Genomic DNA, 72089 nt, shown 5'->3' with positions numbered 1-72089 from the left:
TTACGAGTCAATAAAATTGTTTCATAAGTTGCAAATGCTAAAAGATTTTTTTCTATTGGATCCTGATTCACGGCAAAATGTTAATTAAATGTTAAAGGGAAGAGAGATTGTTAAAATACTGAAAATTGTGAATGATACAACTGAAAGAGGAGCACAATATTAATCGAAGAATTTCACAACTAATTTAAAAAATATGAGTCACAAATCAATTTATTTTACAGACCCTCCAAGACTATCGGAAAAAAATACACATTATCGAGATACATTGAGAAAAGCGTACGATTAAGGAAAGTTTCTAAAGCAGTATTTCATTCTTGCTCAAAGTATCTTTAGATGATGCAAAGTAATTAAAAAGGTTAATTTTAGTGCTACCTCACTGTAAAAATATTTTGCAAACCTAGGAGAAATGATGTACTGTGTCTGAAGTAAAAACTCGGAAGATTTGTGAGAAAATTATCAAAAGTGTTAAAGTTCAACGGCCTAGGGGCACGTGTTATTATTGACCGATCGAGTTCAAATTTTGCACACGTTACTTTTTATTATAGTGTCACAAAACTAGGGGGCGTCACTTGTTGAATTCCGAAATTGTTTTTTTCCCATATAAATAAGGACCACCCTAATATATATATATATATATATATATATATATATATATATATATATATATATATATATATATTATATGTATATATATATATATATAGAGAGAGAGAGAGAGAGATTCAGGGGAAACATAAATTATCAAGAAACTGGAACATAAATAATAAAATCAAATTACATGATTTATTAAAAAACTGTAATTATGATAAAAAACATCAAAAGTACAAAATTTGAATGCTTTTAAAAAAGGTAAAGTACTAAATAAATGGCGTGCGCAACGACTGATACGTAATCAGGGAGAAGATCAGACTCTATTTTACATGCCAGGTATCAAGATTGGGTTGTTGTTCGGTCACAAAACAAAATTATAAAAAAACATGTACATATGAATTTCACCTAATCTACTATTATCATTATTAGTAATTGATTAAAAAAAACAAAAGATTTGGAGCTCGATTAACTATGTGCATTGACTGAAACAGCAAGTAATAAAAAAATTCTTAAAATTAAGCATTATTATAGTGTCAGCCGTCTACTACAGACTACTACTTAGTTTTATAACAAACTAGCTGTACCCGACGCGCGTTGCTACGCCAACAAAAAAAAAAAAAAAATACATCATTATACTGATTTTCATGACAATCGGTTGAACGGGGCAGAAGTTGATACTCTGCAGTGCCACCTGGTGGCGAGTAGCTTCAATGAGCATATTATGCGCCTTCTCCATGGATAAATACATATATATAGCAGTTTTCGTAATAATCGGTCCAGGTATCAAGTGAAGCCGTGACTATACTCAAATTTTGTACGCAGTTTGCGAACTAGTCTATAAACATTCCCAGTACCAAAAATAACAAACGGTGAAAGTTTCAGCCAAATCTGCCGGGTAGTTTTTGAGTTCATGGATGACATACAGACAAACATTCATTTTTATATATAAAGATTGACAAGGAACAAGTGATTTCTTTATCTGAATGATTAAATATAATGTTAAAGTTATTATTCATGTTCATAATATATAGAAAAAAAATCATTTTTAAATATTTTTTTGTGGGGGGGGGGAGAGGAAGGTAATTGCAAATAAATACCCATTTTGTACGCATAGCCTTAAATGGTATGGAACCACTGCTTCGGGGAGACACAAAAATCCAAAGCTTATAAATTAAAAAATAGAATATTAAATTCATTTTCATTTAATTAAAGTTGATGTCATAAATCCGAGTAGCACACGTGACTTTTAAACGTTTCATAAACGTTTTTAAATGATATTCACAGCGTTAAACAAAATGTATCTGGTAAGTGATAGAAAAAAAAATCTTAAATGATCGATCTATGGAATTCGCAAGTCTTCTCTTTATTTGCATGTTAGTTACAGTGTTGCGCATTTCTTATGAAACACACTTTGAAGGTCCCGGCGAAATTTTAAACGCTGTTGCAAAATTCTAGCGCAATGCGAACGATCCTTATGCAAAAAGAGAACAATTAGGCCAAACAGTAAACAGTAAAACCACAATCACGACAGAGATGCCCTTGATATAATTTTAATAGCAGAGAAGGAATGCTCACACCAGTTCTAGTTGATACGGTAATTTACAGGCAAGGTGCTTTGAACGAGCGCTGTTTTAACGTCTTTTATTTATGACCGCCAACTGTGCTTGACGCACACTTAACACATTTACTTACGTAATGTATACACGCGATTGATACATTGATTCGAAATTTATTCGAAGCAAAACGCTTTGGTCTTTGCAGCGAAATTACGTCTATTTTTACACGCAGTTATTTTAAAAATGTTTTCAAAAATATAATCTTATCATATTTTATAATAATCAGGAACGTTTCAGGTACTCGATTCAATAAATTATCTTATATGCTAATTACAGGGCTGTCCCCCCCCCCCCTTATCCCTCCGCCACCCCATGCACACACACACACCAAGAGCGATGGTGCATTGGTGTGGATGGCAAAACATTTCCTTAGACCAGTGGTGCGGCCCAACCTACGGCTAGCAAGCTGATCCGTGTGGCTGTTTTGTTCAATGTTACAAACCGAAAAGCACGAGAAATGACAATGTCACACATTTAGAGTCAAATAGTCAGAAAAAGGTTTTTGATAAACGTGCATTTAATAAAATTAAGCATATAAGTTACAGCCAATAGCGTAAATATGGGGTCTAGCGCTCCGTGCGAACTACAGAAATTGCGCCCCTCCCCCTCCCAGGGTCGCCCACGTGGGAAGTCATCGGAGGTCATTGTGACCTCCCAGAAAAAGTTTTAATGGTTTGATTAATTGATTCGACTAAAAGGAGGCAGTATTGCAAATTTTTTTCTCATTTTCGTTTTTAGAATTGTTTTTAATGATGCCCAATGTTCCTTCTCATTAGATTATATGTACCCCCCCTCTAGCTCTTTTCTTGCGAGTTTTTTTTTTCTGTTTTTTAATTTTTTCAAAGCGTTTTTCAAATTCTGTAAAAATTAAAAAAAAAAACTCTTTAACTTTTTTTTTTAATCTGTCGAAAAAAGTAGCGTGTTTCGCTTCTTGACTGGATTAACATAAAGTTAACAAGAAACCACAGTAACGAAACAAAACACACTACTTTACCATAGCAGACATAGGAAGAAAGCATCGTTTAGCCCCAAGATGGCGGACACGTCCCTACTTTATTCTACGATTCGGAGTTTTAAAATATGCCAGTACCGAAGTAAACTCTTATTCTCTAAAGATTAATAATTGTCCAAGTAAATTAATTAATTTTAAAAAATAAAATAAAATGGTTTAGACTTTGACCTTTGAACACTTTTCTAAATAAAACTGGACCTATCCAGTTTTCAATCAATAACAATTGAGTTGTTCAAATGAAACAGGTCAAAGAAAATGATTGAATTTTTGAATCTGGACTCCAAGAGGTAGACAATTCATCGATCGAGCTTTTAATAATAGTAGCTGCTATTTGTCAAAGTGAAAAGATGGATGTTTGATTGACATACAGTCTCCCGACGTTTTTTTCCCGTCTCTTCTTCAAATGCCAGCCACCTACAGCGTCATTGTGCAATTTTGAGATATTCGATTTAAGCTAAAAACAGAAAAATAAAAGTTATTTTAAAATATAATTTACAAAAAAGATATTTCTCCTATTCAAGCTCGCAAAAGCGAACTAAAAAATATTCTTCACGTACGAGCTTACGCGAGACCAATGACTTGTTCGTACAAGCTTAAGTGCCCGTACAGTGGAGGGTGGTATGCAAATGAACTTCTGTTGTGGATTGCACTGAAAAATACAGATTAAATATCATACAATACCCTCTGCCAATGCTGATGACATAAAAGATTCTTTAAAATAAACTCGAACTAAACATAAATATAATTACATAACATGTAGTTATGTGTAATATATGAAATGTATATTTGTCTAATGAAGATTAGATTATAGTCTTAAAAGCATTGAAAAGACTCTCTCAATGTTGACATTATGTGCTGTACAAAAAATTGTCTGATCTTTAGTACTTACCTGGGAACCACACAAATAGTGTTGTATGAAAAAAGTTTAAACTGGTAGCAATCGTAAGAGCATTTTGAGACTTTTTTTCTTATTAATAAAATTATTTGTTCTCCTCGCTCACTTTTTGAGATATATGGTCTTAAAATCTGCCGAAATTTTAAGAAAAGTTCCAAATTTAAAGTCATGGCGAGAAATTGAACTTACCACCCGATTTCACCGTCTCCATGTGTTAGGATATCCATCTGCAAAGAATCTTCCATTACTCCCCAAATTTCGCTAAGTTTGGCGACTTTTCTCAAAATTTTAGTAGACCTTAAGATTTTATATTACGGGTATAACAAGTACACATTTTACTATCCTCTTTTAATTACTGTTTGTATTTTTTAAAATTATTACACTATAGTTTCCTGGTTACAGGTCCGACGAGAGGCCATGTCTGTCTAGTCCAAAACTAGGGACACGTCCCATGACGGGGCCAGGCTTGGATTCGGAGTAGAAAATATTTGACAAGTTATATGGAGGGAGGAGGGCCCCCTGTGACCAAACTGACAAGGGGACCCCCTTGACTCTGGGCGGCTCTGCCTGTTTAGCATAGAAAGTCTGTTTTTGCGAACTCTTCAGTCAAATAATTCATTTCACGCGCTTTCGTTCCATTAATGTAGTTCATGTGTAAGCATGATAGGTTATAATATTTAGCTCTATTGCTTAATTTATCTGCGTAGGATTAACACTGGAGTCAGCGGCATGTGCGACAGGTTACCGCTTTGCCACCATAGACTTCTGATTTCAAAGTTCAGTATGCAAAACCTTGCACTTTGTCCAACAAATGCAAGTTTAAAGTGAAGTAGTTTTTTTTTTTCATCTTTCTTCTCGGGGTTTTTTTTTTTTTGTTAGAACTAATTACGGATTATAGTGATATTATATGCATCAAACGGTTGCACAAACTGTTGGATACAGAGCAAATAATTAATAATCTCTAAAAGTAATATGACAAAGGTACAGCAATTGGGTGTGAAGATTTTAATTTCGCGTAACTCTATTTGCGACTAAAGCTCAGATTTTAAAAAAATAGAATTTGTTGCTGGAAATGGAATTTCTTTCCCTTCTTGACGGTTTGGTGCACTCCGTTTCAAACCACTTCGAAACATAATGCTCCCAAATCCAGTTTGTTCTTGTCGCTCAGAGTTTCAATACGATTTTCAATTCCACATTCGAAATTTAAAATGGGCGTTTAGACAACGCAGGGAAACTTCAGAGAAAAAATCTATTGGGCTATTTTTATGAACCTTTTAGCAGTTTTAAAACCATAACTATTTCAAATAAACAGTTAAATGTTCATTTTAATCTTGTGCCTCACAACTAAGTGCATTTACTGAAAAAAAGAGTATGGCGATAATTTTACTCTTAAACACTAGATTTTCAATATTCATGTGTCATAGAATTTGAAAGTTTTCTCAATTTACAAGGAATTTGTTAGCTCAGGAGTTCCCGAAATGGGCATTCCGCATAGAGAGGTGAGAGGTTCCGCGAAGTTTCCAAGGTGTCATTATATATAACAAAAAAAAAAGATGAAATAGGGCGCCAAAAAAAAAGAAAACCTAATTCTTTAAGGGGTGTTGAATCGGAAAAGTTCGGAAACCCCTATATAAAGTTTTTTTTTTCTATTTTTGCGAGATTAAACTTTCAAAAAACCTATCTAAAGCAATAACAGCCAGGTCCCACATCTGTATTTTTTAATTTGCGTTAAACTCAGATGCAACAATTCTGTTGTTTTTTACGTTATTTCTTATGTTTGTGTTCCTTAGTTTGGATCCTTTGTGTTTGATTTGTACTACAATTTTAAAGTGTAGTGTGCTATTATAAATTATTAAAAAACTACAAAAAAAAAAAACGTTCGACTATGTAGCACTCAAAACACTGCATACGACACGGTAATGGCAGTCATATAAAAATTACGAAAACTGATAAAAGTAACGGAATTGGCTGAAAGTTTGAAGTGGTACTTCAGGTGTTCAAAACAAACAGGAATGAAATCGCACGAAACTTCTTTCTATTTTTTTTTCTTTCTTGTATGAAAACAACAAAAAAAAAGATCCACAAAAAAAAACATACTATCTAGCGTATATTAGCCCTTGCTAATCTTGTTTTAAATAAGTTAAAATTTTCAATATTGGCGTTAAAGCAACAGAAGAAGTTAGTAGTCAGAAAAATATTTTCTCAATTCTACTGGGACATTTTCAAAAAATTATTAATTATATTAAAATTATATCCACATGTGACTAAACGCGCTTTAAAATTTCTAATTGTAATCTTTAAATCTGACACGAGCTCTGATTAATAGCTTTGCACCTTTCAGTTACGCCTGCTGCAAAGCACTTACACTGTGTATTTAACAAAATTTCGTTAAAACAACCATTTATTTAACATAATAAAATGCGTCCTACAAAATAATACATTTTTTATTCATATTTCTTCCATAATCATGGCAACGGACAATAAACACGTTCCAAAAGCAACTACACCCACCCTAATTAGCGTCACGTGCAGCAATTGTGTCAACACAATCGTTCCTAAGAGAAAAAATTGAGCCTAATATCTCAGTGCCATGGAAGGACAATATTGAGATCAATAGAGCGTTGTTGAAAGGAAAAGTATTTTCCTTTAAGATTTCATCTTTTGACTTTTAGTTCTGCAAATGTTTTCACTGATATCCGGGCCTACTAACCTATAAATGCCAAGAATACATCACCGGTACTCAGTGTGAAAAGAAACGCATTAAATTATTTTGTTCTTTTTTTTATTTGATGTTTCAATGCAGTATTTTGCAGCTAACATTTATTATTTCTCGGTGTGTTTCTTATTTTTGGCAATTAAATATATTGAAAGTTCTAAATTTTTAAGTCAAATATTTTACGTAGGTGTGTCAGTTGTTTTATGAAGGCATTATGTCAACTATGTAAATACGCTTCGGTGAACGAACATACAGCTCTTCAGAAATTAGAACAGTGACGCAGTTATGCAAATTAAAATAAAGGATGTTCATTTTAAATCCTTATCTAATAAAGTTTTTTTTTAATCGTTATCGCATGAAACGAAGTCAATGCTCTATGGTTTTGCTTGTGTTTCCTCGTATCAGGATGTAAATGCGATCCAACTCACTAATAACAAGCCCTGATTTAGCGACAACCCGGATATAATGAGGACAGTGGCGGATACAAAGGGCGGGTCATGGGGGTCATGAACCCCCCCCCCCCTCCATAAACTGTCGAGAATAGTATCCATCGACACTAAATTCAAACACTTTATGAATTAAACGCAAACGATTTCAGTAATTTTCTCAATTCATTAATTATATTTTTGAAAATAAATATTTTAAATACTACTTCTTTTCATTGCTTATAAAAATCATTTTTAATGTTTGCCCTATTAAGTATCATATTCCTAGCCGATTTGGTGCTTTTACTGACACCAAAACAGGAGGAAAGTCATTCTTCAGCATGACCCCCCCCCCTCTAAAATGGTAGTCTGTATACGCTCCTGAATGAGGAAATAAAAAATACTTAATTGGTTTAATGCTGAGTATATGAGAGTATAAAACTCGCTTTCAACAAGAAAGCCCTGCTTAAGGCGAGCCATATTTTTGTTATTTCCTAAAATTTCTCTTGACTAGAAAGTCTTATAGCATTCCGAAGTCAACCAAAAGTTGGAGATGAGTCATAAGTCCTGAAAACACCATTTTATTTTAGCCTACTTCTCCGTGAAAGTCAAAGAAACAAAAAGAGTATGAAAGAAGGCTTTATGCATCACCTAAAAGCAAAAACAAAAAAGGTGAAAATAAATAAAATAATTAAATTGAAAAATACAAATTGGAAAGTAGGGCTTTGAGATGGAGAAAATGTGCTGTGTTTTCATGAAAGCTGAGTCTTCATTTAAAGAAAACTTGAAGTAAAAGGCGGATCAGAAGCAATGTTATATTTTTGGTCGTTGAAAGACGCATTCAAGCTTGAAATCACCATTTCAGATGCGGCAAAATAATTTAATATCTTGAAAAATTTCTTCCCGCATGGTTGAAACAAAAGAGCTTTAGAAAAAGAGAGAGAGAGAGAGCGTTAGAATTTTTAACTAGTGAACTGATGATGATTTCTTAAAGACCGTGGCGGCCTGAACGGTAAAGCTCAGAACTCGTGAGTAGGGGGTGCCGGGTTCAATGCAAATCTTTCGTCCGTGTTCGTTAATGGTGTCTAGGGCACGTTAAAATTTTGTGGTCACGGCGTTCTGCAAGTTCTCATTTCAAATTAATTAATCTGAAGGTACTGGATTATGGGTTGCCTGACTCCTGGCGTGGATAAAAAGCAGAGGTGTCTTCAGGATGTCATTAATCGGTTAAATCACGTGTAGGGTTAGAGATTTGGAGTATAATGTAATGATTAGTTATAATATACCATTGAATTTACGTTCGTTCAACATTTTATCACCTTCAGATATTTGTGGCTAACAATACCTAAAACGTATATCATTGAAAATAATTAAATTACTTTAGTCAGCTATTAAATTTGAAACAAAACCGACTTTTTTCTGCATTTCTAGTTTAAGCATTCTATTTTTCATTGCAGTGATTTGAACCTTTTGTAGCAAAAACTTTCTTCTTTCATTTTACTAATAAAAAAATCTTATGCATAATTTTGATTAAAATCACATAGATAAGAACACATCAGAAAACAATGAGTTTTTCTCGTGTTTTCCTGTCGGCGAAAAGTAATAAATGCCTTGAGTGTCCCAAAAGATTTGTAAACAACCATAATGGTAATGTAAGAAATAACAACGTCAAAAAGCATAAATTGCAAATTACTGCAGACACGTGTTTCGGCGTTACGAGGAACGCCTTTTTCAATGCAAAAGAAATTAGCTTATGGATGAAACTAAGACAACTGGACAACTTCAAACACACAAAAATGCTACTGCTTGGTATTTTTATTATTAAAACCATTATAAGATTTTTTCTCATAATTAAAATCTATGGCAAAGTAAATTACTATTGAGAACTTTTGGTGATAGAGGTCAGCTAAATAAGCGTTTTCTTGCATAAGATGCAGGAAAAACAGCAAATCTGTCTCCATTTGAAGGAAGGAGTAAAGTAATTTACCTTTTCTCGTAAGCTAATAAGGGGTTATTATTATGTTTAAGTATTTAGTTTTATTTATAAGATTTCTTTTTTCAAATAGTTAGTAATACTGGAATACATAAAAAATATTTACATATTTTTCATAATCATTTATTTCACAAACTGAGTTTTAACTTTGCTTTAATCTGGGCGTTTCGTAAAATGTCCAAGATCAAGCTTCATTATTTTTCTTTTTTTTTAGTTTTATTTACATTATTTCTTTTATTCTAATAAGCATTAAGTGAGCTAGCTCCAATATTATTCGGGGTGTTACACAGGCAATTGTTTTCCCTGCCCCATCTTTAAACGTCTTAGTGATAATTCATTTTGAGTTAAAATGTCAGGGAAATTGTTTCCAAGTGGGATAAATTTGCTAATTTCACGAGGATTGCGAAAACGAAAGCAAACAAAGAAGTAGGTAGATAATATTATTTAAATCCCTCCCCCTCCCACATTTGCTTCAAACCGCTGCATTCTAAATCACATATGAATTATGGTAGCGTAGGTAGATTTGGTGTCACGCATTTTGGGTATCTAGAAATGATAAAAGATATACGTGTGTTGGAAAAAGTAATTTATTAGTATACACTGGTTGATGCAATAACTCGGTGGGATGATATTAAAAAAATGTAACAAAAATGTGTTTAGTATGTCATTTTAGGATATGTTACATTCAAATTTAGATTTATGCAAAAAACAAATAGGGGAGACCGGGGCAAGATGACTATGCTAACAGTTTTCGTGGTTTATTAATTTATTTTTAAGGATAGTAAAATTAATTTTACATTAGCTGTTAGAGTAGTTCTTTGTAGTATTAAATATATTAACATTTAATTTTTCAAATAAAAATAACGAAGGATATTTTTATTTTTTTATAACCTTAACAAATCGTCATCTTGCCCCAGCACTGGGGCAAGATGACTTTGACCTAGGGGCAAGATGACAACGTTGAAAAAGGTTGAACATAATTTATGTTTTGAAGATGTTACCTAGTTTTACAAATGATAACTGTGTTTGTACATCTTACTAAGTATTAAATTAAGCGTAATGCATTGTAGCGTAATGTTCAAGTGTTAAGTTGTGCAGCTAACAATAGACACAAATAAAAATACCATTTTCATGATTGGAACATAACATTCCTCATGCCACCACTCTTGGCTTTTACAGCTCTGGATCAATTCTTCTTTTGAAGGGTCACAAAATTCCACTTTCCAAGCAAGGCATCTTAGAACACTATTCTTTGAATTTGATGCAACTGCATTGCTTGGCACATATACGGGCCCACAGTAATAGACTTGGGCCTACAGGAACTCCCTTTTTTACTCCCCTTTTTAGCTTCACGAGTTTATTTTCCCTGTTTTTTTAAATAATTCTTTTTTTCTTCCGCTTTGCTCCTTGTTCAGACATTTGTTTGATGGGTGTGCTTGTAAGAATGTTTGAGCTTGAGTTTTTGTTTTCTCGCATTGTGTTGCTTTAGGCAATGCATTGAAATCAAAAACACTAACATGCTTCTTTGGTGTATTGGAATCGGCATTTGCCGTTCTGCTTCGTCTGGAGGGTTTATATGTTGCTTTTCTACTCCCAAGGTCTGAGGATTAGCTCTATTATTCTCAGTTTCAGAGTCAACAACGTCATAGTCCGCTGAAAACAAGAAAATTATGAGACTCGATACCTCATTCTTTAAACCCTTTATCGGCATTTCCAACTGTAGCTGCTTTAAAGTAAGTGGTGCTCAAAAGCTCACCAATATTTTTTTTTCTGTGATAGTTTGTTCTTGATAAATGGCCATAAAGTTGTCACATGCTTGGCTATAGTAGGTTTTTAATGGGCAGAAAAATGACGCATCAGGAGCTAGAGACGATGCGATGTGTGAAATGGCAACCCAACCATGATAATGTTTTTTCGCTGCAATATAAGATAGCCTGCAAAGCTATGTGAGATTTATGATTGTCAATAATAAACAGAGCAGGAGATTATTTGCTTGGTTTAATTCATTCAACTAGTCATTTGGTTAACTAGTTTATAACTAGCTCCTGGTCACCCGCTTTCGAACGATACCTCCCTTGATACAATGCGTCCTTTAGCATAGGCGTCGGAACCGGGGGAGCTGGGGGAGCTTGAGCTCCCCCTGGAATATTTCAAACCAGCTCAGCTCCCCCGGAAAATTCTAGCACTGCAGCTTATTGCCGTACATTGATTTCCTCAAACCTGATTTCAAAAATGTGATCTGCCTTTTTTAGGAATTTCGTAATTTCCACCCAATAAGCAACAAAAGCAGGGAGCAGACGGAGTGGTCAGTGCACTTGAATTCAACTTCACCCTTTTTTTACTGTTAAAACATCTCTTGGTTCCAGAAATGCGGAAAAGGGGACCCCGCGGCCTGCGAAAATCAGTACCAGTACCAATATGGATTTGCTCCCCACCTTGAGCTCGTGCTTCGGCTTTCGAGAGCGGCATTGCAGTTCAGTTCATATTCTTATTAGTTTTACATGCGGTGTTTTTTTTTTTTTTTTTTTTTTTTTGTCCAATGCGGTGGCGAATCCAGAATTTTGTTTTGGGGGCGGCTGAGGTAGTTAAAATTCTTACTGAGGTCTCCTTGTCATTACCAAAGTTTATCGATGTAAACGAAAGTGTTCTGTATCATTATCTGCTATCTAGGGATGTTAATGACTAATGAATCTTTCTGAGTTACATTTGAAATTATGTAAAATTTGGTATTCAGTGTTAAAATTCTAAATTTTAAATGTATATTCAAAGTTTTTTCATTCGTTTAGACATATTTGTTATGCAACTTGAAGGCAAAATTTTCAATTCTTGTTAAGGATGCAAAATAATTACGCTGACAAGGTGATGTAAATGAAATAGAAGAAAGAAAATCTGAAAGATGTTAAACAAATAGTGAAAAACAGCGAGAAAGAAGACAAAATTTTAAGAATTGATATTAAACACGAAAATTAAAGAGAGAGAAAGAAAGAAAAACAAGTAGCTATTATATCTACACTTTTTTCTCCTTTCCTTCTTTCAGTGAGTAAATGTATAAATATTTGGAACAGGTAGGGAAAAAGTTCAGAAATTTGAAGAGAAATTTAGGAAAACTAACACTCCTGTTACTGTCGCAAATTTGTGTATCAACCTTAAGAAGAGCGAAAACAAATTAACTGATAAAGATAGAATGGATGTAGGAAATTATATGCATAGACAGAGGGTGAAAGAATTTGTTTCTGGTATGGGGGTGGCTGCAGCCTCATAGCCCCCCACCCCCATGGATTCGCCATTAGTCCAATGATCACAAAAAGAGATAATAATGAGCCGGTTTGGCATTTAAATATGAATAACATGGAAGGTGCTCCAGACATGACTGAAAAAAGGTTACTAAGGTTGTTTGTACTTGTTCAAATAATGTTGAACTTGTTCAAATAATTTCAACTTTCCAAAAACTTACAGTGGCTCCCAAAATTATTCGTACACTTACGATTTTCAATGAAATACACCATTATCGATTCGTTAAAATTAATATTTTGGAACGGGTATTTAATTATAAGATCTATGATTTATTTTTTTAACAAAATTACATGAAAATTGTTAATATTATAATAAAACTTGATTTTTAAGAAATCAAAAATCAAAAAGTGCCAGAAACTTGATCTCACAAAAGTCTTCGTACACTTTGAAAAAATGTCAAAAAACTAATAAATAATCTAACTTTTTACTAAGTTATTATTTAGTAGAATATCATGCAGTATCAGCAACAGCTTTTAATTATCTGGGAATAGATTTCATTGTTTTTTTCTTTTCTTTCTTTCTTTCTTTTTTTTTTTTTTTTTGAACAATTTCTGAGTAAGTGTTCAGCCGCACTTCGAGTCTTACTGTTTCTAATTCGTTTTCCGTTTCAATAGTGTATTTTCGTAATATATCCACCAGATATCTCCAAATATGTTCTATTAAGTTTAAATCTGGCGATTGAGGAGATATTTCTAAGCTTAATGACAATGTTTGAGGCACCAAACGCAAACGTGTGCTTCTTATCGTTATCTTGATTTAAAGAAAAAAACGAAGTTGTTTCCGATTGCCAAATTTTGGGCTAATAATTTAAAATTATTTTTAAAAATATTTCACTGAACAGCATGATTCATCGAAAAATTTCAAACTTCCAAGTCCTGCACCCTCACACCAGAACACCTTCCTGATTAACTGATCCCAACTAAGTTCTTTAGATTTAATTTCTCATTTTTTTTCTATTTACAATTATGCAACAATTTAACCCAAAATGTTGAATTTATTTTTATCTTTAAGTAAGACGTTGTTCCAAAATGTTTTGAGCTTATTTATCATTGATTTTACGGCGGAAAACGTAAGCTTTCTGTTTTTCGCACGAACAAGAAAATTTCTGCAGGAAGAGGTCCCATTTAATCCAGGTAATCAGAGAACTTGGCGAATAATTTTAGGGGAAAATTAAACGAAAATGTTTCATTCAATTCTGCAGAAAATTTGTCATCACTCAAAGGTGTATTTTTCATCATTTTTTTTAACTGTATATCTCCGATCACGCTTTGTTAACTTTGCATTAGACATTTTCTTATACCTTGTTTTCGATCCGATTCTTGTCTTTAAAGCATTTTATCAAGCACTTCACTATAGAATGGTATAAATTAACTAATTTAGAGACATTTCAAACCAATTTACGACTACTGAGAGAGAAAAAACATCAAATTTCGAATTGTGTTTTTGGTTTATGTGCATAGCTGCCATTTTAAAATAATAAGCAGAATATTAGGGCATAAATAAACAAAAAATTAAAGCCAAATGACTTTACAGTGTGTCATCACAATGCAAAAATAATAAAAAAACAACTTATGATAATTTTAATCATGAATTTGTCCGAAAATATTTCAGTGTGCGATGACTTTTGTGGCGCATTTTTTTCTCTAACCCTTCGTCTTTTGACAAATTTCAAAAATAAAATCTGGCAATATTTTGAAAAAAACTCCCGAGTTTTATTCAGAACTAGTGGCACCCGCACGGCTTCGCCCGTAATAGAAAAATTAAAGGTCTTTTGGTTCGCCTGTATATTTACAAATAATGTATGGTGAAATTTCTCGCCAATTGGCTTGTACCCATGTTACGGTTCCACGTTATGATAATTTCGTATCTCGCCAATTGGCTTGTGCCCATGTTACGGTTTCACGTTATGATAATTTCGTAATTTATGATAGTTTTTTTCTTAAAATTGGAATAAAAAAAGAACCACATCGAATTTTCGAAAAATCGCTTCGAGGTGCACACCCCCATGCTACATACTAACTTTGTGCCAAATTTCATGAAAATCGGCCGAACGGTTTAGGCGCTATGCGCGTCACAGACATCATACAGACATCCTACAGACATCCTGCAGACATCCTACAGACATCCTCCGGACAGAGAGACTTTCTGCTTTATTATTAGTAAAGATGGCATAGGAATGGAGTGAAAAAAAAATGGACTTCATATTCGAATCCAGTTTCGCGTTATTTTGATTTTACTGCAAAATTTCAAGGTGTACGAACACTTTAGGGAGCCACTGTATCTCATTTTAAGTTATCTGACCCCCTCAGATTATATTTTACGAAGTTACAGTTATTCTTGTTTCTCGAGCAATCACGATTGTTTATTGCTTTCATTTGACTGTTTTGATGTCATCAAAACAGTCAAATGGTTTGACTGTTTTGGCGGTAAAATAAAACTATCATTTTATTTTACCGCCAGCACCCTCTGCAGCACCACCGTCGACCGGCCTCACGATGCTGCTCCTCTAGCGAAAACCATCTCCAGGTAGCGTCAATATCCTACGCTTACACGCATACATACACGCAAGTACAAACAAACACATACACACACACATACATACACCTACACACATACACAAACACATACACACACACGCATACATACGGACATATACACACACAACTACCCACACACTCACGCCTGCACACAGACACAAACACATATGCCTATACACACATACACATTCCCCCGCCCCCTACCACAAACACTCATTAACACAACTACCCACACACTCATACCTGCACACAGACACAAACACATATTCCTACACACACATACACATTCCCCCCCTACCACAAACACTCATACACACAACTACCCACACACTCATACCTGCACACAGACACAAACACACGCACACACCCTCGTGATTGCGAAAAACATAATTTGAATTCCAGATGTCAAAATTCAAATTTTTTCTTTCTTTTTGCTTTCTTAAAATTACTATTTTTTCATCACTTACGGATATATTTTTATGCCAAAATTGTTACCTTTCATCTATTATTGCAGAAAAAAAGCCAACAATATTTTATAGTTTCTATCAAAGACTCAAAGACTTTAAACTAAAAATTTATCTGAACAATATAATATATAGTGAACAATTCATTTTAACACATATCCAACGTTCTGTTTTTCCACCCTCCTGTTTCATCTATTCCCCTTTTTCTAGTTCTCAGAAAATAAGAAAGTCTTCCAAATGTTACGCTGTCGAAGCCTCCACTTTCCTCCATAATTATTACAGAGCGCCTCAAATTTTGTTTTCAAGGCTCAATTCCCTGAAAAATTCCGGAAGAGAGTCCTTTGAATACCTTGACCTCCAACAACATGGGAGATTATGTAATATTCCGTTTTTGGGACTTCAATTTCAAAAAAATTGCTGGACCCCTAACGCCAACAAATATGATCCACAGTCGCGTTTTTCAGCAACTACAATTTCGAAAAAATTAAGAAGAAGAAACCTCTGAACCTTTTCTGATTACATCATTGAAAAACGCTCTCTATTAGGACTTCAATTTTGAAAACTTTCAAGAGTAGAGCCCTAGTACAGCCCTTCCCCCTGCCATCATTGAAGGTTGTCTACAATTACGTTTTTAGGACTTCCAATTCGAAATATTGGGACGGAGATGTAAATCGTTCGAAAAATCGATCGAGGACAATCCTTCGAGTCATATTTTCATTAAAGGCAACAAATATGGTATATAATCGCGTTTTAAGACATTAATTTCGAAAATTTTTCAGGGAGGGTATTCGAACCTTTTGTCCCCTTAACATTATCAAAGATCACCTATAAGTTCGATTTTAGAATAAGAATTTTTAAAATTTTCCGGGAGAGACTCCAAAACACCTCTATTTCTACGTGCTCATCTTCGAGTACTAACCGACTCCTTTTCAAAACCAGAAGTTTAATCACCTCATTCTCTCCATAAACAATTGTATATATACACTATTCAATAAGACATGGAAGCTTCGAAGCCAATTTTTTATGGGGAAACACGTTTAAAAGCCTCCCTCCCCCCCCCCCAAAAAAAATTATTTTCTGGTTGCGCATCTGCTTCTGCGCCTTAGATTGCAGACACTTCTTATACTGTGTCCCAGCTCCCCCTACTTCTACAAAGTTCCTACGCCTCTGTCCTTTAGCCCCAAAGGAGAAGCGCAAGGTCGCGTGGACAAACACACAACGTTTACAGGAATTTAATAAAGTGGACAACATAGTTTAATAAATTCCGAAACACGGGCAATAGGCAAGCTCGTCATCTTGCCCCGCGTTGCTGCCCGTCATCTTGCCCCAGAATGCCTGTTTAAACGGATTCTTCACCATTGCAATATAAAAGGCGATTAATTGACATTTATTCATGGTAACAGGTAGTATTTAAACCAAGATACTCATAAATACTCAAGAGACAAGATATGTCCTATATGTATATGCAGCAGAGCTTATTTACACATGCATAAAAGTTATACCGTGGCAACGGTAAACAATCAGAGCTTCAGAACTAACACAAATATGGCGATTTCAGTATCTCTTATACTATTGCTGAACGAACAGCGGATAGGAGAGCCAGTAGCATGCAGTTGATGCAGTTACCTAGTTTAAAACGGAAAAATTAAGGCATTCGTCATCTTGCCCGGCTCGTCATCTTGCCCCGGTCTCCCCTACAGTATAAAAAGATTTAATTGAACTTTTTTTTTTTTTGAAATTTCTATACATAATCATAGAATAAGTTACGAATATATACATTTGTGTGACAAAGCAACAATTTTGTACATCTGTTTTTGTGCGGTTTATTTATTTATTTATTTTTTTTTTTTAATGTGTGATTTTTTTTTCTTTTTGTGCGGTGTATGAAAATTTCAATCACACTGGGACTCAATTAACAAAATTATTCAGAAAACTGACGAAGTTATATATAAATCGGACAAAGTTATTTATAAAATGAACGTTTTTTGTGCGATTTTTATGCGGTCCCTATCCACCGCACAAAAACGGGTTTGAGTTCACACTAAACGTTGATATAGCACATATTATCAGAAAAAAAAGACTCATCATCCAAAAGCTCACTCTTTTTTACATTAAAAAAGAGATTCATTGAAGCCTAGAAACACATGTCTGCAATTAGTTGCTAATTTGTGCTTTATCAACGTTGTGTACTGTTGTAGTATGCGTTGTATCCAAGAGACAACACATTTTTATGCGGTCAGTTAGAAACAATCTCATGGAAAAATACCACAAAATATTGCTCAAAAAAAAAATCGCGCACAAACCGAATGAAAAAGTAACGCAGAAGAAAAATTTTGATAGTGTTTCGTTTTCTACTTTAGATGTTAATGATACTTCAATGCTATATTGTGATTTTGATCTGGGATTATTTAAAAATTATTATGTACTCCAGGGGCTACCAACACCGTAGAAAGAGGCGAGAGGTGGCGAGACGTGTCCATGGCATCAGTACATATGTAGTAGGTGAATTCCTGGGGACATGACACTTGAATTTTAAAAATTAATATTCTGTCACTTGTCACATACCATTATCTTCAAAAATAAATGAATTTCTTGACTTTTAACCAGTTTTTTCTAAATATTTTGATGACTTTTAGAAAATCAAGGGCAAAATCAAGTTTTCTCTTTGTGTGTTTACAAAGCAAAAAAACTTTTTTGTTACATAGGAGAGGGTGAGGCACAGTGAGACGAAAATTTTAAAATTCAAGAAATTTAGAAGCATTTATTTAGCAAGAAAATGTTTGATGTTAATTTGTAATGTTGCTTAAGTATATAAACTTTTGAGACACATTTTTTTTTTTTTTTAACCATTTAAAGCTTTTGAGATAATATAAAAAAAAAAGGAAGCGTAAAATTTTGTCTCACTGCGTCCCACGCATGAAGCACAGTGAAACAGCATACAAGTCAAAGGGAGACAGCATATAGGGTGAATGTAAAATGTAATATCTTCAATGTTTGAGATGAAAATTAAATTATAATGAAAAAATTCAATTTTCACCTTGCATCCAAATAAAAATTTGATTTTAAGACAGCGAAAAAGATTGATTTCGCTTTTTATCATTTATTTTCGTAAGAGCTGTTATCAACAATTTATTAGTTTTATTCGGAATGTATGCAACATATGGTACAGGTTTTCAAACAGAAACAGTCAAAATGGTTTTACTTTTACATACATCGTTATCATCTACCATTAGAACGTTTCCAACATTAAAAAATGTATATATTTTTGATGGGAAATTCTATCAGAACTTCAAGTGTCCCACGAACAAGCTCTTCTAACTCAGAAGGTAGATTTTCGCTCATATCAATATACATTGGGATCTCGACTTACGCAAGGGATGCGTTCCAAGACTCCTCGCGTAAGTCGAAATTTCGCGTTGTGGAAAATCTTATGTATATATGTTTTTTATTAACATACCCAATTATTTTAGACATTTTTATACACGTTTCAAACTGTTTTACACTAATTTTTAACTAGATGTTATCGTTACTTACATAAAGATCTGAATTTTAACTATATTTCAAAAAACGCTGCATCATTTAACATAAAATTAATGTTACGATATGGATCAATGGGAGCGCGAAAGACATAAAAGAAAACAACACGGTGTGTACAGTATGCTGTAGTAATAAAGTGCTGCACTATAATAGTACTGTACAGTAGACACAATTATAGTTACATTTATAACTTAAAAAGTGAAGATAATGGTATATGCTGAGCAATCAGACCGTTATTCTAATATATTTTTTAAATACAGTAGCTTTGCATTTTCTTTTATTACGTTTCAATGTAAGGTAAACACTCTTCTTTCAGAGTCTTTATAATCCACAATAGAAGAGCAACTTGTAATGTCGTACTGTTAACATTTTGCTTAGACGCTACTCAGCGAGCGTCATATTAAAACTAAGTTCTGAACTTATACGAAGTGCCTTTTCTTGACTTTTAATTGTATGTATAGAAGAGTCACTCCATATCTAATTGTCGTGCTACCTTCGATCCACTTTTTAGTTATTCAAGTGTATCAAGAATCTTTACTTTTTCGTAAACTTTTGATGAAACAGCGTGCCTAGGGACCACAATTTTTCATCACATTTCATATTTAAAATAAAAAAAGAAAATGTGGAGTGGTTATTTCATTGGCATCATGCTAAACTAACGAATGTGAAAAATCGTGTTTTTCAAATTCCATGTTTGCCGTAGTACTGAAAAAGGGTTACCGGTTAAAACTACTTCAAACGATAGGTTTTTTTTTTTTTCTTCAAGTTATCTATACAATTTTAAACATTGAAAATAACTGAACACGTAAGGAGGGGAAAAAATATATTCAAGGTTTTGGCTCCTCTGAAAAGTGAAAATTTTTACATTTTAGCATAGTGCCGACGATTTATACACACTAAATAAAACAATGTTTAGACTAGTGCGATCTGCGGAAACTTGCATATTCAGTGATGCGAAAAGAATGAAAGTATATTCACGAAGTCAATATTAGTAGGCAATAACGAAGCAGACATTTACCACTACGATTCATCTCCAAATATTTTCGTATTGCGACCGAGGAATTCGCTTTATCTCTAAAACTTGTTGCTCGAGAAAAACTCGCGTTACAACCATTTCGCGTTAGCGGGATTCGACTGTATTGTTGTAAATAGTCCAGTGTACTTTGGGGGTCTCGCCCCTCTTTGTCGTCTACGGCGAGTCGGTGTACATCGCCTTAGGCAGTGTACTTCCGAGAGATTCGCCCTTTTTTGCCTTCATTTCATTAATTTTCTGTTCGGTGCGCTTTTAACCTAACCCACATTCAATCGAATCGCTTTAAGGTCAAGTTTTAAATCCCGTCTACCAAATCACTTTCGCTAAAAGTAGAAAGAGAGAGAGAGTGAAATTATTGGCACCCTGCTTGTAGCAGATACGAAGAAGATATGACGAGGAGAAAAACATCCATTAAACAAAGTCGTACAAAAATGTAAGTTAGCCGAACATGATCCTTGAAAAATTACGAATATTTTGGTACCTGGTGCGAGCCTCACATCGTTACTTTTCTCGAGAAGTCAGACATAGGCATGCAAGTGCAGTCATGTATCGTTTGAGCAATTGGATTGTGTTATTCAAGATTACTAACAATTTGGCAATATGGCTTAGATCCAAGAGTTCTGGGGGACTAATTTCAAAAGCGATCTGCACCAGGGTTCAAAACAAAGTGATATTATTAAACGGTAGATACTGTACTCAATTGAAATTGACTACATAAATTTGATAATTTTAATACTTCGTCCATTTATTTTTACACAGTTTCTTTCTTTTTGAAATAAATTCTAAGTTGCATTATTTCCTAAGCGAAGGGAACTTTGTAACGTGTTTAGATCTGGGAAGGGTCTACTAGTCCTTACCCCACCCTCTTCCCTTTCAACTTCGTGTCTGCTCTTCGCGAAGGTTGCTATTTTCAAAAACTGACTCCAGCAAACAAAGTGAAACATTATTGGGGCACAATTACAAGACAGTGAAAGTAGAACATTTTTGGAATCCATAAAAACAACAGAAAATAATTTCAAAGTAAATTCCTTAGGTCCTTGACCATGCTAATATCTTTCGCCCACCGCCGTTCTTAAACGATTCGCTTTCGGCTTATAGGTCACCGCAAGGACGTCACAAATAAAACCTGTTCTTTCCGGTTCCATCTGGTTTTCAAAGACTTCATTCCACTTTTTCTTGCACCGACAGATCTTCCATTATTACATAGAATTTTTGAACAGTTGAAATTACAGTGGTAAGTTATTTTTGTTCTCAAATTTTCAGATGAAGAGGAAGAAACTTCCCTGAATGCAGGAGTGTAAAAGAGGGGATCATCCCCAATAACATTTGATATGTTATTAATTACTTAATAAGTAGTCAATGGGATTGTTTTCATCAGTCAAAAATACTATTTTAATCACTGAAGTTGAAAGAATGAGCAAAAACAAAATAACATGGAGCGAGGAAAAACTTTTATTTTTAAAAAGTTTAATTTTTAATTAATATTTTTAAATGTCCGATTTTTCAAATAAGGCGTGGTCTTTATGACGTCAAAAGCGAACCACTGGCACGCTGAATGCTTATGCTTTCTGTCTACCGCGTTGCCAGATTATGAAATTAAGAAGCGAATTAAATATTGCACTCTGCGCTAATGGCATCAGTGAATGGCATTTCATCACTTGTGATGCCATGTGCAGAAGTGTAAAAAATAAAATTGAATCTGCGCATCAAATAAATAATTGTTTAAAAAAATATTAAACTTTGTCAAATTATTCAAAAAATGGTCAAATTCTATGTCTTTAAGCATACTCTTTCAGAAAAAAAAAATACTTTTAAAACTTCGAAAACGATCCCATTCATAAACATAGACACCCCAATGTAATATTTTTGAAGTGATAAATTCTTAATTTTCCGAATGAAACTCCGAATTTTACCCAATAATAAAATATGAACGTATACACGTACCTTTATCTATGAAAAGAGACACCAGACGTCATTAAGATTAAAGAAAAAATGCGATATTGCAACGCTATCTCCAAATTTTCCGATTCAACAGACAAAATTTATCGAATAAGGGAATTTTTGGGAGGTCACTGGGTAACCATCACAGGGGTGCACCTGTTCATAAATTTTGATTTTGAGTTGTAAAGAATGAACCTAGTACGCAATCAAGTTCATCTAGTGTCAAAATCAAAGTTATTCGTTAATTTATAGGTCCTCCATAGTGGACAATTCTTGATGATGTTCCCCCGAAAAATAAACCTAAGAAAAGAAAATGAGCAAAAGAGAAAATCACGTGTAATACATCATTTAATCATATTAAATCACATAGATTATTGCACACTCTTGTAAAAGTTAATGGAATCAAGCCAATTTGTTTTGTAAAATCACCTTTATTTACCTCATTTAATTATAAAATCAAAGTATCACCACTTAGTATGCCCCTTCCTTTTTTTTTTTTTTTTTTTTTTTTTTTTTTTTGTCCAGCATCATTCTTACTCTACTGTGGGCATAGAGTCAAGTAGAGTTTTGTACTTTTTTTTTTTTTTTTTTTTTTTGCATTCTTGATCTCTAAACCATGTTTTTAGCAAAGCACAAATCATTTTTTTCTTTTGTTCTGCAATCAGATTTTCACTGAATGTCACAATGGCCTACCTCCTCCTTGGAGAAATATCCATGGCTAACAAAAAAGATAAAAAGTGACCGGATTGAGGAAAAAACAGCAAAAATATGTAGAAATTTATAACACTTAAACAAAACACAATATTTATGACAAAAAAAAACTTGAGGTTATAGTGCCTAATCAAGTGGAAGCAAGGATTGAACAACCCAAAAAATTCGAAAATTAAAAAATTCAGAACTTGATTCCATTGATTAACATAAGGGTGTAATTTTTGTATATTCTTACTGATAATGATAGAATTAAACTAAAATGCATAAGCACTCAGCACATCATTTTCCAATCAATTATTTTTTGAGCAATCGCGATTGCTTATTGTTCTCACTTTACCGCAGTTGATCGGTTTACCGCAGTCCTTCATAAGGTACACCGGCCTCCGCGTACAGGTGCTCCTCCTGGGCGGTGGCGGTGAACTCCTCTGGTTACTCGTCCATGTCCCAGGGAATCGACTCTATTTAAACTTGACCCACGCGACTTGACGCAATCTTCTATAGACAACAACAGCATTCAGTACTCAACATCCAGCATCATGTCATCAGCTCCAGGCATTAATTTGAATTTTTGATATTTTAAACTCAAATCATGATTTTCGCAAATATGATTGCTATAGCAGTTTGTAGAAACAATGAACTCAACGAGAAGGGTCCTATCGCAATTTGTGGTTGCGAAAAGGACAATTTGAATTCAGGATATCAAAATTCAAATTAATGCCAGGGGCTGGATGCTAGATGACGTGTACTGGATGCTTCAATTTATTTATTTTTAATTAAGCTAACGTCAAGTTTCACCGTCAGTCTAAAACGAAAATAAGCTAACGTCTACTGTTCATTAAAATTACAGGTTGCACAGCAGCTGTTTCAAAACTTAGTGATACTCAGGACTGTCAAAATTCCAATTTACGTTTTGTTCGTAGAGTAGAGATTTTAGTCTCATCTACATTAGATTCCAAGAGAGTTTATTATTATTTTTTAATGTTTTCCTTTAATACATTGTTCAGTAGGGTCCCTCTCCTTCCCTAAAAACTCCCCAACATTATGTTACATCACACTTTGTATAATTTCCAAACACAACTTGTAAGATAGAATGGATAAGAATCAAAATTAAACTTGCTATCAATTTCATCAATATGCATCATTTTCTCGCAAAATCTGTTTCTTACTAATTCCGCATTCAGTAATTAAAGTGACTTCATGATAATTTTCAAAATACCTTAGTGGCAAATCCATTAGACGATGACATTAATTGAATTGAAAGTGCTTGTTTAAAACTACGTGCTTCGCGATTCAAACAGGTGAATCGCAATAAACAGTCAATTACGGAACTGTTAACAGCTGCTGGTTTTGTATTCGAAAACACCTCATGGGCTACAGCGGATGATTAACACCGAAATTCAGGTTAATTACTCCGGGCCATCTATTAGATCTGTCATCAAAGAAGAGCCCATCGGTCTAAAATTAAATTATGCAAGGCCTTTTGGGATGTCTGACTTATCTGATGATAATGAGAGATGAACTGCAGAGACAAGCGACAAAAACGCGCAATTGCAACTTTCAATTATTATGCTTCTGTCTGGCGAACAAAAGGTCATCGATTCTTAATCGAAGAAGAAAACTATCAATTAGACTTTTAATGATCAAACCTTTTTGTTTTAGTAAAGCAAGACGTTATTTCTAAAGAATGAGCGATTAACAGAAAGTGGTGTTCTAAATTACAAAATTTGCACTTGGTCGATAGTGATGTTGAAATTTGCCGGAAAATCTCATTTTAATTTCTTCTCAAACTTCATAAAAATCTGACAGTTACATGCCTGCAATCAAGCAAAGGAACCAGCACGCACACACACTAAAACATACATAATCAACCATACAATGAATTCCAAATGTTCTGACTTTGACCGGTTGACTTCCGATCCATTGGAGCTTAAACGTTTCCATTTGTTGAATTAGGAGCGAGGAAAGTCGATTTGCACTGCGATTAAAATTATTGCCGTTGTGAAGGTGGTGAGAGTGTGCTTTCAAATCCTGAAGCAAAAATCTCAAGGCACGTGATATATTTGAAAGAAAAGCATTGGAAGAAATCCGGTTTCTTCCACTCGTTTCACGTAAAGCGCGTCCCCCATTCGTCGAATTTGAACCATGTGACAAGAGATCTTTTCCTCAACACTTCCTAAGCCAGTGATTGAACTTTCTCCCTTCAATTACTAATTCCTTGCTCTAAGGTGTCAATAAATGCCTGGAGCAACAAATCCCATTTTTCCAAAAACGCAGACTTAACTTTTGGTGGGTAATAGGAGGAGTGCTTACGTTGCGCAATAGCTTTTCCAAGACCATCCCAAACATATTCAGTAGGATTGAGATTCGAAGACCTCCATATGCGTCGAATATTCTCTTCCTCAATATGATCGTGACCTTAATTTTGGACATGGATGTATATATGTTAACGTAGAAGTCCGAAATTTGGTAAATGTTGGCATTACCTGGTGAATATAAACAGTCGTATACAAGAGATATTGGTGAATGACCGAATATTTCCGGTGCATCACTGGTGGAAGTCGACATTTTATAAATTTGATTTTTCACGGTGACATATGTGACATATATATGGGGGACACATATGGGGTCGTGCAAGGGCAGATACAGAAATTTTTGTAAGGGGGATCAAATTTCAATGGTCAACGTTATTGCAAAAAGTATCAGTTAAGCAGTGGTTCCTTCCCTCCAAATGGAGGGGTAATGTGCACCCCCCCCCCAAACTTTTAATAGATTACGGCTATAAACTAGTTGGAAAAAGCACTCACGACACGCACACGACATGTGGTAAAAAAAGGTAAACATTGATTCCATGAACTATTTTTCGGATCCAAAAAACTGAAGTTTTATAATAGTTGTAATAAAATTCTTGTCACAGGGGGGTCAGTTGACCCTTTGACCCTCTCCTGAATCCACCCTTGGGGTCGCGGGTTGTTTGTATAGTAAAATGGGTGTCGCGGCGTGAAAAAAATGTAGGAAATAACTGAAATACAGAGGTTTCACTGTACATTTAATAAGGCGAGGTCCAAAGATAGCTTGGAACCAAAATGTCGGATAAGTAGCCTGCCGTGTAAAGGTGTTTTAATTCCACAGTTAAAGTGGCTGATTTTTTTCTCCCTTTTTGAAAGAAAACGAGCTCTTAAATGGCTACCGTTCTGAGGACAATGACTGCAACATAATAGCATATTGTGAAGACTGAACTAAACAATAACATCGAACGATGCTCCACTAGTTATTAGATTACTTTACGGCGCACGACGTTAACAAGGACTAAGCAGAGAAGAAATGTTCTACTGCACGAATTTCTTAAATTTTTTGTTTTTAGAGAAGGTAAATTAGAAAACTTACTTCTCTTTGCGCCATTTTCCACCCATTACTATCACCAAAAGTTATTAAAAGTTCTTTTTCTAACACATTTCAACATTAGTTTACCACAAACAACGAGCAAAGCTGTAATGCTTTTGTTGTGTAAAATGATGTTGCCGTGACGTAGATGTGAAAATATAAAAAGGAGAATCTGTTGCTATTATTTCTTTTTATGAGATTGTCTGTTTTACAATAAAGGTATCTAGAATAATGGCCTGTGACATAGTTGAATTTTATTCTTGGTGAATTATAGTTACTAGCAGAAGCGTGCGAAAGGCCAGCATTCTACAACATGCGTAGAATATCAGACACCGATAAATAAGAGAATGCTTAGCGTCAGATATATTGCTATGAATTTTTGAAAAGTATAAAAATACCAGGGCTACGGATTCGAAGGAAAAATGACCGGCTCCGACTCAGATTCCGGGAATTTTAGAGCCTTCGGCTCCGACTCCGAATCCTATACCCCAAAAGCTGTCCTACTTCGACTCCACAAGCACTGGTAGAATTGCAGATTTTGAGGGATAGTGACCGACTCCGACCCTTGAAATTTTAAACCTTCGACTCCGAGCTCTGTCACCTCAGTCCTGAAAAAAAAAATACCTTGGCATTGTTTAGAGGAATGAAATTCATTTTAATGGAGTGAAATGTAATAAAATCTGTGATGAATTATTAAACAGAAAAGGTTCCATAAATAATTATTTTCCAAAATGAAATCATCGAATGAGGACCCCTTCTATCTTCCTCGGTGTCTATTTTTTTACTCATTACAACAAGAATATCATGTTTAGGAGCCATCTTTTACAAATGGAAACGATCTAATTATGTATTAATTACTTCACCTCTGTCTCCAGACCAACTGCTCAGCTTGGACAATTAAGGTATTAATCGAATAAGGTCAAACCCGGGGCGGGGCTTTTGAACTGAGAAAAACCTAGGATATAGGGCTTCGTTTTCTTACAGCATTACTCATTCTAAAGCAGCAACATTTGAAATGGAAAATGTTTCATGAATTTAAGCAGGGTTACGGAGTTGGAGTCAGGCTGATTTTGAAGAAAAGGAGTCTGGAATTGGGACTCTACACTTCCAGGAGTCAGAAACTGTCAATTTCCCTCCGAGTTCGCAGTTCTTCCAGAACTGCGGAGTCGGGCAGGATAGTTTTGGGGTAACGAATCACAATCGGGAGTCGGAGCTGAAGGATTTAAGATTCCAGCAGCCGAAGTCGGAACCGGTTATTTCCGCTCCAACTCCGCAGTCCAGGTTGAAACGCAAATAAATGCTGCCAAATTTTCAATTGAATAAAAGAAGGAAAAATCCAGAAGCTCAGACTTCAGAACTATTTAAACAGTCATCATATTAATGGAAAAATCCCGGACATAGCAAGAACTGAACGTGAAAATTGAGTCAGTTATGTATCCCCATATTGATGCAAACGAATCTGAAAAAATGCTTAAAAATTTATCAAAAGGGGGAAGTACTGCTGAACAAGTCCTGGAAGGGTTTATGCTGAGATATGTATTTCATACTAAATCGAGGATTTATCTATTGTAATTGTACAAAAAACTTTGATATTTTAAGTGAGGCAGCGGGAAGCAAAGGGATGAAAGTGGACTTTTTAAAAGTTTCTTGCAAAACGCATTTAAAATTTAGATCTTTGGTAGGTTTTTGATGAATTTTTTTTCTAAATCATGCTACATAGCAGCATCCACCAGAACTACTAGTACCATCTCTTGTCCCAAAGCAGAGAAGAGGTTCCAGCATTTTTCGTACTGGTTATCTCCAAAATTTTAATTTTGGCACTTGCATCCTTTTGATTCTCACTGCCTCAAATGAGAAATATAGGTAATTATACATAATTTATTCAAAGAAAGAACCAATATGTTGACGGTTTTTTAAGCATTGAACTTTGAAGTGTTAAGATTCTAGCCAAGGGAATATCCTTTTGGTGTTTATTTAGAGAAAAAACCAATTTGTTGGTGCTCTTTGATGCACTAAAGGACCAATGTATGTATTGTCAGTCTCCGAAGCGTTTAATTCTCGAGGATTGAGATCCTAGGTTGGGACGTCCTTAATGTATTTAAAAAAAGAGCCAATATAAAGACGGTCTTCTGCATCGTCAAGTTTTATGGTGCTATTACCAGTGTATTTAGCTAATTATTTACACCCCACCAATCACCACCGTACCAAATCTGGGGACGGTTTTACCGGATGTGGTAATTGGGTAAAAAAGAACAGTTCATGAGCGGCCCAGTGTTCGCTAAGAAACGGACAAACAACTGGACCTTACTTGAATACTAGAAAATCGCCCGTCAAGGTGTGACGGGGGAAAAGTGCTTCTACATTTGAACGAAACCATTGCCTGTTTCGTGATATTTTGATAGTTCAAATTGTAACCCAAACTCCAGTGGATTAAACTAAACTCCAGTAGGTAGCGTTCATTGTAGACCATTTTTTCGTTTCTTCATTCCCCTGAAACGACACAGTCTTACTAGTTAAAACAGTTAAGTTACCGGATCCAGTTTAGCCTTGTCAAAGTAAAGCATTTCCCTGCATGTCAAAAATTACCAAAAATTACTATCAAATTATCATGCTATGGCACGAGTTTCGTTGTTGACGACGTCAGAGCGTTGCTTGATCAATGAATTCGGTATATGTGCGAAAATTTTACAATATGCACACAACAATTTTGATACATATAGAAAGAAAAAGCACAAAAACATTAAGATAAACTTAAGTAAATAAGTAAAATGAAGAAAATAAGATGTGACTGTAAATGACCACAGTCTGATATTCTTATTAGATATCTATTTGAAGAAAGAACAAATCTGCTGGCTGTCTTCGAAGCATCGAATTTTGGGGAATTAAGCCCTAACCAGAAGTAACGTGCAAGTTTCAAACAATGAAAACTTTTAATACATAGAACATGACAAAATACCAACATGACCAACCGAAGTCAACCGATACCTCTGCAGCTGTTGTGTTCCTAACAGGTCATCATATAAAGGCAGAAAACGATATTCTCACCGCAGGCTTTCAATCAGCAGGTCACGGGGGTACTTGATGGATTGCATTTCGATACGCATAGAGGGCACAACACGAAAAGCAACAGGTGAGGGGACTGATTTATATTCCATCATCGTTTAAATCAACATCCATACGAACAAGCATTATTACAACTGTTTGGATTTGCGTGTGTGGTTTTCAATTGCTATGTTATTTCGGTGTGTTGTATTTATTTTTTAAACCTCCTGTAGCTAAGTGATGGATCAGTTATTTTACTTGCAGATGGGCAGTGTTGAAGATTGAGAAGATACCTTGTAATGCACAATGTAAATGTACCATGAATTTTTTTTTTTTTTTTTTTTGGAAAGTAAGATAATGACTATGATTGCAAGTATGAATACGTATGCTGGCGGAAAACAAGTACAAAGTTTTCCGCCAGCAAGAAGTTCTGGGCTAGCTAGGTTGAACCAAGGCAATTTATCAGTGGAAGATCAGGAGCCCTCTTAAAACTATTCTCCCCGTTGCAAATATGAGCTGCTTTTTTATTGTTCCAAATGCCTAGAACCCCATTAAAGGAGTAAGTTTACCTCATTTCTGGAACTAATTAACAAGATCAAATTAGTTTCCTGATCACTAACTACCAAATAAAATAATAAAAATGCAAGTTTTTGAAAAATAAAGAAAAAATTAGGGAGAGCTATGGAGATCTGGCATTAAAAGAAAAAAATGCAGAAGGGGGAACTGGCTGATGTCCCAAGCACCTGAAAATTACTACATGCATGTAGAATTGGGAACGGTGCATAATCAAAAGATTAAAAAAAACTGTCGCTACCATTCCTTTTTAAATATTGGTGTAGTTTGCCTTTATCCTGCAACTTCGGAATAAAAAAAAATGGAGAAAAAATCTCTCAGCACTTTACCTAAAAAAGAAACATTCGGAATGGATACTGGAGGAGAATAACTATTTGCTAACGTAACGCTCTTCTGCTGCATTATTTAAAACATTTAATAATGTCTAAGAATGACCAGTTTTCGATATCTGTTGACAAATAACGTCAAAAAACAGTGTTAAAGTATCTCTTACCTGGATTTGTCAATTAAGAAAAACTGGAACTAGTGAACTCGTCAATTAACACAGCCTGAAATTTCGAGGTATGCCACGAAAAAAATTCTCCCTTAAAAACAAATGTAGCGCAATACACTGTGCTTCGTGAATTTTTAGCATCAAACCAATATTTTACCAGGAGACCATACGCTAGTGTAATAAAGAAAAAAATTAAACTAGTAGCAATTGAAAGAGCATAGTAAAACATGTTTCTGGGAGAATGAATTATTTGCCCTCGCGTCCCTATCATCAAAATTTGAGGTCCTAAGGTCTACCAAGATTTTAGGAAAAGTCGCCAAACGTAGCGAGTTTCGGTGATTATGGAAGACACATTCAGACTGAATTCGCTTGGTAATTTCAATTTCTCGTGAATTTTGGCGTTTTTCTAAAAGGTTTGGCAGATTTTAAGGCTTTATATCTCAATAACGGGGGCACGAGGGCAAATAATTTTTTGTAAACAAAATGTCTCTACATGCTCTCCGTTTGCCACCTATTTCAACCTTTTCCATTACTTCACTATTCGTGGGGTTCCCTGGTTTTGAAGGAGAAAATAAGAAGTTCGGTCTGAAGTATACAATCCTATCATAAAGTAGAGTTAAACCGTACAGGTGGATCAAACCAATTAAGTTTCGCTTTCGCTTAATACTTGATATATGCTAAAACAAATATCAATTATTAGTTTCTGCTATAAAAAGCAGTTGATCCTGTATAAAGTGTATGTCAGCTATTCAGCTTAAGCGTCAAAGTTTTTTTTTTTTTCTTTTGAAATTTTTCGTGGCATAGTATTTTTTTCTCTTGATTTTAAGGTGATGAAGGTACTAATTTTATCAGAAAAAAATATACTTTTGTATGGAGTACGTAAATAATTCACTGTGTTTAGTAGTATATTTCACTGCATTTAGTAGATATGTTAGGAATGAAATTTCACCATTTCCATTGTAGCCCAAAAATCACCTAATTTGTTTCACTCTGAAAAAAATTATGACCTTTAATTTGCATTATTGCAAGCATCAAAACGGTTCAATTTTAATTTTTTTTTTTTTTTTGAAAATTTAAAACTTTTTAATAATTATAATTAAATCCACTTAAAATAGAATAGTTGCATTTTAAATTGACAGCAAGTGGTTTATTTTATTTATTTATTTATTGTAAATATTGACTTTTTTACTTTAAGTAATTAACTACATATTTAAGAAGCACAACTGTGTTGGGAAAAGGTTGCTGAAAGTTGAAGCAGAAAGAAGAGAAAGATGAAAGGAGAAAAGAAAAACGACCGAAAGCAGTCGAGAAATGACAAAAAAAAAACCCTGAAAGTAAAAAGAACGAGCATTAAAATGAAAATTCACATTTCTGTGGACCAAATACTCGTAAAATGCAATGGGAAAAAAAGGGAAGCGGAAAAATGCCGAAGATAACATCAAAGGTACAAAAAGGTACTCTTAAAAACAAAGACAATCGAGTCATATTTCTTCGAGGAACGTCTACAAAAACGTCAGTGGCCGGCAGTGATTAGACGTTGGATTTTCAAAGGCAGAAAACCGTCAGCATCCATGCCTCGTGTCTACACGGCATGTAAAAGATCCATGGAGCGTCTACAGTGTGTTCTGAAAATGACTGACTGTTTTCAAAAATTTATAACAGGAGAACGGTTAATAATAAAAAAGAAATTCTTGCAGAAAATTCATGTGGTGGGCGCTAAAATTTTTCCCCTCAGAGTTCCAAATTTTTGTTCAAAAATGTTTCAATAGATGGCGCTGCACATTGTAAGCCGGTAAGTCAAAAAAGAAGAATTGACATTATCCGATTTTTCCTCCGATTGCGACATGGGATTAAAGCCGACGATTGTTTGAAAATATTGTTTTGTTCTTTCGTTCATTATTTTCGAAAAATTATGATGTAATTTTCTATTTTTTTTTCTTCGATTTACGGGCTTACTATCTGCAGCGCCATCTGTTTGAAAATTTTTAAACTAAAATTTGGAAAACTAAGGGGGGGGAGGAACCTCATTTTAAAAACAAGACAAATTGGAAATAGGGCAGCAAACTGAAAACTCTAGGAGAACCCCTAATTCACCTCACACACAAAAATTGCTCCTGATGACATACATCAGGGGCGGATTCAGAAATATTTGTAAGGGGGGGGTCAAGTTTCAATGGCCGGCGTTATAGGCAGGAGTGCCCATCCCCTCAAAGGTTATGGCAACACCCCCCTCACCCAACAGGGGCATGCACGGGGGAGGGGGAAAGTACACCTGTTGGCCCGGACCCGAGCCTGAAGGGGGCCCAATATTTTTAAAACTACGCGTGAAATATAGGGGTAAACAATATAAAGGGAGGGTCATTTCAAAATTTCTGTACACGCCCCTGTCCCCTAATGAGATGAAAACCTATTCAAATCCCTTCTCCCTTTAAAGTAGTAAAGCTCATTGTATTGTGCTTTTGAAAATGAACAAAAAGAAATTTTTTGAAAAAAAAAAAAAAAAAAAACAGACTTTGAAATTGCTCTAAAAAGTGAAAAATAATTTTATTCCTTAAACACCATCGATAATGCTTTTAAACATAAATTTTGAAGTTGGCGCAAAAACAAAACGTAAAATCCAGTGTAACCATGCTTCGTTCATATGTTTTTTCAGAAAAGCATCCAAAGTTACGAACGAAACATTTATATCGTTATTCAAATATGTTGTCATCAATGCATAATTTATGTGATAGTGAAGAAACTGGGCCTGGTTAAATTTATAGTTGTAGTTGAGTTATGGCTGTGAGTGATTTTATCTATCGTTTTTGCGCCAACTTCAAAAATTATGTTTAAAAGCATTATCGATGGTGTTTAAAGAATAAAATTATTTTTCACTTTTTAGAGCAATTTTGAAGTCGGTTCTACATTTTTTTTTTTTCAAAATTTTTTTGTTTCATTCTTTTTAGTGTAAATGTAGGTATTTCAGAAATAGTAAGAAGTTACCATCACGAAACTGCACCTTATTTTTTTTCATAAAAATGCTCTATACTAAAAAAAAAAAAAAAAACTATAAACACGCTTTAAACTTGAAGCGATTGGGACTAAAAATTTATCTTTGCTCCTCTTTGGAATTAATGTGTAGTTAATTTAATTATAACCATTTAAGTATTACGTTTTTCCTAACTAATTTACATTTCACAGCATTTAAGTTGCTCTTGATGCAATTCTGTATTTTCTTACTTAGCTCCCATCATTTGTTATTGGCATAGATGATAACGAAAAAAATACTACTGTAGCTGAGGCAAACCTAATGGAAGCATTGTGAAGGTTAAGCAAATCCTAATCACTGCATCACCTCGCTTCCAGGTTAGGTTTACTCTCACTATGGAGCAATAGCACTGAAGAAGGGAAGATTTCGATAATTCACATAGTGTTCTATAAATCAGCAAGATTACCAAAATAAAATTAATAGCACCAAAAATGAAACGACAGCGCCAGATTCCCGATTATTATCGAAATATCCCCCCTGAAGAAACTTGATGCTTGCTTCAGAGAAGCCTTCATTCAAAATTATCATTACAATTACTATTAATGTTACTGTCATATGGCACCAAACTTTCATAACAATGGGTTTTAAATTTAATCATTTAATAGGGAAATTGCATGAAATTTATTGTTTTTTGCTCATAACTTTTTTTCTAAAGGACAAATATGGTCAAACAAAGTAATGGGACCTAAGTTGAGCCATCCCCTATCCATTAAAAAAAGAATCATCAAAATCGGTTCACTAGGTGAGACGCTGTGAGTGGACAAACAAAAAAAAAACATACATGCGGTATGAACTGATAACCGCCTCCTTTTTGAAGTCGGTTAAAAAGAACTCAAAATAGTAATAGCCCAGTAAATGAGCAACCAAGTCATTCCTTTGAATTGTTGACGCGTTGAGAAGAAATATCTTACAGAACGAAGCAAAAAATCAGGTTAACATTGATTCCATGTACACACATTTTTTCGAATTCAAAAATTTGAAGGTTGTTAATAATCATAATAAAATTCTTGTCACAGGGGGGTCAACTGATCCTTTGATCCTCCCCTGAATCTGACCCTGATACACATTACATTTCACAGAAGTTCATAGCACTTCACTTCCTCAGGAAATCAAGGATGTTACGCACGTAAAGGTAAGTCTTGGTGCAAGTGTGTTGCATTGCTTTTAAAAAAGGGTTTTAAATGCTACTCAGATCCAAAAAATGAAAAAATTAAACTCATCGTCAACTATTTCGTGATGCAATAGATTCCTGATTTACCGGGACTGGTTAACCCAGATTGCGGATTACCCGATACACTTACCTCCCCGTCCAAAAAAAAAAGAAAGGAAAAATGAATTTTCCTTCCACCATTTTATGTTACAGTAGATTCTCGATTTACCGGTATCGTATTATCCGGATTGCGGATTATCCGATATTCCCCGTCCCTAAAAGTTAATAAATTATTTTGAGCTATGTAGAGGACACGCACCTGCGGGGAAAATTCTGCTAAGGAATTTGCCATGCAGAATTTATCGCAGAGCAAACAGAAAGCAGAGAAAGACATCTATAATATCATTTCCCCCAAAACAAAAACCAAACTGTAAATATCTATTATGTAATAGTAAAATCTAGATAAACATTAAAATTTCACTTTTTTATAATGATTTTGCTTTATCCTCCGCATATATTAATGGCCTATTTCCTCAAAATATACATTTATTCGATTATCCGGAATATTTGTTTATCCTGACCAAGTAACAAGGCATTTCCCAACCGCCCCGATTAATAAGAAAGTCTGCTGTATGTCATTAACAATGTCAATTTTCAATTAACTCACTCTTAAGCCGAAGCAGGCAAATGAAGTTTTAATCTTTTCGCGCAGACTACTGGAATTGGTAAATGGTCATGTTGAGCTGCTATCGGCTGTTCTCAATTCGAGCACCCTGAGGTGAAAAGGCGGCGACTACCCCAGTAAACTAACCGATTTTCGAAATCTCACCCCCTCCCCGAACTGTCGTCCTTCGGATACATTTATTATTAATCTCAGAAAGCTTGATAGAGACATGACCATGGTAAAGTATTGAATGTGGCAGATAAAAGTTCTTGAATGAATGCAAAACTGCAAAAATGATTAACGTTGGTGCATGACATTGAAACAATTTTAAGCAAAGTATTCGACGAAATACAAGACAAGAGTCTGCGCACTTGGTCAAATTTCCTTCCTTTTTAATCTAATAATTGTCATTGTTGTTCTTTTTATTTATTTATTGGTTTGATATTTTTTAAAAATTTATTTATGTTATTTTTCCTTTTTTTTAAATTCACAATATTAATTTCTTTTTATTTTATTTTATTTTTCATTTATTTTATTTATTCATTTTTTATTTTATTTTTAAAGTTAATTTCCTTTATTTATTTTTTATTTCATTTACTTATAAAATTTTATTTTTACTTTTTCATTTTTATTTCCATTTACTTTTGATAAATTAGTTTATTTATTTGTTTGTTTGTTCATTTATTTATTTACTTGGAGGGAGGAGGGAGCAATTATGGACTGTTTATTGTTTTCGTTATATCGCGTTTGTTGAGTTTCTCTTTTTAGGTTATCTTATCTCAGGATATGTTTGTTTATTATTTACTACAGCACAATTAAACCTCAAACTGGTATTATAATTTTCTTCACTCAAAATCATTCGTGGTAAAACCGAAAATATCGTCCAACATCTTACAATCCAAATTCAAATATATTTTATTTAAATTTTAATCTGGAAAAGCAGCCGAAAAAACACTTGTTGTCGAATGTTTTCTCACCCATAAGCTCAACTCTTTCGCATTGGAAAAGGACTTTCTTGTTCCCCCGAAACACGTATATGCAGTTCTCTGCAAATTTGTGCGAGTAACTTAGTGATTTTTTAGTATTATTATTATTATTATTATTATCATTATTATTATCATCATCATCATTATTATTATTATTATTATTATTATTATTATTATTATTATTATTATTATTATTATTATTATTATTATTATTATTATTATTATTTAATGTGGTTGGTTTTTAACAAAGCACAAAACAAAAGTTTATTTATGTTGAAGCGGAATTGAGCAATTTTGAAGCGGAAATTTAAAATTGTATTCAAATATAACCAAAAAGAGATACCGAAAAAGTTCGTTTTAGTATTTGAATCGAGATAGTAGTGCTTCTTATGTATATATGTTGCGTCGACGTTTAATGCAGAAAAAAGAATTGTCTTATTAATTTAGATTTTTAAATTTCTAGCCCCCTTTTTTTCCGGACAACTACTTCTCTTTAGTAATGAGCAGTCAGAATCATGTTCAGATAGTAATGATTAGCAAATTCAATATAATAATAACACAGCATGTTTATGGGAGCATCCCCCTTCATGTGACGGTATGCATTGCAAGGCCGTTTCTGAATTTCCCTTACGTGCGTTAGTCTATTTTTTTTTATGAAAGATGAAAAAAAAACATGAAGGAAGGCTTAATATGCCTCTTAAAAATATCGCTAGAAACAAAAAAAAAGTCAAAAATAAACATTGAAAAATTAAAAGTTGGATAGTAGGGTTTTGAGAAGTTTAAGATTGATGAGCAATAAAATACATAACTTATAGCATCAAAATAACCTTTATGATATTTTGGGGAGAATCTGCTTTTGCATTGTTTAAAATGTGCTTCCCAGCCCCGTTATTTGTCATTAAATTTCTTCATTGCCCATTCAGATTCAAAATAGCTTGCTAGAATTATTTTTTATTGTACATTTAATCTTCAGTTTGCCTCTCGTGAAATTGCACGCTTAAACTAGTATATTGTGGCCATCACGAAACTTTCTTCTATATTTTTCTTGTGAATTATGATCAATCCCTATGCTTGAAGAGAATGCAATATTCCCAGCAACAAAAAAAAAAAAAAAAAAAAAAAAAAACTTGACCACCGTCCGAATTCCTGAATTCCCGCAAAAGCAAAGCAAAGAACGACTTGAAAGTTATTTTAAAAGCCTTGCTTGAATTAATTAGATGTCTTATTTGTTAACAAACATAAAATGGCAACAGTTATTAATTTTAAATCATTGCGATAATATTTCCGATTATTTCCCAAAAATTAAAATCACGTGAAATAAGCAGACGACAATACTACAATTTATCTTTCTTATTGTCGCATTTATAAAGCTATTTTTATTTACACAAAAAAAATCAGCCCCCATGGAGCGATTGGCGCCAAAATTGAAACAACGCTTATTTACAAATAGATTCACATTTATTCCAAATTTCATCCAGAACGTAGCATTTCTTCTTGAGATATGGCACTCACAATGAAAAAAAAGAACATTCGATTGCGCCACCCCCCTTTTCAGCTTTTGACACCAAAATAAAATCAGCTCTTATACTAAGGGCGACTTGCCGATACATTTTTCTCTCATTCCGTTCATTATTTCTTGAGATACAGCAGTCACAATCGACGACAAAAAACGTTCTATAGCTCAACCCCCGTTTGAGTTATTGACACCAAAACTGAATCAGCACCTGTTCCTGTTAATGGCAACATATGGAACAAATTTTGTTTAATTCCGCAAGTTACTTCCTGAGGAATAGCAAGCACGCGTAACTCAGAAAACGTCCCACTGCTCCACCCCCCTTGGAGGAATTCGCGCCAAAAACCAATGGGCACAAGTTCACATAGGGGCACATATGTGTACCAAATTTTGTTCGATTTCATGCGGTAGTTTTTGCTGTAGAGCGGCCACAAAAAACTGGTCACTCACAGACGTGACACACACACATACACACAGACAGACAGACATTTTCCAAAAATAGTCGAAATGGACTCAGCACACCTCAAAACGTTCGAATCCGTCAAAATTCGAAATTCGAAAATTTGCACGAATCCAATACTTTTTTCTATATATTAGATATAGAAGAAAGTAATAATAGAAAAATAAATAAATTCGCAATCCTATATAAAGGTTATTAACGGTTGAAATTTACGGCAAAATTAAGCCTAACAATTTGAGAAATTGTAATTGATACAAATCATATATCATCAAATAGTTTTTTTTTTTTTTGTTACATGCGAGAGGCATATTCTGTATTCAAAAATCAGTTTTAAATGCTTTACAAGCATATTTGTCACAATTTGTAGCCGTTGATAATTACGAGAATATTGATCTGATGCAATAAAATCCATGTTGATGTATGCGAAAGTAAGCTAGTTTAGTTCTAAACGGGACTTCTTGTTTTTATAAATAATGAACCTGACTAACGGAGAAAAATATCCACAAATGTTTTTTTTTTTTTTTTTTTTTGTTTAATCTACACACACAAGAAGGTTTTTCAAAAAATGTGCAACAATCCAAGTCACTAAAAAAAAGCTTCTTTTTAATTATTATTTTTTTTATTTATTTATATTTATTGAATTTTCAATTAAAAACATAGTATAAAAGAAAAGGTTTACTTGATTATCACTCTGTTTATTGTTTTTGCTAACATGAAAACTGAAGAGTAATGCAATGAAAAGAGTTGAATTGTCATTAGAGAAAAGTCTCATTAATCAAGATTCTATCACACAGATCTTCACTTAATCCAGACTGCTATTTAGATGTATATACTGTAGGAATAACAAGCGAATAAGGTAATAATATATTCTTGCAGCTGCAGCTGTATTTTGCATTACTTTCATGGATTTTTGTAATTTTCTCTTGTGCACTTTGTACTACGTACAGTACCATGCGTATACATACCCCATGCGAAAAATATCCTCTGTGTTCGAAGGTTATTATTCTATTTTAGTCAAATACTTTTAACTTCGGGGGGGGGGGGGGGACTTGAAAAAAAATTAAAATAATCGAAATTTATCCGCAGTACAGTTGCAAACGTGTTGTTTAAAAAAAAAACGCTTGGGGGCAGGCCCGGATCTGCGTGCTCGCAAGCCCAGCAGCGTGGGAGGGCCCATTTCTTTAAAGGGTCCAACGAGGAAAAAAGAGGAGCATTTAAGACTTGCTGACGTTGTAAATATATACTATTGGCCTCTGGGGAGGGGGCCTACAGATTTTGTTGCAGGGATGCCAAAAATTTATAGATCTCAGCTTGCCTGCGGAGGTAGAGAAAGAAAGGACCAACGACAAAACGAAGCAAAAGGGGAAGTGTCCGTGCGCGAGTTTTCGTGCAAGCGAAAGACTAGCGCCATCTATTTTTTGAATTATAAAGCTTCTTTAGTAAATCAACAAGTTCTTTTTCTTCAAAATGAAAAAAAAGAACTTGAAAAAATTTTAAAACGATCGAAATGTATCCCTAGTACACTTGAAAATGTCTTTTTTTTTTTACAAAAAAACTGAACTCCTTTCCTGAGGGATGGAGAGAAAGGAATAACGCAAAATTGGAAGTGTCCGTGCGCGAGGAGTTTTCATGCAAGCAAGAGACTAGCGCCATCTATTTTACGAATTTTAAAGCTTCCAATGGGGTGAAAAGCTACGATTCTATTTCGGATTTCAGTTTGTTTCACAAATTTAGTAGGGGTGCCGCGACAGAAGGTCACCGGAGGTCACAGTGACTTCCCAAACCTTCCCTTATTCGGCAAATTTTGTTGAACGATTCGGCAAATCCGAGAAACAGCATTGCAAAATTACTATTTTTTTTAATTTAAAAAAAAAAGTTCACAAGGCGGGCCACTGCGTTTTTTTTTTTTTTCTTGTGCCCTCGTTTCGGTGCGACTTCGGTATTTTTTCATTCGAAGAAATTCGAAGTTCATTCGACAAATTCAAAAATCCCCTCGCCCTCCCCCAACCAAAAAAAGTTCGGGACGCCCCCTGAACATGAATATAACACATCAGTATTTTTGATTCCCCCAGATTTCAACTCAAAGAAGAAAATAATTTCATAAAAAATGTACAAATGTGTTTTTGAAAGATTTGTCAATGATCTTAGCTAATATTTTTTCTTTTTAAGTACCAATCAGTTAAATTACGGAAAAAAGGAAGAAAAACTTTAAAAAATTTGCTTTATATTTTTTTAGCTTAAGGTAGGGTAAAATTGCTTTATAATACACGCTTTACTTCAAATTAAAACTGAACATTTATATCTTCCATCTTATCGGTGTTCACCAGCGCAAAACATACAGTTTTTTTCTTTTTTTTTTTTTTTTTTGAGGGAAGAGGGGGGAGGGGGGAGCGATAGTTGTCAGTCAAACTCTAGATTGGGAACGATGAGCTTAAAAACGTTTGGAACCACTCGTTCAGAATGTCAAATGAAAAACGCAGGAGAGGGAAGCAAATTACAAAACAGGAAGTCCTATCATTACTCTATGCTTCTTTTACTCATACATAAGTTTCCTGCTTTTAGAAACCAATTTCTGGCTACTGTAGAATTTCATTAATCGAGACTAATAGGAGATCAGGGTCATTCGAAGTAATGAAAGTACGAAATAGGCAAAACAACTTATAAATTGAGCTAAGATGCATAAATAAAGTACTTACACAGTAAAGTTGTAATTTGAATTCAAGAGAATGAAATATAAAATTAGAATAAGAGAAAATTACGTAAAGAAGGTATAGGTATATTTTATGTTACTCTTACAATAAAAAGCAGATGAAAAACTAATTACAGTTGGCTTTCTGTTTAACGAGTTTCAAGGGACCACAAAAAACCGTCCTTAAGTAGAATGCGTCCTTAACTAGAATGCTTTTAAAACTAAATGGGACCATCTGGGACCGTGAAATGCTGTCGTTAAACAGAGAGCCAATTGTATATATTTATACAGTATTTACATCTAATTGGTTGTCCGGATTAAGCGAAGTCCGGATTAATCGGGTCCGGATTAATAAGAATTTACTGCTTTGGGCTTCAAATGTGCCAAAACCACTAGTAATACCGAAGTAGATGTTCAGTTGCTTTGGAAGGTTTCAGATTAGTATTTTTTTCGGTTCGTAACATTGAAAATAACGGTCCGCAAGGGATCAGCGTCATGGGCCACATATGTCTCGATTGCTGGAGGTTTAGAACCCCTGATTTAGACTTAACTTTTAGTAAAGAACGAATTTTGTAAAACAAGTCCAGCGAAAAACCACAGCCAAAAGACGTAAAAAAAAATGCAGTTAATTAGCCACTAAAGTAACAAATAAGTGACATAGTACGAGAAGTTAATGCAGTTGCTATAAGAAAAGAATTAATCAAATTTTTAATCAGAGTATCGAGTACATTAAATGCACCAAAAACTGGATAAGCCAGTCTTTGGTCACATATTGTTTACCATACACATAACTTGAAACTGAACACCCATCGGCCAGGTAGAGTTTACATTTCAAAAAACATTGCAATTGGGTCAGAAAGTGTTTTAGTAGTAACGGAAGTCTACATAAATTGCAAGTTCAAAGTCTGGAAGCAGGCAAGGAACTTTCCCCAAAGCAGTGCCCCACAAAAACTGATGACAGTGGATTTTTATGACCACTTCCTCTAGTGAAAAGATTTCAAATTCTAACACGTTTCATCTCATCATTAAAAGTATATAGTGCTTAAATCAGGCCGGTTCTATGCGATATGCGATAGGGTGATAGGATATTAGTTCAATGACTTCAATACCAAATTTTCAATAGAATGTATTGAGACTTTATTCAATAGACTTTATTGAGTTAATTTGATTAATCGAAATTTTGTCACTATGTGATGTAAAGCAGGGATAAAGTTATGTTTTTTTTTTTTTTTTTCAAAGGCTTGAAAAATACTCCTAGAGGTTTTTTTAAAGAAGATGAATTCATTAAAGAAGCAAGCAATGTACGAAAACAGTAAAGATCATAACAGTAATGAATTGCTTTAAAAAAAAAAAAAAAACTATCTTTCAAAGAATGAAATGGAAGATGGCAACGAGAGAAGATTTGCTTACCATTTTGATTTTTTAATGTTTAGAATGATTTTTAATGTTTTGTTTTTCCAAAAATAGCAAAACTTTGTTTCTCTCCCCTCTCTTTTATCTGCTATATTTAATTTTTGTTTTAAATACGAAGCTTGAAATTGCTCGCACGAATTTTCAAGCTGTATTTCCAATTTTCAATGCGTGGAAATAGAATTATGTAGAGGCGTTAAAAATATCTTTGATTAAAGTTTTTTTCCCTTCACAATCACAACCATTTTAGTACCTGGTTTGAAGTTCGTTCACATGGTAAGTGTGAACACAATTGAAATTGTGTTCTCTCTCTCTTGTTGTGAATCTCTCTCTCTCTCTCTCTCTCTCTCTCTCTCTCTCTCTCTCTCTCTCTCTCTCTCTCTCTCTCTCTCTCTTGATTTATTATCTCTATCTAGCTCTACTCACTCCCAACCTCCCTTGGTTATCAACATTTCATAGGCGTTTTATTTCCACTCCGTGCAATTAAAAAGCTAAGTTTCATTTACTTGAGGTTGATTTTAAACCAGCGGCACTGTTGTTCGCCAATGATGTAATTATTACTGTCATGTAACAATGTTATCATTTTGTTTTCTTTCATTTCATAGGTTAATTTTAATTTATAATCTTTTGTTTGGGTTTCACTAATCCTGATTTATTTAAATATTTATATTTCATTTATTCATTTGCTTATTTATTTTATATTTTATGCCCCGCTTTGTACTAAAGTTTGAGTTTTAGGTTAATTTTAATTTATAATCTTTTGTTTGGGTTTCACTAATCCTGATTTATTTAAATATTTATATTTCATTTATTCATTTGCTTATTTATTTTATTTTTTATGCCCCGCTTTGTACTGAAGTTTGAGTTTTAAATTTAAATTTTTATTAAGTTAGGAATAGGTTACTCTTATATAATTCTAAAGATGGTAACTTTCGGTCATTTTGAACTGTGCTTAATTTGAAGCGGACAGTAATAAAAGTTAAGGGCCGTCCACAAATGAAGTCACACTTTAAGGAGGAGGGGATTCGTCACATTGTGATAAGGGGGAAAGAGGGGGATATAGTGAAGTGTGACATTTTGTGACAAACGGGGGGAGAGAGGCAAAAATTTTGAAAAAAATGTGATATCATTTAAGGACAGCCCCCAAGCAGAATTGCTGAGTGTTCATCTTATTGTTGGTTTCATTTGCATCACATTAACTTTCATAGCTTCATTCTCTTTTTATTAAAATTCAGTAATTTTGCTCTTTAATCAATATTAAGTATAACAAGTAACACTATTTATTGGTATTTCCAATTTGAGAATTTTTAATAATTCTTTTTCTCCCTTCTCCTTTTGGCGCCAATGGTTGATTGGTGCATTGGGGTGGGTTGTTGGTGCAATCATACGTTCTTTTTTGTTCGTCGTAACTGTTCTGAAGAAGTAATGCGACGATTTAGATGAAATTCCGGGGGGGGGGGAGGAGTAGTATAGAGAAACAGGCAATAATTCAATTTTGTCGGCAATCTCTCAAAAAGGGGGTAATTTTTGTCATCGTTTGCGTGAGGTATAAGCAGCTTATTGAATCAACAATGTGAAAGAAAAATTATACAAAAAGATATATTTTCAAATACAACTCCCTCAAAAAACGGTTAGAGTTAGGGACCGAACAAGATTGGAAATTCGTTAAGTGTTTCTGTTAAGCCAGTTTTCATTTTTGTAAAACTTTAATCGCTGAAGATATTAATTAAAATCCAGATTGCCACATTTCGCTATTTGATGGTGAAAACATTCTTGCACATTTAAAATATTGGTACCAATCCGAAGATAGATTTTTTTTCTTCGCATGTTGGAATTTGTTTGGAACTTCCATGTTACATAGAACTAAAATTACAACTATCGCTAGCAAATTTTAAATAAAATTCCAAACCTTTCACGCATTTTTTTGTTAACAAACGATAGGAGAAATCTCAAAGATTTAAAATGTTTATCAATTGGCATCTACTACGGGGTGTTCTGAGATTGACTGATTTCAAAAATTTATAACAGGAGAGCGGTTAATGATAGAAAGTAAATTCTTGCAGAAAACTCATGTAATGGACTGTAATTTTTTCCCCCTAGAGTTCAAAATTTTTCAATTGATGGTGCTAGAGATAGTAAGCCTTTAAGTCGGAAAAGAAGGATTGAAATTCACTGATATTTCCTCCGATTGTGACTTGTGGCTGCAGCCGGCGGTAGACATTTTGAAAATATTGTTATTTTTTTTTTTATTAAAAACATTTTTCGAAAAACTATGATGTAATTTTCTATCTTTCTTTGAGTTGAGATTTTCTATCTTGTCTTACGATCTGCAGCGCCGTCTATTGGAAAATTCTTGAGCTAAAATCTGGAACTCTGGGGGACAAAACTTACGACCCACCACATGAATTTTCTGCAAGAATTTTTTTTTTATCGGCACCATTTTACTGTTATAAGTTTTTGAAACCCGTCAGTCTGTGTCAGGACACCTTGTATTTGTAATTCACAGTTCTAGAACCTGAAAGCGTCGCCTTGCGGTGATTTCAAAAGGTAGCCTAAGAGATGAAACATTTCAAATTTTCGTCAACAAGGCGGATGTCTCATTGGAGATGTCATGTCCAGACGAAAGTGGTGTGTCTTGGTGTAACCTCTTTGAACAGAAACTGCAGCGCTCCCTGTAGTTCATTTGAATTGCTATTTCGTAGGAATTCATAAGAAAAGTGTATGAGAAAGTTCCGTGGTGGCCACAACATACTTATGTTGTATAATGTTCTTGTATGTTTTCAGCACACTTTTATCTACCAGTATTGGTTAAAATTTAAAACAAATTAATTAAACTTGGATACAAATGACGCATTAAGTCTCATGTTCGTAATGTTTCTAATTTATGAAAACATAGCCTGCAAACTTAAATGGAGTATAAATTCCAATCAGTTATACTTCATTTGTTTCGTTTTTCTGTTTTTTCCTGTTGTTGCTTGTTTTTGACAGTATTGCGCTGAAGCAAGCCGCGTTTGCAACATTCACATAAAATTCTTCCTTTTTGGACAACAATACTTTAGAAACACTGAATGGAACGAAGCGAAAGAAAGAACGCTATTTTCTAACTTTTGTTTCTTAAAGTTATATTACTTCTTTGGTCATAAGTTATTCAAACTCGCATCGGTGCGATATAACTAACTATTTTTTCAGATGATCATTTTTAAAAAGTCTTAAATCGGCAATGACCCAGTTAAATAAATGATTACGCAAACAATTTTCAGCCGTATACGCATTCACAAACCTCGCCTAGATAATAAACTGAATGACTTTCAAGACTATTCGAATAATCGGTTTTTTAAACAGCCAATATTAATTTTATATCAAAATATGGGCCAAGGCTTAGAATGTCAGCATATCTAAACATATTGATAGCCGAACTACATATTGAAGACAGTCGAACAAACGGCCCATTTTTCAAAGAAAGAAGAATAAAACACAACTTAAATGGATCTCTACAATGCGCTTAATTTAAAGCATCTATTTTACAGCGAAGAAATGTCTACCACGAAGAAATTTAATCTTGCAAAATAGTAGTATATTTTAAACAAACTAGGAGATTTGTAGTTGATGCTGCAAATATGGTCGCTAACTTAAAATAATTAATCAATATTTCGTCATAAATTCAGGTTACAAACAGAAGATTTTCTTTTACAATTATTCCGTGAAACTTCTTTCTGACCCAACACATACAGTTGGAATCAGCATTATTTATTTTGTAAAATTAAATTTTAGCACTGAATGAATGAACATTGCCGGATGGTATACATTAGGAAGGTTTGGATTTAAGTTAAACCAACCTTTTTGTGTTTGCATAACCTCTTAAAAGTTTCTTCAGAAAAAAAGTGGTTGAATTGTATACAACAACTTTGAAATTACAATTAATCTTTTATACAGTCGTCCCTCGCTGCTTTGCGCTTCAACTTTCGCGGCTTCACTATATCGCGGTTTTTTATTGTTTTTTTTTTTTATTATTATTATTATTATTTTCAAATATAGTAAATAGTCTTTTTTATGCGCTCGGGCAAACATATTCTACAAAAGAATAACAAAGTATGTGTCTTTTAAGTAAGGTAAGCTTTTAAGTAAGGTCTGAGGGCCTAGTTGTACTAGTTGAGGGAGTGGAGGTATGAAATCGCCGAAGAAAGTGTAGGGAATCCCGTTTTAACCGTTAAGCACTAACTGGAAAGTATAAATCACCGTATTATTACTAGGGGTTAAATACATCTGTAAATGGTGTTCAACAATGTGCTAGCTTTTCAAGTTGTACACGTAAATGTAGAGGAAGACGGGGGCCCCTACGGTCACTAATGGGCAATTGATTCTTCATCGAACAAGTTGAGGTTTTTTCATAGATTAATAGTAGTGTATAAAAACTGCGTGTGTGTGTGTGTGTGTGTGTGTAGTTTATTTCTCAATAATTAAAATTCTTTTTGTGATGATGGAAATGCGCCAGGAAAGAGACAAAAAAACCTTGTTTTTACGCAGCACTTTCGATCCCAGAGTGTGTACAAAAATAGTTTAAGACGAAAATAAACTAATGAAATTAACTCCACTCTCATATTTTTCACTAAGTCTTTTTTTAAAAACAGGGATAACCATTTTCTACCTCATAATAAAAAAAAATTTCCTTACCTACCAGTAAGAAAAATCTGTTTCATTTGTATAAGAATAAATCATTCCACCACATAGCTTGATTTCCTGTTCAATTCACTTTCTATCTAGTATTTCGCGTTGTTTACGTGAAATGTGAATATCAAATTGAAAATAAGTCCCGACCAGACCAGAGCTAAACGATTCTAGCTTTCCGAATAAAATGTTACACAGTGGACTCCCTTTATCTGAACACTCCCTAATGTAATATCCCGATATTCTGAACGCATTTTGATAGTCCCGGCGACACTCTATTGACCAGACAAACTGTTATTTGTCAAAACCTCGAAAAAAAGAGCCTTTTGCTCTGGCGCAAATTAATTAATTAATTTGCGCCAAATAAATTAATTCTCATGTTCTGTCTGACTTCCAGGCATATCTGAGTTATAGTGCCTAGAAAGAGTAGTGTGCCGATCGGCGGGGAAAAAGTGAGATCAGATCTGAGGAAAATCCAGGTGGCGCTGCACTCGAGTAGTACGTAACGTAACTTACGTAACTAAGGAAGGATCCTTACGTAATTAAGGAATGGCCCCTAAGTATTCAAAAACAGCGCGTCTCTTATTCTCTACTAATAATAAAGCTGAGTCTCTCTGTCTGGATTTCTGTCTGGATCCCTGTGACGCGCACAGCGCCTATACCGTGCTCCCTTTTCATGAAATTTAGTACAAAGTTAGTTTGTAGCATGGGGGTGTGCACCTCGAAGCGATTTTTCGAAAATTCGATTTTGTTCTTTTTTATTTTTAAATTTTAAAAACAGTTTCCGAAGCAGAATTATCATAAGATGGACGAGTAAATTACGAAATTATCCTGACGTGGAATCGTAAAGGGGAAAGCGAATGAACATAGCCAATTGACGAGAAATTCATCATCCATTATTTGTTAATATACAGGCTAATCAAATGACCTTTTAATTTTCTCCTTCGGGCAAAGTCGTGCGGGTACCGCTAGTTACAAAATTAAACTGCTTCTAAATTCTTGAAGCTAATTAAAATTATCAGGGCTTCTCAGTCTGAGTCGAAGAGTCGGAGTTGCTTAAAAACCTACCGACTCCGACCTGTTTTTTTTTTTTTTTTTTTTTTTTTTTTTTTTTTTTTTTTTTTTTTTTTAAATTTTCAAGGACTTTCCTTACATTAAAAAAATAATTGGGCCACTTGCTCCGATCACATATATAACTACATACTAATTTGCAAAAAACTGCAATTGGCAAACAGCTGGCTAGATTATTTGTTGAATTTTTGGTAATACTCATCAACGTCAAACTGCTAGTTTGCTTATTTTTACAACGTTCTTTAGAACTTGTCAGCAAACGGTTTTGTTGTCGATAATTCTCGAAATAGAAGTAGTTTTTGAATCTGACGATATCACTGTCAAAAAAAAGTATTTATGTATCTTTATCTTTTATCTCATATGTAAAATAGCGAAAGAAATGTATCCTTAAAAACTAAAAACAAATGGGGAACCTCCTCGTCCCTCTCCTTTGTCTAACATTGCTTATGATATCTTTAAAATGTTCTTTTAAAAGGAAGCGCAGCTTCTGAATCTCAATACCCTTAATTAGGAAACAACATGACAGTGTTACAATTAAAAAATCTAAATAAGTAGCGATCAAAAGAACATTGAAATACATGTTTTTGGGCGCAAAAAATATTTTCCCGTTGTCGATATATGAGATTTTAAAGCCTATGGGAATTTTAAGAAAAGCGAGTCTCGTTGTTCCAAATTTAGCGAGATTCGATGGGTACAGACATCTTTCTCACGCTCTGTAGATATGGATGTCCTGCCACATGCAGACGAGGAAATCGTCTGTGAGAAATTGGTACCTTCAATCTCTCGCCAAGTGTTTAAATTTGCCACTTTTCTTAAAATTTTGGGAGACTTAAATACCTTTTATCTCGATAACGAGGGACGCGATAACAATAATAATTATTAATTTTGTACAGGATTTTAAAAAGCTGAAATTCAAGAAAAAAAACTTTTATTTTAAATATAACTTACGTGCTCGTGAATTCCGTTTGTCCGAAAGTCTTATGGTCGGTCGCTTATAGTTACATGAATGGGGCTTGAGTCTCCCAAGTGGCATTAAAAGCAACAACAAACGGCGCCCTAAGCCATCTCGATTGATAATACATTTGCCTTAAAATATAAGTATCAAACTTTCAGAGCCAATTGTGTAAAATTTTGTTTTGAAAACATCCTTGTCTTTGTGTCTACAAATTGATAGACAACTAATGTATTACCCTTCAGTTATTTATTCTCATCTTTAAAAAAGCAATTTTTTTCTTTTCGACTGACGATTTTTATTTATCTGTTTAAGCCTCGTGATAATAAACTGCACAACAATTTTTTGCGTTAATTCATTTTGATGTTGTAAACAACCAACTTTTGGGATTTTTGCTGGATTGATGAAACTAATCATATCCAAAATGCTATCACAATGTAATTCATTGATGCTGAAACAATGAGTAAATTCCATTGCAACTTTTACGACTGGATGCAGCAACGCAAGCATCAATTGCTAATTTTTTCTTTGCTGTTAACTGTAAAGGGTTCGAAAGTTTCGCCTTATTCTTAATTTCCTTAACTTTTAATTTGTTTGATAAATCCATTGATTTTTTCTTCAGACGGTAAGTTACTTGATGCATATTTTTAATTTTTTTCGCAACCATACTTCTTTGTAAATTTGCTATATTTCTTTTGTTTTTCAGAGCTCTCTGCGTCAACAAATATTTACGTTTCTTTTTACAAAAATTACAACTTAATTTTTCACTCAATACAAAACCTTAACATTTACAGTGTCTTAAAGATGAACCATCAGCAAAATATTCAGTTCGTTTCATTACAGGCAACACAAATTTGAATTCCTCTGATGTACCCATCCCATTGCACACGATTCTAGCGTCAACGTCAATAAAAAGTTTTCTGACATCCGATACTGATTTAAGAACAGGATAATCTACTTTTACACCTTTGACTAAAATAGTAGCATTGATTTGTAAATTTTCTTCTACTTCAATAATGATCTTTTTATCGTCAATATTATTTTCCACATAATTTCCATTATATACAAAAACTACAATATTTGGAGATTTTTTAAATTTCATACAAACCCAATATTCGTTAGGCAAATTAATATGCACAATTTCATTTATAATATATTTATACGTGGTTATTTCAGTTTCATCTGCGGAAAGATCAAGTTTTATTTTTTTCAAACAGGGAACATTTTTCTTAACTACATAATTCCTGATGGACCTTTGCTTTGGTATTTTTTTAGTAAAGTATGTTGGCAGATTTGGGAAAATTTCGGAATTGCCTCATCTTTCAAAAAAGGTTTTCCTCGAGGATCGAATCAAAACTTCCTCACCATTTATAATATGCTTATAATGCGTTTCAATAAAATGTTTTTCGAAATGCAGAGCACAAATTGAGCAATATTTATCAAAACTTTATCTAACTTGGGAATTAACGAGTTCCACTTCTTTAGTTTTTCTTCATCTGCTGGAGCTTTAAAAAGCGAAACTTTTTCTTTGCATGTTTTGTATCCACTTTTGCACCCTGGTACGAAACAAGATGAAGCTTTATTTCTTCTAATAGTAAACTTTGATGCCTCCATTAAAAGCCTTAAACGCTGTTTCATGAAATATTCACGAAATAAAGATAAAAAAGAGAAACGCGGAACTAAATTGTAATAAAATCCCGCGTCTACTAATGTAAACATCGCGAAATTGAACGTACACCTCGACCCCACTGCCCTCTAGCGGTTTTCATACATTTTGTCTTCAAGAATCGAAGGGGGAAAAGCGCCGATCGGCACACTATTCTTTCTAGGCACTATATCTGAGTGAATACAAACAATTCAAGTGCATTGCGTTTCGTTTATCTTGAAATGCGTAAAATCTCCAATGCTCGGGGGGGGAGGGGGAGTCGAAGTTAAATGGCTATTCCGTCGTGTCCTATATCCCCCAACAAAAGTCTCTCAATTTTCTTAGAATTAGAGTCAAGAGTCAGATGAAAGTAGGAACTCCTCTGTCAATTCCGAAAAGCTCCAGTTTAACAGTTTATCTGCAGCTAAATGCTATCCTTTGCGTGGTTCTATAGTGCCTAGAAAGAGTAGTGTGCCGATCGCCGCTGTTTTCCCCGCGATTCTTGAGGACGAAATTTAGGAATTCCACTAGAGGGCAGTGCGGTTAGGGAGCACGTTACTTTTGACGGAGTTCACATTAGTTGATGCGAGATTTAGTTATAATTCGGCTATGCGTTATTGTTGTTTTCCCGCATTTCGTAAAATAATTATCAAAGAGTTTTAAAATATTTTAAAGGACACATCAAAGTCAAATATTATGAGAAAAAAAGCTACATCTTATTTTATACCAGCGTACAAAAGTGGTTACGGATCAGGAAAAGAAAACTTTTCGCTTTTCAAAGTTACCGAAGATGAGGAGAAACTTAAGCAATGACATACCTAGCATGGGGGACACACGGAGTGACTATTTGTGGTGTCACCCTCCCCCCCCCCCCCGAAAAAAAAGTTTTAATATTCTTTGTAAGCATGAAATTCATACAATTTTCAGTCGAAGTACTGACAATATGAACCTAATCTAGAGTATAGTATTCACCCCATGATGTGGGGTGAAAAGGGGGGGTCCCGAGAGTTTACCTCCGTAAAAATTTGAAATTTGTAGTCTCAAAGATGCATTTCAGCTTCATATTTTTCAGAAACTTGCAATTCCACTTTGGGTGTCACCCCCCACCCGGTGACCACTGGTCCGGATCGCCCCCCCCCCCTAGTGACACACCACTGACTTAAGGAATGGAACTCTTGTATTTTCTCTAAAAATTTCAATAGTGTTGTCTGCGCCATAACCCCCTCCCCCTTCCTCGGCACCATTGTGCAGCTAAGGGTAAATTGCTGGAATTGCTGGTTTATCGAGATGACAGATAGCTTTTATTGCAGATCTTAAAATGCAGATTTATTTCTGGGTGTCCTCCCTCCCCCACTCAAAAACGACAAAGCACTCCCCCCTTCCCCCAAATTTTACGAAGCCCCACCGCACCCAAAAAATTCCTCAAAGACACATTAATATTTTTTAAGCACCTCTAAAAGCTTTAATGGTTTAATCTGCATCCCCCCTCTCCCCGCCCTTGGCATCCCTGTTTTAGCTTTACTTGTATTATTAAAATATTTGCTGGAAAATTTACTTTTCAAGATGTCCAATAGATTTTGAAAAATGCAGATGGCGTAGCTATGGATGCCATCCCCCTTCCCCTCAAGAGTGAACGCGCAACCCATCCAAATACCCAAATTTTACAAAGCACACCACCCCTCAGAAATGCTATCCCCCAAAATGAGATTTTTATCCTTTTAAAGCTGCCTTTGTGAAAAATAGAATGGCAACAACAGAGCCTTACCCCTCCCCCCGTCCCGTTTTAGTAAAATAATTAGAATTAAATTGCTGAAATATTTACTTACCAAGTTAGCTGACTGATTTTCTACATAACAGAAACAAATACACTGATAGTTATAATCTATGGACGTTTCCTAACAGTGATGACGCTAAGTACTCCCCCCCCCCCCCGTTTTACTCGACACCCCCCCCCAGTTGTGCTATTTCCCGATAATCAGATTAAAATCATTTTGAAGTCACCTTCTATAAAAATTTCAATAGTGTAGTCTCCTCTATGAGCCACCAAGCCCCCCCCCCTCCCGCGGTCGGCACCCTTGCTTTAGCTATAATTACATTAGGAAAACATGCAGAAACCTTTTAATAACAAAATGACCACAGGCTGTGCTATGCAAAAACTTTAGTTAGGAAAGCTCATTCTAAGGACGATAGCATCCCCTCTCACTATTTTAGAGACTTACCCACGCCCCCCGAAAATGTTCCCCCTAAAATTGAGACTGAAATTCTTTCCAAATACCTTCTTTTGAAATTTTCGCTAGTGTAGTCTCCATCGTGAGCCTTCCCCCAACTTCCTCTTCCTCCGACCTTTCTTTAGCTAATATTATTTGAATAAATTACCGGAAAATCTATATTCCGAGTAGAATGCAGTAAACCAACCCGAAAAAGTCATGCTCCTCCCTCCCCCCAGAAATTTTATCAAACACCCCCCAAAACGCGACTCTCATAATGAGACAAAATCCTTTAAAAAATAAATTCTCTAAACGATGCTTTTGTTTTTAAATCGTAAAATAAATTCGCAATTTACTAACTTCTCTATTTTGTATCAAATTTGCAAATTCAGACTCCATATTTTAGCAAATGGTATTTTAATTAGCTGAAATAATTCAGAAGCAGTTTCAATAATTAAATAAGAGACGCAGTCCTTCAAATATTTCTTTTGAAAAATTTTACTGTCCAGTTTCCTTTTTTCTTTCTAGGAATGATGAAAGGTCACGCCCATTGCGAATGAAATAGCTGACGAAATAAAGTAAAATACAAAACCATTATTACTAAAATTTCAATATTTTTTTTTTTTAATTTTGCTTTAAATGCTTATAGTGTACTCTATTTATTAAAGAGGAGTCATGTAATGTTTGTGTCTTGGAAAAATAAAAACACACCCCTGCCAGATATAGAACTTGTTCCAGAATCTATCTTTTACAATGAAATAAGTTCGATCCGAAAAACATAGCTTTTAAGCAGCGAAATTAGCATGTAATCGCTGATTTAAAACGCGTCTGATGGAGAAACATAACGTGCTCCCAGGGCGCAGCGCCATCTGGATTTTCCTCAGATCTGACCTTACTTTTTCACCGTCGATCGGCACACTACTCTTTCTAGGCAATATAGTGGCACACGAAAGGTTCCGCTTGTACTGCTGCTGCCTCGGGGGAACGTAATGACCAGTCCCCGCTTGACTTCATTCGGATTGCGCGCATTGATGGTACAGCATAATAGCCCTTTTGATCAGTCTCAGTTAGGAAAAACTTAAAAGTAAAAATAATATAGTACGCTGGGCCTAATAAATTAGGATATTGTCTACCACACTTTACTTGAAGACCGCAGGTTAGGCCCACGTCTATAAAGAAAACAGCAAGGGAGGGAAAGAGTGACAATAATTATTCATATGAAAAATCGTAATGATTTGAAATGGAACGTTAGCTGAAATACAGTGCCTAGAAAGACGGCGCTTTTCCCCCGCGATTCTTGAAGACAAATCGCATGAAATCCGCTAGAGGGCAGTGCGGTCGAGGTGCGCGTTCAATTTCGCGGTGTTTACATTAGTAGACGCGGGATTTTGATACAATTTAGTTCCGCGTTTCTCTTTTTTACCTTTATTTCGTGAATATTTCATGAAACAGCGTTTAAGGCTTTTAATGGAGGCATCAAAGTTAAACATTAGAAGAAATAAAGCTTCATCTTGTTTCGTACCAGGGTGCAAAAGTGGATACAAAACAAGCAAGGAAAAAGTTACGCTTTGTAAAGCTACAGCAGATGAAGAAAAACTAAAATGGAACTCGTTAATTCCCAGGTTAGATAAAGTTTTTGATAAATATTGCTCAATTTGTGCTCTGCATTTCGAAAAACATTTTATTGAAACGCATTTTACGCATATTATATGGTGGGGAAGTTTTGATTCAACGGGGAAAACCTTTTTTGAAAGATGAGGCAATTCCGACAATTTCCCCAAATCTGCCAACAAATTTTACTAAAAAATTACCAAAGAAAAGGTTCATCAGGAATTATGCAGTTAAGAAAAATGTTCCCTGTTTGAAAAAAAAAAACTTGATCTTTCCACAGATGAAACTGAAATAAATACGTATAAATCTATTATAAATGAAATTGTACATATTAATTTACCTAACAAATATTGGGTTTGTGTGAAATTTAAAAAATCTTCAAATATTGTAGTTTTTGTATATAATGAAATTTATGTGGAAAATAATATTGACGATAAAAAGATCATTATTGAAGTAGACACAAAAACAAGGATGTTTTCAAAACAAAATTTTACACAATTGACTCTGAAAATTTGATACTTATATTTTAAGGCAAATGTATTATCAATCGAGATGGCTTAGGGCGAAGTTTGTTGTTATTTTTAATGCCACTTGCGAGACTCAAGCCCCATTCATGTAGCCAGCATGAGTTTAAAGTAGAAAGGAGCGACTCCTGAGTCAATGAGTCGTTGGATTTATCTCATCCTTTCCACGTATCGGAATGTAGAAGCAATTAATATATACAGTGGCTCCCAAAAGTGTTCGTACACCTTGAAATTTCGCAGTAAAACCAAAATAACGCAAAACTGAATTCGAATATGAAGTCCAATTTTTTTTCACACCATTCCTATGCCATTCTGAATAAAACCCAGTAGTTTTTTCAAAATATTGCCAGATTTTATTTTTGAAATTTGTCAAAAAACGAAGAGAAAGAGAAAAAATACGCCACAAAAGTCATCGAAAACTGAAATATTTTCGAATAAATTCATGATTAAAGTCATCACATGTCGTTTTTTTATTATTTTTGCATTGTGTTGACCCTTAAAAGTCATTTGGCTTTAATTTTTTCTGTATTTATTCCTTAATATTGTGCTTATTACTTTAAAATGGCTGGTATTCGACAAGAACCACAAACACCATTCGAAAGTTGAATTCTTTCCCCACAGTAGCGGTAAACTGGTTTAAAATGTCTCTAAATTAGTTAATTTATTCCATTCTATAGTAAAGTGCTTGATAAAATACTTTAAAGAAAGGAATCGGATCGAAAACAAGGTAAGAAAAGGTCAACTGGCAAAGTTAACAATGCGGGATTGGAAGTTTACAGTTAAAAAAACTATGAAAAATACACATTTGAGAGCTGAAAACGTTTCTGCAGAATTGAATGAAACATTTTACGTTTAATTTTCACCTAAAATTGTTCGCCAAGTTCTCTGATTAGCTGGATTAAATGGGACCTCTTCCCGCAGAAATTTTCTTGTTCGTGCGAAAAACAGTAAGCTTACGCTTTCCGTAGTAATATCAATGATAAATAAGCTCAAAACGTTTTGGAACAACGTCTTACTTATAGATGAAAATAAATTTAACACTTTGGGTTAAATTGTTGTATAATTGTAATTGGAAGAAAAAATGAGGTATTTCATCTTAGGAACTTAGTTGGATCAGTTAATCAGGACGGTGAAGGTGTTCTAGTGTGAGGGTGCATTACAGCATCAGGACTTGGGAATTTGGAATTTTTTGATGAAATAATGAATTACTCTGTTTATTTAAATATTTTAAAAAGCAATTTTAAACTATTAGCCCAAAATTTGGTAATCGGAAACAACTTTGTTTTTATCAAGATAACGACAAGAAGCACGCGTTTGCGTTTGGTGCCTCAAAAATTGTTCTTAAACTTAGAAACATCTCCTCAATCGCCAGATTTAAACTTAATGGAACATATCTGGAGATATCTGGTAGCTGGATTACGAAAATACACCATTGAAACGAAAAGCGAACTAGAAACAGTAAGATTCGAAGTGCGGCTGAACACTTACTCAGAAATTGCACAAAAAAAAAAAAAAAGAAAGAAAAATCAATGAAATCTATTCCCATAGGTTTAAAAGCTGTTGTTGATACTGCATGATATTCTACTAAATAAAAACTTTGTAAAAAGTTAGATTATTTACTAATTTTTTGAAATTTTTTCAAAGTGTACGAAGACTTTTGTGAGATAAAATTTCCGGCAATTTTTGGTTTTTGATTTTTTAAAAATTATGTTTTAATGTTTTATTAAAAATTTTCATGTAGTTTTGTTAAGAATAGATCATAGATCTTATAATAAAATACCTATATTCCGAAATATTAATTGTTTCCAATGGATAATGGCCTATTTTATTGAAAGTCTTAGGTGTACGAACACTTTTGGGAGCCACTGTATATATATATATATATATATATATATATATATATATATATATATATATATATATATATATATATATATATATATATATATATATATATATATATATATATATATATATATATATATATATATATATATATATATATATATATATATATATATATATATATATATATATATATATATATATATATATATATATATATATATATATATATAATATAAGTTTTGTAAGTGTGCTGAGTGAAAGTGAGTGAGAGATTTCCGCTTCTGAACAACCTGCATGCGAAGAAAAAAGTTGGACTCCTTATGGAATAAATTTTAAAGTTCGGAGGTAAGTACTTTTCTCAGATAAACAAATTGCTTTTGAGTTCAACAATGCTTTTGAGTTCATGCAGTTAAGGTTACTTAGCTTTTCCTCTATTACACAAACAATTGTCTGTTTCCTTTCTGATATCTTTGTCTGTAATTTGTAATTTCAGCGTACTGCTTTAATATTTGAAATGGTTGACTTGCAACTTTTTATTTCTTTATTTTTTCAATCTTGTACACACATTTATTCGAAATGGATTTTCCAAGCTGACAATATACATATGTCAAAATTTTCTGCAAATATACTTGTTGCTATCAGAAGCAACGTAACTTGGTGTTGATATTCAGTTAATATGTATGTAAACAAGTTTATTGAAACAGGCTTTTAACTGAACTAATCTTATATTTTCGGTTTCGATTAAATTGTTTCATACGCTAGCATGTGTTATTTTAATCAAAAAACATTCCTTGATGGGCTTCCGTAGTTCTGAGGTAGAAGATTAGCTTTGAACGCCGGAGGTCGTGCGTTCGATACTCAAACATGTCCCCCCAACTACGCTCCTGCAATGTTATTCAAACTAGCTGGTTCTGTGCGTAAATTTAAAAAAAAAAGTATGTTTTTTTCCACTGTTGTCTTTAAGTTATATGATATTTATGCACAAATTGTGGTTGAGTTAAAGGTATTCATAATTTCTGGGCTTACGAAAGATTACTTTTGAGCAGTGGATACGCAACGTGTTTTTGCCAAATGCTCTATGCTTGTTTGTTTATGCTTAAAAAGGGCAAAATGTCTTGAACTACATATTTTTTGAACTCCTTGGGTTTTCTGTTAATAAGCTTTCAGGAACTCTGAAACTGTAACATAAATTGAATTAAGGGGCTGTCCATAAAGTATGTTGCGAAATTTTGAACAAATGCCCCCCCCCTCCTTGTTACATGTAACGCTGTTCAACATGAGCATATTGTTATAAACAACGCGTGATGTCACACTTCTTGTTATCCCCTCCCTTCCCCCTGTCACAAAACTGTCACACTGAATTCCTAAAAGAGCATACTCAGCAAAATGTTGATCTAAATTTAACATATATGAGGTTTTAAGTATTGAAGAAAGTTGCTAAAATGGTCATTCTATGAAAAGTTTTTTGAAAAAGGTTACTTTGTCATCAATTAATGCTTTTTAAAATAATTTTTCAAAGCCTAAAATGATGAACTATTGAAGCCCCCCCCCCCCTCCACAACAATCATTAGCAGCAGAAAAAGCTGAAAATGGAAAAGTAGCCAAATTCAAAAAAAAAAAAAGGCTGCTTAGATATTGAACACATTTTTTTGATGTACAACATACAGTATTCATGATGTTGCATAATTCCTGCTTTAATTAACGTTTTTCAAGCTGAATTCCTGTGTAATTTTTCGAGAGTGCCCACCGAAGGGGGGGGGGGTCGGAATCATAGTCTCATAGTAATGGTAGCTTTTCAACGGCTATAGTTAAATAACTGTGCCCTTGAAATTTTAAGGGAGATGGGGGAAATGTTTTTGGGGTATTTTTCTTAAAGTTTTCATAATTGAAGGGGGTAGGGCAGTGTTTACTTTGGGGGGTGGCACCCAAGCATTCATGTCTTTTTAAAAGCATAAATTTGCTCAGCTAAGTTAACATTAATAATCTAGTATTATGTACTTTAATTTGATGTTATGTCTTTGAAACATATTGCAGTCATGTTTCCCATTTACTTAAGTAAAAATGTTTATTTATTTTTTTAAATTTCATTTAATTCTTATTCAAATACAATGGTAAAATTATTTTTTGTTTTGATGTAGTTGTAAAATGAAAGTTCATTTATTTATTTGAATACTTCTTAAGAGTTAATGTTTCAATACAATATACAAGTAGTTAAAATGCGATTAGTTTTAAAAAAAAATCAAATGAAAAATAAAACTGCGTTTATTTATCACTTCGTTTTAACATGATTGTAAAATAAAATCGTGTTTAGTTATTTGAATACTTTGTAAGACTTATAAATGTTTTTATGTAAAATACTATTGTTACAAATCCTGTAAATAGTAATTATTGTAGTAACGTAACCTGTAAATAATTTCCCGTAATGAATATACAACCCCTTAACATATGGCTAAAGTATACAACCCCCTATTCTTTTTTTTCTTATTTCATTCACTGATTTTATCAATGAAAGTGTAGTTGTAGAACGTTGTAGCCTTTTCTGGAATGTTTGAGAGATTTCTTTTCGGTATATATAAGCCGTTAGCGATGGATAAACAGTTTAGTTCCGATTGAGGATTTCGAACTGAGAGTGTGTATTTGCTCTGTTTATAGCGAGGCATTTCGCTGTGTTGTTTTCGTATTTGGAAGTAAATACGTGTGTAAACGTTGAGTTTACGGTGTTGTGTGATAATTGCTGATGAATAATTTAGCAGTTGTTAACGATTTCTCCTGTACATAGTGTAAATAAATTTCCTATGTTTTTATCAAGAACTGTGTCATCCTTTCGAGAAAGTTGGAAGCCGCAGCGAATCCGTTACAATTTGGCGCCCAACGTGGGGCTACTTTAGGACCTTCTTGGAGTAAGTGTGACTTTGGACATTTTTTCATAAAAACTTTTTGAATTTGGACTTTAATTTTATGGTGATTACTCGCGCAATGGATGAACAATTAAAACAACTTCTTGATGCAATCAACTCTGTTAAAAATGATATGGCGGCTAATCAAGAACAATTGAAAAATGATATGGCGGCCAATCAAGAACAATTAAAAAGTGATCTGACTGCAAGTATGTTGTCAAATCAAGACCAGTTAAAAAGCGATTTAACGGTGCTGAAAAAGGACTTAACGTCTAACCAAGAAGAAATTAAAAACGACCTTATTTCGGTAAAGACTGTGATGGAAAATAAATTTAATGACATAGAGCATCGAGTTGATGCTATTGAAGAAAAATTTGATACCGTTGAAAGCTGATTCAATGCTGTAGAAAATAAATTTGAAGAAGAAGATAGAAGATTTCATCTACTTAAAGAAGAGATCGTTAAGGGCGTGGAAAGGAGATTGGCGACCGCGGAAAGCAGCTCTGTACAGTTTGGCGCTCCCACATCGGTTGCTCGACCGTCCATTAAACTTGCCACATTTGATGGGAAAACTTCGTGGCAGGTTTACAAAACTCAATTCATGATAGTGGCGGAAGCGAACGGATGGGACTCTGCTACCAAGGCCTGTCATCTTGCAGCATCCCTGAGAGGTGACGCAGCGGACATTCTCCAGACCCTTCCGGACAGCCAGCGCCTGGATTTCGCCGCCCTCACATCTGCGTTGGAGCTTCGCTTCGGTGAGAAGTGCCAGAAAGATTTCAGCCGACTCCAGTTGAAGTCCCGTTTCCAGAAAACCGGGGAAACCCTGCAAGAGCTAGCGGCGGACGTCGAGAGACTGTCTCATCTTGCTTTTTGCGACTGTCCTGCGGATGTTCGAGACCACCTGGCACTCAACTACTACATCGACGGGGTTCGAGATCCGGAAATCCAGAAAGCTCTACGGATGGCGGATGTCAAAGACCTGAGTTCTGTTGTTGTGTATGCGATGAAGTGGGAGGCCGCCCAGCAAGCAACCCGTGTGGATCGCCATCCCATCCGAACTCTGGAAGCTGATGAGTCTGATTCCAGGTCGTCCCACCTCGCTGAACTCGAGAGACAACTCGGTGACTTGGCAAGACATCTGAGCAGCATAACAGCCCAAAAGAAACAAGAGCAGAAGTGCTGGAAATGCGGTAGTGAAGGACACCTGCGAAGGAGTTGTCCGGCTCGCCAAGCTACACGAGGGAAGGAAATCACCACCACCAGAGCTCTGCAGATTTCCTCTTCTAGTAGTGGCAGTGATGGGCTTTTCATTTACGCACATGTAAATGGGAACCCCTGCAGACTGATTGTCGACACTGGAGCCAATGTGACAATCATTAGGACAGATGTGGCTCGTGAATTTGGATTGAAACTGCTGTGGACATCGCCACGCGTAAGTCTCCAGACTGTGACAGGTGACAAGATCGAGATTGACGGTAAAGTGGACCTGGAAATAGTGTTTGGGAATGCCACCTACCATCATACGGCATTCGTCGCTAATATCACGGACCCCTTCATTCTCGGATTGGACTTTTTGAAGAAATATGACTTCACTCTCGACTTCAAGACTAATGAGCTGCACTCGATGAGAGAAGACATAGCCGTTTTCCCTGCAGAAAGTGATGTAAAATCCGCTCATCAAATAATAGCCCAAACAGATTTATCGATTCCCTCAAGGTCAGAATCATTAATACCTGGCTCCCTTGAAGAAAGCAATAGTTTTCGATTTGGACTCATTGAATACCCTAACCTAAGCAATAGCCTAAAAGGAGTGCTGGTAGCATCTACGCTTGTGGACCTTTCTAAGGATGTAATTCCTGTAAGAGTTGCCAACGTGAGTGAAAGGCCAAGGAATATTCGGAAAGGTGAAGTGTTAGCAACTTGTACTCCAGTAAACTGCATCATTAGAAGAATCAATTCCCCCGAAACTGTGTCTTCTGAGTCCTTGACATCGAAGTTAATTGGGAGTGCACCCTTATCGAAAGATCAAAGAACTGCTGCGGAACAATTGGTGGATGACTTCAAGCATCTGTTTTCATCTACATCGGAGGATGTTGGCCGTACGAATTTAACGCAGCATAGGATCTACACTGGAGAACACCCCCCTATTAAACAGCATCCAAGACGACTACCGTTCGCCAAGAAGGAAGAGGTTGAGACACTCCTGAAAGAGATGAAGGAGAATGATGTAATCGAACCTTCATCCAGTCCTTGGGCCTCTCCCATCGTCTTGGTCCGAAAGAAAGATGGCTCCACCAGATTTTGTGTCGATTACCGTAGGCTGAATGAAATCACCAAGGAAGACAGCTACCCTCTTCCACGGATAGACGACACCTTGGACACTCTTTCCGGACACAAGTGGTTTTCGACCCTGGACTTGAAGAGCGGCCACTGGCAGGTTGAGATACACCCTGATGACCGAGAGAAGACAGCGTTTACAACTGGACAAGGCTTATGGCAGTTCAAAGTGATGCCCTTCGGCCTCTGCAATGCACCAGCTACGTTCGAGCGTCTTATGGAGACAGTGTTAAGAGAACTCTCTTACGAATCCTGTCTGGTCTACTTAGACGATATCATCATCGTGGGACGCAGCTTCGAAGAACATCTGGCAAATCTTAGGAAGGTGCTGCAAAAGCTTAAGGAAGCCAATCTGAAGTTAAGTCCGTCCAAATGTAATTTGTTCCGCCGGGAAGTGAACTATCTTGGTCACATCATCTCTTCTGAGGGTGTGCAAACCGATCCAGAGAAGGTATCTGCGGTCAAGAGTTGGAGTCGTCCCGAAAACATCCATCAGCTGCGAAGTTTCCTGGGGCTCTGCACGTACTATAGGAAGTTTGTGAAGGGTTTTTCCAACATTGCACGACCTTTGCATAAGCTGACGGAGAGCAAGCAAAAGTTTGAATGGTCCAAAGAATGCGAAGATGCATTTCTACGACTGAAGGAGGTTTTAACATCAACGCCTATCCTCGCCTATCCTCAGCCTGAAAAACCCTTCATCCTGGACACTGATGCGAGCAACGAGGGCATCGGAGCTGTTTTATCCCAAGAAATTGACGGAAATGAACATGTCATCGCTTACTGGAGCAAATGCTTATCAAAGTCGGAGCGAAATTACTGCGTCACCGGAAAGGAGTTACTGGCCATAGTGAAAGCTGTAGAACACTTCCATCATTACCTCTACGGCCGAAAATTTCTGCTTCGGACAGATCATGCCTCATTAACTTGGCTTTTGAACTTCAAAAATCCGGAAGGCCAGATAGCCAGATGGATACAGCGGCTCCAGGAATATGACATGGAGATCAAGCATCGAAAAGGGTTATCTCACGGTAATGCTGACGCTTTATCAAGGAGACCCTGTCCTGAGAACTGCCACTATTGTTCCCGAATCGAGAAACAGTATGGAACGACTAGCCCTACCGCCTATCAGGTGACAGTGACTCCAACGTCATCAGAACCTGATCCATGGAGTGATGACCAAGTTCGAAAAGATCAACTTGAAGACCCCGACATAAAACCAATTTTAGAGTTCATGGAAAGTGACAGTCGACGCCCTAGCTGTCAGGACGTTTCCATCTTCAGTCCTGCAACAAAAAGATACTGGGCTTTATGGAACTCACTCCATTTACGGAACGGCGTGCTACACCGGAAATGGGAATCTGACGACGGCAAAACATCTAGGTGGCAGTTACTACTTCCCCGATCAAGGATCTCAGATGTTCTTAAAGAAATACATAGTAGTGCGACTGGAGGACATTTTGGTGTCCTGAAAACCCTCAATAAAGTTCGGGAGCGCTTCTTCTGGAGCAAGGCGAAGGATGACGTGGAGAAGTGGTGTCATTCTTGTGACGCCTGTTCTGCTCGTAAAGGACCGAAGAAAAGAAGCAGAGGGAAGCTACATCTGTACAACGTTGGAGCTCCTTTCGAACGAATTGGGATCGACATCCTGGGTCCTCTACCAAGAACTGCTGATGGGAACAAATACATTCTTATTTCCATCGACTACTTCACCAAATGGCCGGAAGCATATCCCATTCCAGATCAAGAGGCTACCACCGTAGCAGAGACTCTAGTCCAACACTGGATCTCGAGATATGGAACACCTTTGCAGATTCATTCCGATCAAGGGAGGAATTTCATCTCTGCTGTGTTTAAGGGCGTATGTCAAATTTTCGGAATTGAGAAAACTAGGACAACACCACTACACCCACAATCGGACGGCATGGTGGAGAGATTTAACCGCACAATCCTAAATAATCTCTCGCTTATGGTATCCAGAAATCAACAGGATTGGGACAAGAAGCTACCTTTGTTCCTGCTGGCCTACCGCAGTGCTGTCCACGAGAGTACCGGATATGCCCCATCTCAGATGCTCTTCGGACGAGAGCTTCGGCTACCTTGTGATCTCGTCTTCGGTCGTCCTCCGGATGCGCCTTCGTCGCCTGAGGAGTACATCCAGGATCTCCAGGCCCGGTTGGAAGACGTTCATAACTTCGCACGAGAGCGAATCAACATCGCGGCGGAGAAGATGAAGACCCGATACGACACAAGGTCTACTGGACATGAATTCAACGAAGGCGACAAGGTTTGGTTATGGAATCCCATCCGACGGAAAGGTCTGTCGCCCAAATTGCAGTCGCATTGGGATGGACCCTACAAAGTCCTTAACCGACTAAATGACGTCGTAGTGAGGATCCAAAAATCACCTAATGCAAAACCTAGGGTGGTACATTATGATCGGTTAGCCCCATACTATGGCCATAGTTCATGAGTATTACGTAAGCAACCATGGTTGATAACATAAAAGTTGTAGATAATTTTTGCTTTTAATGTTTAGTAATATTTCTTGTTATTATTGTGTTTTCTGTATCTGTTAGTTATTAATTAATGTGTATATTTGTAAACTTGTGATAGAAGTTTGCACCCTTTCTAGGGATTGTACTGCCCGGGACGTGCAGTCCTTGGGAAGGGGGCAATGTTACAAATCCTGTAAATAGTAATTATTGTAGTAACGTAACCTGTAAATAATTTCCCGTAATGAATATACAACCCCTTAACATATGGCTAAAGTATACAACCCCCTATTCTTTTTTTTCTTATTTCATTCACTGATTTTATCAATGAAAGTGTAGTTGTAGAACGTTGTAGCCTTTTCTGGAATGTTTGAGAGATTTCTTTTCGGTATATATAAGCCGTTAGCGATGGATAAACAGTTTAGTTTCGATTGAGGATTTCGAACTGAGAGTGTGTATTTGCTCTGTTTATAGCGAGGCATTTCGCTGTGTTGTTTTCGTATTTGGAAGTAAATACGTGTGTAAACGTTGAGTTTACGGTGTTGTGTGATAATTGCTGATGAATAATTTAGCAGTTGTTAACGATTTCTCCTGTACATAGTGTAAATAAATTTCCTGTGTTTTTATCAAGAACTGTGTCATCCTTTCGAGAAAGTTGGAAGCCGCAGCGAATCCGTTACACTATGAATTAAGCTCAGTGTATTTTTTAGTGTATGATTATCGGTTCCTTTTTATGTTTTCAAATGAAAAAGTAGAACTTTTAATGCTATTAAAATAATAGAAGACAATAATAAATAAACCAAATAGTTTAATTGAACCAAAATACTAATCGAAGTGCTCATTTCCCAATATCATTGTGGATCGACGAACGATGACGTCATTTGCTAGTTGGATGGCCTGCCTCGATTGGATGGCCATAAATCCATTGCAATGAGCTAAGCCTACTTAACAAACATAATTGGCGCGAAAACCTAAACAATTAGTATCAGAAGGGGAATGAAAATAAACTGGTAGATAGAAGAAACCCAAAAGTGAATCAACTACCCACGCAGTTCAAACAGAAGATTTTGGAGGGTAATTGTTAACTTATCGATAACAGTATTATTTGATTTAGTTGAAACAGGGGACACCTGTTGAATTGCATTAATAGTACTTGAAAATTTGGGCGAGAGATCTGAGTTGGCGCAAGTTTCATTTCGATTGGTTCGTCTTTTTTTATAAACTCATCACTGCACAACAAATGGCAGAGTTGAGAGCTAGATTGATTGCACAATCAATGCAATGTTTCTAATCAATGGTTTGAGCAAAAGCAAAAAGTAGAAATAAAGTAAGCTGTATTATATTTACTGGTAGATACATGGCTAACTTTTTATGAATTAACATGAAATCAGTTCTGCTAGTAAAATAATACAGTAGCAGCACCAATTGTATGATCGACTTGCACCAATAGATATTTTTCTCCAGTCATTTAGTTTCAAAAAGTTCGAGAAGTTGGATTATTTTTACACATTATATTTTAATTCAGATTGTTGATACGTCTTGTATGCCGATTGTCATGCCATGCCTTGCAATATTTAACAGGCCTGGGGGGGGACCCCATTTACCTGACGTGGTGGAGTTTGATGAGCAGGATCAAGTGCCGAAGCAAACCTACAAGAAAAAAAAAGGGGGGGGATGAGTAAGTTTATGGTCTCGCTAGGGCTGCGAGGCCGCTTATAAGGGCTTAAATCTGTTTTTGCTGAGCTTGGAGTTGGGAGAGGATCTGGGCGATGAGGGTCATTACTTGGTCTTGTCCGGGAGTAGTTAGTTGCTGAAGGGCAACAGGTCTTGGAACGAAGTCCGTGGGGTTCTTGGGAGCTGCACTGGGGATCCTTTTGGTCCAGGCATTGTCTTGTTGAGATGAGAAGGTCCGTGGGGGCGTCGGTTGATGGGGCTTGGGTCTTTCGGGGCAGATGGGTGCATTTGCGGTGTGAGTTTCTCCGCAGAAGGCACAGCAGGCGGGAGTGGACTTGTCCTTCATGCATTCTTATGATCGATGCTCCTGGGCGCATTTGAGGCATCTGGGGGCTCGAAAACATTTGACTGCAGTATGACCGAAACGCTGGCATCGGTAGCACTGGACTAGAGTAGCCTTTGGTCGGAGTCGTTCGACTGTGATCCACAGATGTCCTAAACTGCTGACAGCGAAGACGTCTTCGGCTTTGTCGCATAGGCGAATTTACGGGGGTGCCAGGGGCGGGTGCATCCAGGGGGGAGGGGGCACAAGACTGGTGACTCTCCCCACAAAATGCTGAGTAGATGTTTTTAAAAAAATATTCTTTATTTATTATTGAAGAGAAGAAAAGATCTCATTTTGGGAAAACGCAGTTATTTTACGAAAAAAAAAAACTAGTATGTTATGGCCATCACGTAACTTTCTTCTATATTTTTCTTTTTTTTTCTGATCCCTCCCCATGCTTGACGAGGAAGCAATATTCTCAACAAAAACATGCAAAAACTTGACGACCATCCCAATGTCTGAATTATTGCAAAAGCAAAGTAAAGAGCGAAAATAGAAAGTTATTTTAAAAGCCTTGCTTGAATTAATTACAAATATTTTATTTGTTAACAAACGCAAGATGGCAACAGTTAAATATTTTAAATCAATTGAGATAATATTTCCGATCATTTCCATACAATTAAAATCACGAGAAATACGCAGACGACAATCTATTACGATTTATCTTTCTTATTGTTGCATTAATAAAGCTATTTTTATTCGCAAAAAAAAAAAAAAAAAAAAAAAAAAATCAACACCTCTTGATGCGATTGGCGTCAGAATTGAACCAAAGCCTGTTTACATATGGATTCACATGTATTCGAAATTTCAACCAGAACGTAGCATTACTTCTTGTGATAGGGCACTCACAATGGAAAAAAAGAACAGGCGATTGCGCTACCCCCTTTTTAGCTGTTGACAACAAAATAAAATCAGCTCTTATACCCACTAAAGGCTACTTGCCGATAAATTTTTCTTTCATTCCGTTCATTATTTCTTGAGATACAGCAGTCACAATTGACGACAAAAAATCTATAGCTCAACCCCCGTTTGAGTTATTGACACCAAAATTGAATCAGCACCTGTTTCTATTAATGGCAACATATGGACTAAATTTTGTTTGATTACGCCAATTACTTCCTGAGGAATAGCAAGCGCGCGTAACTCAATAAACGTCCCATTGCTCCACTCCCCTTGGAGGAATTCGTGCCGAAAACCAATGGGCACAAGTTCACACAGGGGCATAGATGTGTACCAAATTTCGGTCGATTTCATGCGGTAGTTTTTGCTGTAGAGCAACAACAAAAAACTGGTCACACACTGACGTGACACACACACACGGACACACACACACACACACACACACACACACACACACACACACAGAGACAGACAGACATTTTCCAAAAATAGTCGAAATGGACTCAGCACACCTCAAAACGTTCGAATCCTTCGAAATTCGAAAATTTGCACGAATCCAATACTTTTTTCTATATATTAGGTATAGAAGAAAGTAAAAATAATGTTGGGAAAAAATCTCAAATTTCTTTCAAAAAAAATATTGACATTTAAATTTTTCAACAGCTTCAGATTATTGGTGGCGAATTGAGTGCCTCCTCCCCCCTCCTCTCACAATCCTCCTTTTTTCATATCTCACCATTCCTTTTTTTTAAATTTTTTGTATTTCGTTTTCATTTTTTCTATTAGTCCTCAAAATTTTTCTTCTCCAAAGCCCTTTTTCCAGCCAAAGTATTAACAGAGTACCTCAAATTTCGTTTCTTGGGCTTCACTTTCGTAAAATTTCCAAGGAAGATCTTCTAATCACCTAAATACATCGAAAATCGTTTAAAATTGCGGTTTTGGAGCTTCAGTTTTGAAAAACTGCAGTGTTCCAAACGTTACCAAATATGGTCTTACACTCATGTGTTTAAGACTTTAATTTTGGAAAATATTCGAACAAGGGCCTCCGACCCCCTTTCTCTAATATCATCAAAGAGTGTTAATATTTTGGTTTTGAAAACTACTATTTCGAAATATTTAAGTGGGAGAATCCTTTTTTTTTAATACCATAGAGTATTGCAGAACTTCATTTTTAGGACTTCAATTTCGAAAAATTTCCAGGGGAGAGCTCCAGAACACCCCGTCCGGTAACAGCATCAAAAATTGTCCTCCGTAGTACTTTTGAAACTTCAATTATGAAAAGTCAAAGAGGTAGCGTAGGGGAGAGGAGGGGGGTACGTATTTCTATCTGCTTTTCAAAAAATCGATTGGAGACAATCTATGAGTCTCATTAATAACCCAAACTATAAATATGGACTATAATCTTATTTATAAGACTAAAATTTCTAAAAATAGCCTTGGAGCCACACGTACCTTTCTTGCCCCTAAAATATCACAAGAACTGTAATACTGCGTTTTCAAAACTACTATTTCAAATTTTTTTCTGGGGCGTGAATCCCATTCCAAACCAGTAGCTGAATTCATCCATTGCTTCTAATATCGACTTTCATTTAAGACTTTATCTGAAGTTTGAAGTGTTAAGAATTGCCTATCCCCTAATCTTACTAAATATGGTTTACATCGCGTTTTTTAGACTTAGAAGTGTGTCCCGCCCAAAAATTATTTTCTGATTTCGCCACTGCCTTATTATTCCGAGAACCCCCCCCCCCTCATCCCTGTTATTGTTGTACCCCCAAATTTTCCGGCCTAAATCCGCCTATGCTTTGTCGTCCTTGTTCAGCACTGCAAGGAAGAGGGGGAGGGGCCTCTTGTTCGGACCGGTCTGCATTTGAAGAACTTTGGAGACTGCGAAGCCGTAGCCTTGGAGGTCTTTCAGAATATCTGCGGTGGGGTAGTTCAAAGGAAGGCCTACTCAGATTACAGCTTTCAGGGGTCGCTTGCTGACCATGACTCTGCTGTGGAACTGGTGCCTGTGGTCTTGAAAATATCTTTCAATTAAATCGATGTCATCCGAGAGGAAGAGGTAGATCTGGAGGTTTTCGCCAGTGAGTTTCCTTTGGATTTTTCCTGCACACATCATTGAGAGAATGTTCAGAAGCTTGATGGGTTCCGGGGGAATTGCAACTGTGATGGGGGGTGGAGATCGTGTCTTTAGCTTGTTGAGCGTTGTCTTTCTAGCAGGGGGTGCAGTTGAGACGACAACCATAATAGGATTAAACGTCTCCTGCTTGGGTGGCTCATCGTCTTTTGTGGAGAGAGGGGAGAACTTGTTTTTGGTGGGGTTCACCAGCCGGATTCCGCTTGACGGGACTTATTCTTTTCGCCCTCTTGAATTGGGTCTGATCGAGAGCCTCGTCCTCGCTTTCTCTGCTCGAGGAGATTAACGGGTTCAGGAACAGTCTGTTCAGTTTTCTTTTGTTTTACTCGTAGAGGAGATTTATGTTGTGGTACATACGTTTTTCTTCCTTAGTCCAGCGTTCTTGGTCCGTCTTACGGAAGAGATCTATTGCCATGTTTGAAAGGTAGTCGGAGATTCCAACGAGCGTGGGCTGCTTCCGATGATTCATTGGTCTTTCCCGAGTGAGATTGAGATCGAAGTTGAAGCGGGCGAGCGTTTCCTTGAATGCAGGGGAGATCCCGTTGGTACTAACTCCGGCACCGTCCTTCTGAGAGGAGATCGTGGAAGCGTGCGAGACGGGAGAAGAAGAAGCGCTGGCCTGGGGGACAGTTTCGATGACGGGGGGAACCCCACAAAATCAAGTGTGGTTTACAGAAAAAGTGAAATGAACACATGAAATTATCTCCACTGTCTTTCTCTTAGCTCAGCCTCTATTGAAAACAGAATCACGGGACGCGGGAGCGTCCCGCCCCGCCAAGGAAACCAAACGTCAGCAGCCAACAGAAGCAAATCCACCGCCAAAGAAGAAAGATAATAAAAACGTAACCAAAATACAATCCCCAGGACCATCAGGGGAGGAGGTATTAAAGTTATAAAATCGCTGTTCAAAAAAGTTTTCGCTTTCTTTGACAGGGCTACAGCCCAGACGAAAAAAGGAATCAAGCTGAAATTTCGCACACACATTCCTTGTGCCCTACTGATGTGCCTTTTGTGCCATTTGACCCCCCCCCCCTCCCCTTCCCCCTCGTTTTTATCCCCCAAATTGTACCTTCCCGGGCTTTTATCACAGCCCCCCGGGGGGCTACGGTAATGATTCTTTGCATACATATTCTTGGGGGACCATTGAGTACATATACAAAAATTCAACTCCCAGGGACATCACGGGTCGGAGTAATTGAAGTTTGAAAATTACTAATTTCAACTAAATTCATGTGTACTTACTCTCAGCTTATAGGGTTTGTTAATCTCTGACTGCAATTGCAATGCTAGAACAGATCTAAGATCTAACAATTATTCAAAAGCTGTCTTTGGAAATGAAATTCAATCAAGACTAATAAAACATATCCAACAGTTGCAACTAGACGTTGAATCGCGGATATCACAAATTTGCCACAGCGACTGCGCATGGGCGCAGACATAGAATCTGAAAACAGAAAGCCCAATGAGCTATGTTGTTTGTTTATACTTAAGCAGAGAAACAAATTAATGAATGAGATTAGAATGCTGTCCTCCCCCCCCCCCCAAAGTTTTGCCGATACGAAATTTCCTTCCCCCTGTTTTTCAGTTTTGATATATTTATGGAGGGAAGAAATTTTAAATGTCGGCGCGAAAGTGGGGTTAAACCATTACAACATTTTACGTGACAAATTATATGAAACTGAACGCATAAGAATACGGAACATATAACTTTTCAATTGAAAGCGAAAAATAGCACTTTTTTATTGGTTTGCTTATTTTCTAAATAAATGGATTTTTCACAAACAATACATAATGAATTGAAAATATATGAAATACGTGTGGATATCCGTGCATTGCAGTAATTTGTTAGCTGAAAAATTTTTTGCAATTAATTTAAGCAAGACTTTTAATGAGCTTAGTCCGCGCGCAACATGCACATTCGCTATGGCAAATTTGGGATATCCGCGATTTGATATCGAGTAAAGTTGTATAGATCTTCTGACACATTCAAATTTAAAATATTTAATGGCTTAGTTTTTTTTTTTTTTTTTTTGCTTGGTGATAACATGCGTTATTTCGTTTTTTAAATGAACTTTTAAAACAAAACTAGGTATTAAACAAGACAAAGACTTCTATCAAGAGAAAGATAAATCACCAAACAATTCAAATTATCCCATAAAACATAAAATAATCTAAGATTTAAGAAAAATGTAATTAAACAAAAAGTGAAAAGCTAGATTAAAATAGCCCTCAAGCTGTAAAACATTTAAAGAAACCTTCATGAAAATGTTGAATAATCTGTCAAATATAGAAACTGTAGTAGAATTTATTGCGAAGTTGTAAAATACTCGAAAACAATATAATTTAAAATACAGTATTTTATTATTCAAGAAGTTTTCTTTGCAACAGAGAGGATACAAAGATTGCAATAAAATTTAAACCGCCCAATTCTCGCAAAATGAACATAGAAACTTAATAGTCAGAAAATAACTTGACGTAAAATTAGGCTAGCCATTATTGTTCCTTAAAAACACAAAACAGCGTTGTTTCAATTGAAAATTTTCTGACTTCAAGTTTTCAATTCTAAAAATACAGACAAAGTAATACT

Source organism: Uloborus diversus, chromosome 9 (genome assembly GCF_026930045.1).
Source record: "Uloborus diversus isolate 005 chromosome 9, Udiv.v.3.1, whole genome shotgun sequence".
NCBI classification, from domain to species: Eukaryota; Metazoa; Arthropoda; class Arachnida; order Araneae; family Uloboridae; genus Uloborus; species Uloborus diversus.
Note: the sequence above shows the minus strand (reverse complement) of the source record.